The sequence below is a fragment of the Olea europaea genome, chromosome 12 (genome assembly GCF_002742605.1).
Source record: "Olea europaea var. sylvestris chromosome 12, O_europaea_v1, whole genome shotgun sequence".
NCBI lineage: Eukaryota > Viridiplantae > Streptophyta > Magnoliopsida > Lamiales > Oleaceae > Olea > Olea europaea.
Genome location: NC_036248.1, coordinates 2,498,039 through 2,570,127, shown reverse-complemented (window position 1 = coordinate 2,570,127; position 72,089 = coordinate 2,498,039). Strand labels below are relative to the sequence as shown.

The window sequence follows — 72,089 nt, the reverse complement described above, 5'->3', positions numbered from 1 at the left end:
TCTTGGAAGTAGAATTGAATTTACAAGAAGAATGATAGGAATATGGTGCAGAGAAGCACTATAAAATAAGAAAGCTTATAAAATAAGAAAAAATTCATTATGTTGCTATAAAGATAATGGCCAAGTTGAACAATTTGGATGCCATAAGAAGAAATATAAACCATATAAAAAATATAAAAGAAAATTCAAAAACTATAAAAAATTCAATAAAAGGAATTTTAAACCACATAAAAAATATTTCAAGAAAAGAAATTGGAATAAGAAATTTAAACCAAGAAACATTAAAAAATGCAGATGTTTTATATGTAATGAAGAAGGACACATTGCCCCTCAATGTCCTAAAAAGAAAGATAGACAAAATATAAAAACTCTTAGAATCTATGAAAAATTTCAAGAAGATAGTGATATTGAACCAATTGAATATTTTGGAGATTTAAGCAGTGAATGTAGTAGTATTTATGAATTAGATACATCTTCATCAGAAGAAGACTATGAGGAAATAGTATATATGAATCAAGAAATACAACAATCAGAAATAGAAATAAAAACAACTGAAAAAGTTGAAGATTCTATAGAAGGTATTAATCAAGATATAACTTTTGATATTAAAAAATATGCAGGAATCACTAAAATGATATTAGATCTACAAGAAAAAGATGTATTTCATCAAGGATTCTTAGGAATTTAACCAAGGGTAAATAAAACAATAGTAAGTATGAATTATAAAGAAATGTCTATCAACATAGAAGATACTATAGGAAAAGCAAGAATTCCTATAATCACAAAAGAATGGGTAAAACAAAAACTATCTAAAATCCCGAAAAATGTAAGAAATAAATTAAAATGTATTGAATTAGGAGGAGTCCAGATAATGGTAAAAGGATTTTTTAGAGAAGGTATGAATATACCAATAGAAATATACTGTATGGACAACAGAATTTTACAAGATCCTATTGATGCTCTATTAGGAACAGTTGTAGGAAATTTAGTTTATCAAAAGATAATATTTACAGTAAAACCAAATTATGCCATATCATTAAGTGATGAAAATATTGATCAAAGTTTCAATCTATATTATAGAATTGGAAATTTAAAAATGTTACGAAGAAGTAAGGCTATTAGCATAAGCATAAAATCAATTTTTGCTTTTAGTACTAGCCATCATCACAATTTAAGAAAAATAACTGATAACATAATAATACATAAAGATTTTGAGGAATTAGCACAATACATACCTCCTAGGAAATATCAAGAACACGAAGTAACGATACCAGAACAAATAATGCTTGATTTCCATAAACAAGCAAAAGAAATTAATTCTGAAGGAAAATTAATAAGAAGAAATAGTGTCAGCTTAAAAGGAGACAATCTTATTGCAAGATTTCCCTCTAGACATGACTCTAGGATAAGCAGACTTAAAAATTTAAGTATTGTTGAACCATCAAGTTCACAATATTACATTAAGACAAGATATGTAAACCAAGAAGGATTTAAGAAAAATCTTCTTGTCCTTATAGATACTAGAGCAGATAAAAGTCATGTAAATGCCAAATTTGTTAATCATCTAATAGACTTTGAAATACCAGAACCATATATATTTAAGGATTATTTAGGAAATAATCTTGAAATAAGAAAATATGTTAGATTTCCTCTTATACTTGTAGGAGAGGATCAGAAAGAATATACTAAAGAAATAATTCTATATAAAGATGAATTATATGGAGTGGATCGTTCACCTATCCTATTAGGAATGGACTTTCTTGAGAAATATAGTCCTTATAAAATCTGCCAAGGATATTTGAAAATAACAGTTGATGATAATCCAATTATCACTCCAAGAATAGATGAAAATATGAAATCATTGTTATCATGGAAAGAATAATAAGTACTAATCCCATGAGCCCATATATTGAAATTACACTCAATATAAAAAATTATTGTAGAATTAAATTTCACGCTTACTTAGATACAGGAAGTACAATAAGTTTATGCTTACCAAATGTATTGCCATCTGAATATTGGAAATATAATCCAAAGAAGGTAATAACTGCTACAACAGCAGGAGGAAATAAGGTAATATACAATAAGTATGTTACTCAAGTACCTTTTCTAATCTCTTTTAGAGAAGTATTTGTTGATACAATATATATGTCAACCACAACTGGATGTGATATTTTATTAGGACAAAATTTCCTACTAAAATATGCGCCATTTACACAATATATTGATAAATATATATTCACAACACCTTGTGCACATAAAATATTTACACCAAAAATAAATAAAGCTGTTACAATTACATATAGAGATATAAAACATCAGAGTTCTTCAACCCAGCGTGGTGGATGTTGGAGTACAGAAAAATTTAAACCAGTTATAGTATTAAAAATGACAACAGAAAATAGGTTAGAAAAATTGAAAAGAGAAATCTCTGAAACATATTCTGAAAATCCATTAGAAAAATGAAATACAGATAAAGTAAAGGTAAAGATAGAATTAACTAATCCAGATACTATAGTAAGGGTCAAACCTATGAAATATAGTGTTGATGATCAAAAAGAATTTAAAAACCAGATAAAAGAATTGCTAGAAGCCAGATTGATTAGGCCAAGTAAAAGCCCACATAACAGCCTAGCTTTTATGGTTAGAAAACACAGTGAGATAAAAAGAGGAAAAGCCAGAATGGTAATAAACTACAAAAAATTAAATGAAGTTACCAAGTTTGATGGATATTACTTGCCAAATAAGGATACCCTTATTAAACAAGTACAGAACAAAAAGATATTTTCAAAATTTGATTGTAAGTCAGGGTTTTGGCAAATCATGCTTACACAAGAAAGTAAACCACTAACTGCATTTAGTACCCCCAATCCTTTAGGACAATACGAATGGAATGTAATGCCATTTGGGTTGAAAAATGTACCACAGATATTTCAAAGAAGAATGGATGAGGTAATCAAACCAATTACTCATTTTTGTATTGCATACGTAGATGATTTACTTATTCATTCAAATAATATTGATGAACATATTGAGCATCTTGGGAAATTCTGTTATATTATGAAAAAACATGGTATTACACTTTCTCAAAAGAAAGCTGAGATAGCTAAAACAGATATAGAATTCTTAGGATTATTTATAAAAGAAGGAGAATTGCAATTGCAATCCCATATTAGAGAAAAGTTTCAAGAATTTCCTGAAGAAATCAAAGATAAAAAACAATTACAAAGCTTCCTTGGTATATTAAATTATGCTGAAGGATTCATTGAAAATTGTGCCAAATTGAAAAATTATTTTCTTCCAAAATTAAGAAAAAATATAATGTGGTCTTGGGAAGAACAAGATTGTGAAAATATAAGAAAGGTAAAAGAAGAATTGAAGGTATTGCCTAAACTTGTAATACCCCAAGAAGAAGATTTCTTTATCCTGGAAACTGATGCTTCAGATTATTACTGGGGAGCAGTGTTAAAGATTAAAAAGAATCATAAAGAATATAAATGTGAAAAAGATTGTTCTTGTCCTGAAATACTTGCAGGATATACATCAGAAACATTTAAAGAAGTTGAAACAAGATATGAGACGAATAGAAAAGAACTTGTTGCTGTAAAAAGAGGAGTTCAAAAATATGAAGATTATTTATTACCAAAGAAGTTCTTGATTAGAACTGATAATACTCAAGTTAAAGCATTTTTGAAAAATAATGTTGATCCATCTACGACTAATAGATATATAATTAGGATACAGATTTGGTTTTCATATTTCAAATTTGATATTGAATATATTAAAAGAAAAGCTAACTTTCTTCCTGATTATCTTAGCACGGATGGAGTTAGAACAATTAAGGACGAAAGTCCAGATACTTGAGATAAAAGTTTCCTATTTGGAAACCCAAATTCAAAATATCCAAGATAGCCTTCGAGGCAAGAATTTAGCCCATGAGGCAGAAGTTACTTGTACCAAAACTAGTATCCCTTCACAGGGACTTGTGAATACTAGTACTCTCCCCGAGGATAAAGGGAAAGAAAAGAAGGTAATAGGAACCCCTTCACAGGGAACACTTAAATCTATTACTGGTAATAGAGATATTCAAGATATCAAAAGAGAAGGTAGCTCTTCACAGAGCCAAACTCAATCTAAACTTTCTATTGAAAGGATAGATCCCAAAGATATTGTCAAGATATGACATGAAGCAAAAATGCCCAAAAAAGATAACCATGAAGAAGTAACACTCTTTATTGTTATTTTTAATATTCTATCAGATTGGTATCTGGAGATTGGAAAGTGGATGAAGACTCTCCACTATTCGAAATATAACAAGATAAACTTTTATCCAGGAGCACCAGCCAACTGGGTTCGAAATTGCTTTGAAATAGGAAATATACTTTGTATATATCCTAGTAAAGACCTCAAGAAGATAGCTCAGCTTCCAGCCAACATTAGGAAAGCTGTTAAAAGATATACTGAAGTTGTTAAAACAACAAATATATATATCAGATTCCATTCAACAACAATGGAATAGGATCCTGCCCTTGAATATATGCATCCATCGTTCCATGTAATCAAAATGGGACTAACAAATCAGCATTTTTTACCAGCCAATCAAAAGGTTGTTAAAAATGGATATCAAGATATTCTAAATATGATGCCCTACAGGCGAGCAAAAGGGTATAAAGAGATATTTGAACATGTAACTCAGATAATTACTGAGAAAGAAAAAATATGGGTTTATCCATCTGAAAATCATATTATCTACTTCAATGCAAGAATGGATACCAAAGAAGAAGATATTTGTTATCTTGATCATTTATTATCTGCAATTATATCCAACCAAGTGCACGGATCAGAAGATATGGCTAAGGAATTATGCAAATTACTTTGGAATTACAGTGATCACCATTATGAATATTGTGTTGTTGAAGATATGAGTCAAGCATCCCTTAATGATGAAGAATTCCCTGCAGAATTCTTTGATTCGAAAATGGAGAAGTGATGGTGACTAAAGTATCCCTTTATCACTACTTTAATAAAGAAATTTATTAAAGAAAAACTGTGGCTACTAGAAGACAGAAGATAATACAAGAAAAGTCTCTATAAATGTAACTACTCCACACCAATAGTTACAAGTGGCAGACAAATTTAAAAGATAAGGCATCTACTTTCAAAAGAAGTGGTCCACCCAACAAGAAGACAATCAAGAATTCGGTGGAGATAAGATGACCTAGCTACCCAACAAAGAAAAAAGGAAAACACCTGTCCAAGATAAGACTCCAAAATCTCCTATAAAAGGGGGCATGAAGGAAGGAGGAAGACATCTCGAAATACCTTGAAATAACTTCTCTTAAACACATTAGAGAGAAATCTTTTGTAATCTGATTACACTACTTGTATTCAGAAAAATATTAGATAGCTTGAAGATAGGAAAGCGTGTAATAAGGTAATCACTTATGGAGTTCTAAACTTCATAAGGCGAGTACCAAAGGTATGTAAATATAGTTTGTAAGCATGTACAATTTCAGTTCATGAATATTAAAGTAAAGTTTGTTATGTTCAACAAAGCTTACATAAAAGGATTTCGTTAAGTTTCTCATGATTCCTCGACAGTACAGATAGAGATTTTAAAAGATTTTCAAAACTTTGATTTTGAATGGATGTTACCATGCCAAAGTACCCGTATTTGATGAATGGTTTAGGGGAAAAAGGTAGTTTTCTAACAAAAATTTGTAGCACCTTGTGTGCGAGTTATCTTTTAAAATCTCGTTCCAAGTAGGAACTTGATTCTGAAAAGAGTTTGGATAGAGGTGAAAATAGAGACTCTGGATACTGTGAGATAGCGTCTATGGAAACACGGCTAGTTCTCTAGAATGAGAAATGCAATCTTAATTGAAAAGCCTTTTGCGGAAGCAGTTGTGGACCCAAATGATTTCAAAAACATTTTAAATCTTTACTTGATCCAGAAGACTGATTAAGTACATGTAAAGCATCTATAAGAGCATACTGGAGGGAAAGCCTGTTTATTTCCACTTGATTACTGTAAGTTATTTACTTATCTTTACATGCTTATGCTTTAATTATTTTCATGAACAATTCACAAGCATCCACTTCCACTACTAATGATGGTAATAATCTTATTTTATTTTTAGATGAAGAAGATGTTTCTTTTCTGCTTAAATTAGATGTAAAATCTGATGTAATATTTTCTATTGGTAAAGAAAAAATTGAAGAAATATATAGAGATATAGATTATAGTTGTAAGAATAATATAGGATTTGATTATGTGAGAACTTATAGAGAAATAAGAAAAGTAGAAGATATTATAACTAAACATACTAATATACAAGAAGAAATCTCAGAAGGATTATTTCAAGGATATATAACCAAGAAAGGACAAGCTATAATTTTTGAAGAACAATTAAAATATAAAGAATATTTAAAAGTGTTCAAAAGATTGAAAAACATAGACATAGGGCCTGATTGATAGATCCTTAAAAATATAAGATAAATCCTGTAAATAATTTCATTAAGGGCAATATAGTACTTTTAATAGTAAAGGCTATTGTGAAAAAAAAGGAAGAATTTACCGGCTATTCTCAAAGTTGTCCCCATGACACATGCAATTTAACAGCTTAACTGCAATCTAATTCACTTATTGCACATGGCATTGGATTAATGCTATGTAGAATTATTGCCGACCAAAAAGGAACAAAATCACAGCCTCAAAAAAGAAATACTTCTTTTTTAATTTAAATAAAGAAATTTATTGTATACTCAATCGATCTCCTCAGATGCACATGGGCTGCCCAGAATTGGATCTTGAATGTTCAATTTTTCACATTCTTACATTCTTCGATGACACCATCCCAGATATTCATGTGAAAAATTAATATGAATTAGCATTGTTGTGTGTGTGACACAGTCTTATATTAGGTCGGTTTGACGCGTCAACAATTTGAAGAACTTCCTGTGTGGTTGAGGGGGTCGATCCGACACTTACTGGCTGATATTCTTGTGCAACAGTAGGATATTATTGATTAGCTATCGAGAACTTGAACCGAAAGCCTTGATGAGATGCGATTAAAAACAATACATAATAATTTTGTATCATGTTACTTGGTTCAGGTGATATGTAGTGATGGATAATCTTGGGGTATAGCACCATTCAAACATTATTAAATAGAAGGCATGTGAGCATGGCTTAGTAAAGTCCTAAAGTTTACTCAATGAAGCCAAATTGGCACCTCCGTCTAAAGAATAGAAGAGATCATATAAGTTAATTTAAACAAAAATAACAATAAAAATGCTGTGTGTTGTTTGTAATGAATGACACGTACAATTTATCCATTAATTATCATTTTTGTACAAACTCGAGATAAGAACAACTCAGAGATTAAGGATGGCCCGTGCAAGTTGAGACTAAAGGTGCCCCCGCGAAAGGGTCTCAGCGGTCTAATTTATTTTTATGCCTCTAGGAGAGGTTAAGCTCCCGTTCGGTGGCCATTCTTTACAAGAAAAAGGGTTTTCAATAGTATTTTTTAGAGGAATGTGTCGTTAAAAAGTAAGAATTTTTTTTTGAATTTACATGTAAAATATTTTATTGTATAAATTTGTGATTGAAAAAATGAGTATGTAAAAAAAAAGTTTTAAAAATATGAGAATCAAATAGGGGCTAAGAGTGATTGGTGCAGGTTGAGGAGAGTTGGGATTAAGGAACGAAGATGGTATGATAGTGAAATTTAGCTTTGAATATGTCCCTTGGCAAAAGGGTCTAAGCAGTCTAGTTCACTTTTATAAAGGTTGAATCCCAACCTTAAGGGCCCACGTCGCTCCGTCCCTAGAGTTTTGTGAGTGAGATAAATCGCAGAATGTATCCCAACAGATCAGGGAACAAGAGCTGCCTGTACACTGCACCTACAAAGAGTTCAATTCCATATTTCAGAAATCGAATCTCTATACTGCGGCTGCCAGCAAGACATGAGATAACCTCACTTCTATCATTTATACCATTGGACTAATAAAATCTTGTATTCCGATATAGAGAAATCAAAACATATACTAAAAAGTCAATTTTTTTTTTTAGTACACAAATATATTAAAGAAATGTGTATGAGTACCCCGACCATTAAACAGTTTGATGGGTTCGCCATGTGTCCTACAATTATATGTCTTCGACCTACCTCACATGGAACCTAATCAGAAACTCCAAGCGTTGTAATACTCGACGGAATTTAATAATAAAATTTTATAGTTAATTTACTTTTTATTTTTTAAAAATTGTTCACCGTAGCAGTGAGTATTCAGCCCTGAATATGATGCACTTGTGCATTATTTTTCTTTGCCTAGTCTTCTGCTAGAATTGGACGTGTCTTTATTGTTGAATCATTCCTAAAATTTATTTATTTTTAATCCTTAACATGCCTCATTAATATGAACATATAATCATGCAAAGATGAATAAGATAAGAAATAAAAATAAATAATAATAAATGGAGGTGCCAATAATTCGTGATTGACCAAGGAAAGAAAGACTTAAGTGGTTGGCTCGTGTTTCGTCAAACTAAAGAGAGCCCAATATTTATAACACCGATGCGAATTTAGTAAAATAAGTTAGGAGAGAAAGGGATCGTTTAGTTAATTGAGAATGCCTTTACCTACAAACTGGCCTCGTTTTTTGTTAAGTTTAAATTTGATACATACATAATTTTATAGAGTAGAAGTGTATCATCTATAATTAAAATATCAAAAAATAATATATTTATTTTATTTATATTTAAAATAATGATATTTATCATTATGATGATAGAATATCGGTGATATGATTGTTATATGAAATAATGAGATTGGGTAGTTCAATTTTTAAGAGGAGGAGGAATACGAGACGTGGTCTCAAAAGAGTGAGAAATGTGAGGAATGATAGATTATCGCATTACTTATGTTTTATCATCATGATGATAATTAACATTACTTTTATATTTAATCTTTAACGAATTCTTAGGATCCTAAATCCTGTCAACTGCATGAAATGACCAAAATAACTGTCTTGAGTCTTGATGGCAATTATTGTTATTTCCTCTGTGCTTGGGGACTCTGTCATCTCCTCAAACATATATAAACCCCTCTGCCCCTCTTCATTTTGATCCAGACATCTCTCTCTCTCTCTCTCTCTCTCTCTCTCTCTCTCTCTCTCTCACACACACACACACACACAAAGAGACACCAGTACTATGAAGAAGAGTGTAAACATAGTACTGTTAGTGCTGCTTTGCAGCAGCTTCCATCTTGCATTCTCATTATTTGATGGTAAGCTATTCAATTCTATGCTATGCTTTGTTTAAATTTATACCCATAAATTGTTTTCTTCTCAATCTTTGTATGGATAGAACTACAACTCCATCTATGCTTTTTTCATAGTCGATATAATTCCCGAATAAAAAAAGGAAAGTCACAGGAAATTTCAAGTCACTACAATCATTGTCAAATTTTATGAATTAAACGTTGGATGATAAATGCTTAAAATATACCACGTGAGCCATAGTTGCAAGTACACGGCTCGAGTTGGGACGCACCGGTATGGAAACTTTGTGATCCTCACTTACTTTATAAATCTACTTTAGGCCCCATCTGAGAGTGATATTTATAAAATTTTAATCTAATTTTGTATCGTAGAAAATGTAGGTGGTCCCATTTGTGCCATAATTATTGACTCAACATGAAATAAATTACAAGAAATGTCCTTTTCTCAAAATCCGAGAATTAAATTTTAAAGGGACACATCGGTCATTATACTTGATTCGGTCAAGAATTGCAGCTGTCCTATCAGTATCATACACTGTATAAACGGTATAAAATTCACTATAAAGTGATAAAAATCGCTCCTAGACAAGGGCTTAATTGGATGAAATACGATGAAATTCTTCATTGCTAGTTCAAAGATATAATTCAGTTAATATAGATACTGATCCATCCAGTGATAATTCGCATATTTAAAATTAAATTTGCTCGAAATAGTAAAGTTATTTGTTGGTTGCTTCTTTTCTTAGAATCTAAGGACTATTCCATGTGTTATTTTACTTCAGAAGGTCGTCTCAATGCTTCAATGTCACATGGAACTGTGTTTCAAACTATATCCATATTTTCAATCGATAGTATTGAACTCTATTAAACAATATAGTAGATAACGTTCTTAAATTATTTTCCTTTCAACCTCACCATGTGAGACACGTAAGACAGCCGCATGAGTTATTCTAATAACCTTAAAAAAAGTGTTGTCCTGACTGAATAATAAATTTGATATTTCACATGTACATTTGCATGATCCAGCCTGGAAAATTTCAAATTCCTAATCTATTCGTTCAACTATCAAGACACGGCACCCCATGTTAGCTTGGACAGGTTAATTATTAGTTTTATCAAGTACACAAACCAAGTGCTTGGTGTACATAATTTGGGTACATAGGGATACCAACACTTCTCACATGGAGTGGAACTCATGCGAGTAAGGAATGTGGACACCCTTATGTACATATTTTACGTACACCAAGACTTATTCCTATTTTTTTACACAACTATGGACAGTGATTTCCTATATTTTTGTAGTTCGTCCTAGCGTTGCTAGTTTGACTGTTGCTGAGTAGTTTTTGAGTTCTAGACTAATATACACAGTACTGCTTTCATATTCCTTATGCATTTGAAAAAATTTCAGGATTACTCCCTAATGGAAATTTTGAGCAAGGCCCAAAACCTTCACAACTGAAAGGCACCAAAGTGATAGATCCTCATGCTATACCTAACTGGGAAATTTCAGGTTTTGTGGAGTACATAAAATCAGGTCACAAACAAGGAGATATGTTGCTGGTGGTTCCAGAAGGCGTTCACGCCGTTCGTCTAGGGGACGAGGCGTCGATCAAGACTCGGGTTAAGGTTAAAAATGGAATGTTTTACTCACTCTCATTTAGTGCTTCAAGAACTTGTGCACAAGAAGAGAGATTGAATGTTTCTGTGTCACCAAACTCTGAGCCTAAGGATTGGGGAATGTTACCTATGCAAACAATGTATAGTAGTGATGGTTGGGATTCATATTCATGGGGGTTTTTAGCAGAATCTGATGAAATTCAGATAGTGATTCATAATCCTGGAATGGAGAAGGATAAGGCCTGTGGTCCACTTATTGATTCAGTTGCTCTCAAGGCTATGAATTCTCCTAAAAGACCAAGAGGTAAATAATAACTCCCCTTCATGAATACGAATAATATATTTGACATGCTAGACTAGATATGTACACAGATTTAAGGCCCAATAATTTTTCGATTTTGGTCATTTTTCATTATAAAAGTTGGAAAAAGGCCCACGTGGGCCAGCCTGCAAAGGCCTCGGGTCTGCAGAGTTAGGTCCGAACAACCTAACTTGTTCAAACTGGCTAACCCATGGCATGGCCTGCCTGGCTTTCTACCTCTATGCTAGACTAGAGTCTAGACATGATTGAGAAAGAGAAACATGCAATATATTTGACCATATATCGTGTCCTTAGATTAAAATTTTCAACACACATCTCTAATGCTTATTAAACATGATTCTGCAGGCAACATGTTAAAGAACGGAAATTTCGAAGAGGGTCCATATATATTCCCAAACACATCATGGGGTGCCCTAATCCCACCAAACATCGAGGACGATCATTCTCCCCTGCTCGGATGGATGATTGAATCCCTTAAAGCAGTAAAGTACATAGATTCTGACCATTTTGCAGTTCCCGAGGGCAAACGAGCTGTTGAACTTGTGGCAGGGAGGGAAAGTGCTCTTGCACAGGTTGTAAAAACCTTGCCCGGAAAAACCTATGACCTATCATTCTCCATAGGGGATTCCAAGAACTCTTGTGAAGGATTAATGGTGGTTGAGGCATCGGCTGGCAAGATTATTGGTCAATTTCCTTACGAATCCAAGGGCAATGGTGGGTTCAAACATACTAAACTCAGATTCGTGGATGTGTCATCTCGTACGAGGACTAGATTTTTGAGTACATTCTATCACATGAAGATTGATGGCTCCCTATGTGGTCCAGTGATTGATGACGTGAGGTTGATTAGTGCTCGTAATCCACGTCATGGTTGATTGTGATTGGAAAAAGTCGATTTCTCATTATGTTCTTGTTATTGTTGATAGCATTGGTTATGCAATCACATGGATCTAGAGGAATATTTTCGAATCATCTATGTAGAGGAGGAAGTTTTTCGTCATCATTACATAATAAAGAAGAGGATTTAAGGCGTCTTTCCATGCATTGCTCATTATTTCAAGGTGGCTATGCCTTGAAGTTGTTCAAGAGACCTACCTCGAATGTATTCAAGATCTTTACTGTTGTTATATCAATCAATTCGTTGAACATAAACTAATGAACAAAATTCCTACTAAAATTCAAACCATCTATAGCAGCTATTTTTATAGAGAGACGTAGTTGAACACGAACAAAATCCTACGACTAGAAATTGAATGAAGAATGAGTTTAAAATAGAATTCCAAATAGGGGCTTTATATCAAGGAATGAAAGAACTAGAATACACAAACAGGCACATATACTCGTGTCTAAGGTCCAATAACAAATGAACTAAATGTATCCATCGATTATTTTGACATGCCTGAAAAAGGGCGAGAGTGGGTATTTCAAATGGAAAAATGGGCCGTGTTTAAATCCCCAAAACTATCAAGAAAGATCAACAGATTCAACTGTTGCAAAAGCAACCATAAGAACATAAAATTCATCAAAATCAAGCAAAGCACAAAGCTTTTGAATCCCCAAGTTTCTAAGTATTCCCTCATCACCTCACCAGATTTATTCTGGCAGGAAAATTGCCGTGCATAATTAATGTTGATCGTCTTCATCATCGCCATGTCCATCAGGAGGTCCACCCGGGCCAACCACTTCTAACTGCAAACAAAGAGAGAATTGTCAATAACTTGACCTAGAACCATTTGTACCTACATAAAAGCAATGAACCAGAGGTTCACTTATTTCCTGAATATAATACAAATGAGATCCAATTGGGCTACAAATTAACATAATTCCAAGCAGAGCAACTAAAGACTCTCGTACAAATAATGACTGCATTCTACTGGCAAGTAAAAACAAAGCCCTTGTTTGAAAACCATTATTTGGGAAAAACAATGTTTTGAATAATGGTTTTAGAAGAATGTGGGGTTAAAAAGTAGGGAAATGTTTTGATTTATGCGCAAAATATTTTATTGTATAAATGTATGATTGAAAATGAGTATATTTAAAAGAGTTTTCAAATTACAATAGTCAAACAGGGGCTTAATTACAGTCTGCATTTATCACATCAGCTCATCTCATGGCCAGAGGATATTTAGCCCCTGTTTGTCCCCCACTTCTTACAACTCATTTTCAGCCACACATTTCATGGGACCTATAACTTTTCAACCACAAATTTCACCAACTTTTATCAAAATCTAATTTTGATCCAAACCAAATAGGGGCTTAGTAAAGTTTGATCCAGCACTTACCACGAAGTACTGCGAGCATACTGGGCATTCATGTGGCTTGCCTTTCTCTAGCCAGAACCAAACAACATCATGCTCATCTTCTATTAAATTTCAAGGGTGGATAAGAAACGGTCAGAGGAAAATAAGATATTGGATTGTGAAGCAGAACTTGATAACTCATTTACTATGAAAAACTGCAGATGGCAGATTGGCACTAACCGCCTTCAGCACCAGGACATCCCACGATTCTTTTGTCATAGTAAGACTCGATAACAGCAGGTGCTTCCTGCAAGAAAATGAAATTTAAAGAAAGCACCGTATCAAATTTGAAATTGTGGAAAGATCGAAAAGAAGGGCAAAAAACTCAAAACACTCACTGAACTTTGGGCTTTGTTTCATTTTAGTCATTCATCTGTAATTAGTTCCAAAATGGTCACTGAACTTTACGTCTAGCTTTAGTTAGTATCTAGTTGTCTCTTTCACTAATATTAACCGAAACTGATCCAACCTGAAACGAAACATTTGGCCCAAGCATTAAGTAACATGTGGTCTAATGAAAAATAGTAATTCTCAACAGTAACGCCCTGACATAGTTATTTTCTATGTTGCTTGACTCTTCGTTTTGGAAGTAGTAACCGTGTCGGCATAACACATAACGACAAGGGTATGAGATACATGACGGATCCTTTATATCAGAAGAAGATTCTTTGTATTGTTTTTCTTCCCAAAATTATGGTGTACTGGTAAAGAGTAATAAGACGCAATAAGAATACACCACTTGTGATAATTTTTAACAAAAGAAAGTTAGCAGGTAATAGTCTAGACTTTGGAATGGAAAAGGTAAAGAAAATTTGTACGAGCCACTTTAGTACATAGAGCAAGTGTAACTCTCCATAAAACTCCCAGGTCGTGTAGTCATTATAGGAAACTGATCTCATGTCAAAAATGAAGGAAAAATGTGGAATCTTTTAATTCATAGACTGAAAATGAGACTTAAGATTGGTTTGCACCTCAAAACCCAAAAGAAAACTCTAATTACTGCAATGTTCGATGTTATTTCTTCCTTCCCAAAAATGGGTTTACAACCATATTTCTAGGACCAGCTGCAGCTATTATAGACTTCTTTAAAAATGATAAACTTAAAGTACTCAACTAACAATGTTCATTTATTTGGACCAACGCTATGACTTCCTCAAAAAGTCCAAATGAGCATGGAAATGCTCAATTTTCTGTTGTTTCCATTCTTTTACCAGTTGTTGCATTGATTTCCATCACTCACTGATAAAAAATCATAGGTTACAACCTCAAGCATAGGAAAAGTTTCACATTTATTGGAAAAAGGATTTTATGGATCTTCAAAAAAATTTCCTCTGGAAAAAAGGTGAGAGAAATTTAACAAATCATAAACATTAGAGAAATGTAACAAATCATGTACGTTTAAAAACATTTTCTATGTTGAAAAAGACAGGAAGAATACATAATTTGTTTCTTACATAACTCAAAATCTAACATTTTGAGCACATATAAAATATTAATTTACAGAACTTTTCTGTTTGACATCAAAATCAAAATTAATAAAATAGCAGTAAAAACGCAAGAGATACAAGTATCTGTAAACATCAAAGGGGTATTAATATTATTTTGTATTGTAGCTGAAAGGAGCAAATAGAGGGAAAACTAAAGAAAAAGCAAAAGAAATTCAAGGAAACGTCGCCGTAGCACGTGGGTCAATAATTATCGATGATCATAATCTCCTAACATCTTTTTTTAAAGTGCTAACAAGTTAGCAATGTTGACATGATTTCATGCAGTATGTACTAGATTAATCTGAAATCCAAAATTTCTTAAGAGTAGGGATTGAAGCCAATCTGGCCGAACTATGTATTGACATGCTTTTTTCCATGTGGCATCAAAGCTTTCAAGTAATAATTACTACATCACCATAGCTAATCATCAGCTAATGACAACTGGTGACCATCAAAAACAAGTTAGTAATAAATACACACGGAACTTTTATGAAACAAAAGATTTAGCTCTAACCTTTGTACCAAAGGGACCGGATGGATGGTTAATTTCCAGTATATCCTTTCCCTGATGAAATGTAATCCAACAAATATCAGCAGAAAACATTCAGAAAAACAATCAATATTGTATCTATAACACAAAATAAACCTTCATAATGAATGAAACAATAAAAACTCACTTGAAGCTCAGCTTCAAGCTCTTCACGCTCATGACCAGTTGCAATTGGCATTACATCCTCAACTTTCTTAACCACATTTCCTTTAAACACATTTTATCAACCAAAACAAACATAAAAACCAATAAAACTCTTTCTCATCCGAATCCGTGCACAATCACCACAAAGAGAATGTTACGGTTACTAATCACTGCACAGATATATATCCAAAATACAAGAAATTTAGGGTTTGGAGCGTACCAGATTCGGTACTAAATAGGCGATAGACGAGAGGCAACGACTTGACTGACTGATGCGAAGCTGGAGAGGATAATGTTTCCGTAATTCGAGTGCAATTCGGAGCCGACTGCGTCCAGGCAAGAGTTCGAAGCTGCACAGAGAGCCTTCTCCACATGATTTTCTCTTCAAAATTTGTTGAGAATTTGGATTTGATCTCAGGTCGCCCGCTGTTTTTGTAGAAATGATGAGATCAAATTCTCTCCCTACTTTCTCTCTCTAGAAATAGCAAACGGCGAATGGGGAAATTAACGAGAGGCTGCGGGAAAACAGTAGAATGGCAACCCGTACTGACTGCATGACTCGCTCGTGTGAGTGCTTGTACACGTGTGAGTTTGGCTTTCCCCGATTTGCCCTTTCCAACTTTTTCTGTCCGATACCTTTCGCCACTTAATTATGGCCCTGTTTAATTCCCATTGTTCTCAAGAATTAAGATGTTTAATCCTTGTACATGGGTTATCGAATCGTATCCCCCCTCACAAACATGTGGGCCTCGCCCCTTATTAAATAATTCGAGCGTGGTCCCCACTTCATGTTGTGTGTAGTAGGTAAAAGATTATGTAGATGATTATGTACGTGTAGCGTGACCCTTTTCTCAAAATATATTTTTCTCTCTTCTTTTTAACCACACATTTTTTATTAAAATAATATTACATTTAAATCAAAAACATTTCCTTATTTTTCATTCACACATTTTTCATTAATCTACTATTCTAGAATTCATTTTTCTATAAAAATGGGTGTCAAAAGGCCTCTCATTACACTCTAAAATTTGTAAATGTTATCTCACGTCTGTTAATTTATGAATCGACAAGCAAGTAAATCAGAGTGATACCATCTGGAGCATAAGAAGCATAAAATCCAAAAAAAAGGCAGTCGCCCCTTCAATAGGAGCTCCCTGTTTCCAGCTGTCTGCAACCCTGACCAAGAAGCAGGGCTGTAAAATCAAATATAGTAAAGACCTAATTGTGAAAGTGTTTATAAATGTCCGAAAAAAGAGTAATGTTATTTACAGTCGGATACTGTCATAGTCGTCCTACGTGATATACATATGTTGATTATTGATGAATGTACTAATGTGATAGTTTTTTTATTGCTTTTTGTATCAAATCACTAAATATTATATGTATGTCACGTAGGGCGACTACAATAACGAGCGACTGTAAGTAGCATTATTCTTAAAAAAACATGTTATGAGACTATCGTTCAATGACAAAAATATGATAAGTAAATGCATAATTTCAACTTTGATCAGACAATAAAAAATTAGGTAATAATGGAACATATTGAACTATCCATGTGGTTGAGAGCCTTCACAATCTAGGAAGCTGATAATATTATGGTAAGTTCAATACCAACTTAAAGACATTTAAAATTTAATATAAATTAGAAAATATTAAAGTTAAAGAGTGGACGCAGTTTGTATCGGCTCGATTCTGAAAAGAGCCAAACTGAACCGAATACTAATGAGAATCTTAAAAATTGAACCATTGGTTTCGAATCCAACTATAAAACCGAATCGAAAATCGAACCAATTGGTTCCAATTCGGTCTGATTCGATTCTTTATATTGAAAAAAAATTATAAAAAAAAGTGTGAAACTATTAGTGAAATTGAAAATTAATTAAAATAGAATATGAAACCCCTTGTTATTTCAAAACTCCAACAATACAAAAAATTCACTAAACAAGACAACAAACAAAAATCCACTCTAAAACTTAAGATCAACTTATAAATGCGAAAATATGATAAAATATTAAACAAGCGAATGAACGGTAAAATCTTGATCAAAAATTTATATAACAATAGCATGATTATCTTTAATAATATTCAAGGATCATGATTCTTGATAGCCGGTCACTTTGAAATCAACAAGAAAATTGAATTTTTACGAAAATGTTGAAATGAAAATATATTTTTCTTATTATGTTGCATTAAAACTATGAATTTATAAAATATTTATAAAATTATTTAAACTTGAATTTCAATTACCTATTAAAGGACGGAATAAGAAGCGCATGAAAAATGAACATTTAACGTAAAATAATTTTAGGGTCTAACATTTAAAGATGTTGTTCATCTTGGTGAAAGCAAAAAGATAAATTAGGGAGAATCGAATTCATTGTAGGTTACCAAGAATCGGGCAGGTACCAATCGGTTCTCGATGTATAGTTCAAAAATTGTCCCATTTAGTAAAGGAATTGGAGCCTAACCGATCGATTCTGTTTGTTTCCAGTCCAATTCCACCAGTTATAGGGAAAAATGCCCACCCCCAATTAGGGTAAATTCAATTAGAGCATCTTCATGATATGTTTTAAACATGAAACGACTTTTAAAATCATGTTCTTTAATTTGACTCTCCAAATAATTTAAAGAAAAGTTAGTTAAAATAAAAGATGGAGAGAAATAATAAATATTTTTTCAGATTAATAAAATTAAGTGTTAAATATAAAGAACTTGTTGGAGTATTTCAAAATTTTTAGTCTCTAAATTTATAGATGCTCTCCAAATTATAGAATATACTATTTAAAAATAGAGTATCTTAAAAATACTCTTGCAATCATGATATAAAGTATAAACCCACCTTCTGCCTTTATATCCCTCGTACATAAGTAGCTATGTACTCATTTACGAGTAACTGATGTATACTCTCTCCCCATCCTTGGCGCCATATCCAAAAAGTTTGACAAGATTTGGATGCTCGACAACAACAAGAAATTGTACTTCTGCAAACCATTGCTTATGACCTTGAAAAAGAAGACTAATTTTTTAAAATTCCAGCAACGAGGTAGCGACATTAAAGCAATAAACACGTAAATAAGGAAAACACGCAACTTAATACACACAAAACATCAAGAAGTGAAAAGAGAAGTAGAGATAGGCATTAAAGTAGGAGATTGAACTACACCTTCTGCGGCATATTTTGTAAGGTCGATTGAACATTATTGGAGAAGAAAACTAAGTTACAACATAGTTCAGTACTATCCAGTTCTAAATACTAAACGTGACCCTAATGTTTAACTTTTCTTCTGCCCTTGAAAACAAAGTCCTAACAATATTGCCATCTCCTTCAAGAAATTGAAACAGACAGTAGTCCGGCTTTGTTTCCACATGATGGCTTATGTGCTTCAGTACGTAGCCACGTAATGTTCGATAACATGTCTCGTACATTAGCCAATCTGCGTCTGTTTTAGTCTTTTGGATTTTGACTCCAGAGTCTTATGATCCTCGACTTTTCTCCTCAAACTTTTCAGGTCTTCTTCACTCACTATGCCATTCAATGTTTTGTTCAACTCATACGCTTCATATAATATCTGCTTGCATTCTTTGCTTGCAGAATCGTGGGAGACCACTGGAATGGAGTACAGAGAGCGCCCAGTTAGCAAGATGGCTTCTCCAAAGCCAACAGAAATTAGACGAAATGGAAAGATGAAAGAGATTTTCCGAAAGAGCATAAATAACAGATCATGATAAGACTAAAAAAGTTCATAACGTAAAATAATATGATCAAGGGGTACACACACGAGAAGCTAAAAGGGCAATTTAACAACTAATATTTTCCTTCAAAAAATAAACACCTAATACAAATTATCTCCAAAAAATGGCTGAGGCAACGTTCAAAGTGATAAGGAGTTTTAAGAAAAAACTTAGAAGATTCCATTATCTGTTATAAACTAAGAATAATTTTGACGTATTTTCTATTGCGATCCACTGGCAACCGTCTCCAAGGCCTCTCATAATGATAGGTACCATTTATAATAGGCTATCAACATTATAAATCATCTTAAGAGCCATTACAATTATCAAAATAACATCAAGTCTGTGACCTACATGGACATGATCAGATAATGATAAATCTACACTTCCAGAATAAATCATTAATGGTGTGTTTGATTATATTTATTTTCCATGGAAAATATCAGTTTTCCACCCAAATTCCTACTTTGAGTGTTTGATTGCTATTTTTTTCCATGGAAAATATTTTCCAACTTTTGAAAATATGCCTAATTTTCCTTGTTTTTAAGGAAAACATTTTCCTTGGATAGAGGTGGTTTACATTTTCCACAAAAGATGGAAAACATTTTCTTTTCTAGGTGATATTTTCCATGTCAATCAAACACACTCTAAGTATAATTGAAGCATCCAGCTAGGTGAAAGTGAAATTACAGAGGCAACTGACCCGGTTTTGGATAATCTTTTCCAATGATGCATTTGGCCTTAACTTGTATGCTCAAAGGAGCTGTCCATGGCTCATAAATATACTCCTTAGGCATGTCTGGGAATAAACATTATACATGGTGAAGTTTTATGCTACTGAAAGTAACAAACCAATAAAACCAAGATAAACATTTGGACACACCTTTTAATACCGGAAGAAAATACCTAATGTAGTTCCCATTAGGATCGTACTTCTTTCCAAATGAGATTGGAGAATAAATTCGGTTGTACTATAAAATGCAGAAAAAACAATAATCAGGCTTTCATGCAAATTATGGAGAAAACTGGTAGAATCATAAATGAAATTAAAATCCTGTGATGCATGCGTGCTGGCGATAAACAATTTTGGACCATCAAATTAGCCACAACAAACTCATGGAAGTCCATGAAAGCAAAGAAAACTCCAACGTGGGTGAAAATATATCAAAATTGACACTTTTAAAAGTCCATGTTTGGGACTGGATAGTATGATGAACAAGATTTGAACTTCTTTTTTTTCTATAATATATGCAGTACTGTCCAATTTTTCCTACCAAATATGTAATACTTGCAATATTCATAACATGACTGATGCCAAGATGGCCAGCTTTTCTAGTCTGCATTTGACAGCTCTAAGGTGCAACACCATGTAGGCTCAGAAAAGAGATGCACTTGTTCGTAACTACAGCTATGAAAGCGAAAAGGTCATTAAATATACCTGGTAAAAAAATGAGGAGCATGAGAGCCACAACCAGTTCCCATTATTTATTGCCCAATCAGAATCAATAAGAAGTCTCTCAAAGACATCACGCCCTTTTTCCCAATGCACAAACTGTCAGGAATTGGAGCAATATCAATAAAAAGAGATAAGAGGTTAGAAGACAAGGCCCACATGACTATAAGTACAATTACCAGATCTCCACGAGTTAAAAAACATGCAACACAATGCCGAGCAAGATGGTGCATCCACCCCCATTTATGCAGCTGTTTAAATATAAAATAGTCAGATACCAGTACATGACACAAAGAATTAACAAAGAACCACTGGGACTGTAACTTCTGAATTGAAAGTTCAATGGAACCTAGTCCATAGACCTAACCTGGACCATTATGGCATCAATCCAAGGAAATCCTGTCCTGCCATCTCTCCAAGCAGCTAGCAATTCATCATCATATTTCCATGGTATCTATATGAAAATAAAATAAAAATTGGGCAACGTCATGCAATTTTTAGCCCAAGACATGCAAGTACTGATAAAAAAAATTTATATGTCGGGTCATGCCCAACCTAATGTCTCCCTTGCAGCAAGAATTTATTGTAGTTTTAACGTGGTACTTGTATCATAATATGCAAACTCTTTGTGCCTCATGTAGTACAATAGTTTCTCAGTACCATTTCCTTCATCTAACTTTGAGAACGTGTGAGTAGGAAAAAGAATATAATAGAGAAACACTCGTTGCCTCCTAACACTAATCTGTTACTAATTAATTGATTGATTCTATGTTTCTGATGATCATGCTAGAAATCCCATCAAATAGTCTACCCATGTCATTACATGTATATGAGTGATGATTATTGAGTGGCTATTTGATGATGATGATGATAAATAAATAAACTAGAAGAACCCATTTGTATATTGCATGCACGTCCGTCAAACCACGTCAAATCAGCTATGGTTCCATATTTAACTGATGTATTAGCGACAACACCAAAGAAGTGAAAATTCAGACATGTAATATGGATTTTATATCATCGATATTAGACACCATTTTGTCAAGTATGAGAAAAGACAATCATAGAGAGTAGCTACCAAATGAAACCAAAATAATAATAATAATAATAATAATAATAATAATAATAAAGCCAAAATAGTTATAGATGCACTAGAGAAGAGAGAATTAGGAGAGAAAAGAACAGAACAAAAGGAAAATGACATAAAACTAAAGAAGAGAGAGAAAGTAAAATACTTTCATTTGTTTAATTTTAGAGGAAAATGTGAAAAAATGGAGAGAAAATATTTGTCAGCCCAAAAGGAATTTCATGGGGACTTGCTTAATATTTTTAACTTTTCAAATTAGTTGAATGTGGCACAAAAGAAACATAATTTTTGCTTCTTTTTTTTTTTCAAGGGAAAGGAAAGTTCGTTAAGCTTCTCTTCTTCTTCTCCTTTCCTTTAATCTGGATGAGGCAAACTAGTGATCACTTCACAAGAAAAATGCTGCAATTACCTGCTTGCATATTCTATTGTCCTTCATTTGCTCAAAATTAGGAGTTCCAAAAGCAACGGTGTAGAAAAAATCTCGCCATAATAACTGCAGAAGTTGAAATTATCAGGAAGATAAATATATAAGGATTACAACTGTTATACAAGTTTGTAAACTGACCTGTCCAAGAAGAGAAACGGGGGGAGATGTGTGCTTCTTAACAGTTCTCTGGATGTCCTGAATGCACTGGTAGAAGTACCTAGAAGACAGACAACCAAACTTCCAACAATTGAAAAAAGAAGAAAGATCAGAATACTTCAGGAAAATAGACTGAAAACAGCACAGCCCACATGTGACCTACTTTCAAGTAAGGCGATAATACAGTTGTTGCTGGTGATAGAAATGCAGATGGATCACCCTTGGGTTTCTCAAAGTTAGCCACCCATTCCTGCAACATAGGATCAGGAGTTTAGTCTGGAAAAGCAAAATTCAGATAAATTAACAACACAATTAACAATTGAATAAATCAGGTGCCAAATTTGCTGATAACTGCATTCGCCCAAACTTCAAGGATTTAGCCATTCTTTTTCAAAGTAAACGAATACTTAATTTGAAGGTTAATAATACCGCAGTTAACTCAGATCTGCATTCTCAAATACAAAACCAGCAAACTAAAGATAATACAAAAGCCATCCTTGCAGAATTTTCAGGAGTAATAAAACGTTCCATGCCTTTGAAATGTCATTATTTTAACCAATAATACCTTGTTTGACAGAGACTCTCTCAATCGTCTCAATGCTTCTGATTCACCACCTTTAAAAGGAGATCTCTCTACCTGTTCACAATGTCTGTTACAAATATTGCGAAAAGGACCACTTGTGGTATGTTCAGTAAGGTGGATTAGATAGTACTATACACAACAGATTATAATTTTAAAGAAGCATTTGACTTCATACCTTCGCACTGTCATCATAGCCAAGTTCTTCCATTGATGGGACTTCTGTAGTTGAACAGTTTCCAACAGGAGGAAGCCAAGAAAGTGCATTTGAAACAGGCGACGCTGCCCAAGAGGGTTCACCAGCAAGTTTGACAAAAGACTGATAGCTCAAAGGTGGTCTTCCACCGTTCTTTCAGATATTAACAGGTAGACAAATGAACCAAATAAATAGTCAAAGAAAGATAATTGATCAAGTGATCGGAGTTTGATTATCACCCAGTTCCAAAAATTAAAGGAAAAACACTTCTCATTGAAAAGAATTTGGCAATCTAGCATTAGTGGAAACTAGATCAACATCTACCTTCTGTATGATATCCGCAGGATTGAAGAGGGTGTGGCTGACAGGTGAAAATATCTCTATGCCAGCTGCAGTTGCATAACTCTGCAGAAAGAACATATTTGGTAGCCAAATAAGCAGATTATAAAAGGATAACAACATGCTAAAAAATCTAGCAACCGAAGAGAATTAAGACATCAATGTTCCTCTATCTAGAAAAAAGTTCCGACCTTGACTTGATTATCTAGAGCTTGATAATATGGGTCCGTGTCATATTCAAAACATAGCTTGCTTATGCTCCACTGGTCGCTCCAACAAAAGAAATGATATTAGATGTTGAGGACGCATAAGAGTTACACAGGAATGCACTCAGAAAAAAGGATAAAACAGATTAAATACTGTAAATCACAAGCAAAGAAGCACATGCCAAAATTCAATTAAATTTAGATTACCTCCTTCAAGCAGCGAATCAAGACCTGGCTAGGTTCACCCTTGAGCACCACCAAACGCGACCCGAGCCTTTTTAGGCTCAAATCGAGATCCACGAGGCTCTCGAGCAAGAACCTAATTCGGTTCAACCCGGCTCGCTCCGACCCTTGGGAAAAAGCCGTGACATCAGGCTCCATGTAATGAGGATCGATCACGAAAACAGGATACAAAAAGTAGGACCCCTTAGCCGCGTGCTCGAGAGCCGGATTGTCGTGGATTCGAAGCCCCTTTCGGAACCAAATCAGAGAGTTCGATCCGGAAGCCATTGACGGGTTGAAGAGACGCATTAGATTGAAGAAAACGGTTCACATGTTTCCCGCCTCAAATTGGTAAGAGGGTATCGGGCTAACATGCGCCGAGGAGACGTGGTTAGTTTGTGTCCGTTATTGTGCACAGATTAGAGTATAGGCGCACGAAATGGAAAGACTGATTAAGAAAACGCCACGCAGCGCGTCATCAGTTGGTGGTTAGTTCCGTTTGATGAATTAATTTTGAGCATGTTTGATAAAAATTTTAATTCAATTAATATCAATTTTTTTACTATTATTTCACTATTTCAATCGTTATTTTGAATTCTTCTTTCGCAGATAAGATTCACTTTATCTCTAACAGTCAAAAAATCAATTAATTAACTCCCTACCAAACGAGCACTTAATTCATTTCACTTTGTAATAAATTTAAATTATGGTCACTCAAATTTATAACAATTATAAATGTCAACATTAAGTCATAAATGTCACCGTTAAATTCCAAAGTAAATACAAATTATTTTATTCTGAATGCCACACGAAACAATATTTTTCAGATCACATTTCGTAAAGAGTCTTTATCATTATTCATTATTACAAACTTCAAACTTTGAAACTTAAAACTAAAAAATAAAAATGTCCACGACCACACATTTTTCAACAATAGTTCATCATAAAAATTGAGTTATATTGATGTTGTTCGATACAGCCAATAGGCTTAATCGAGTTGAGAACCCTATTTTGAACCTTTAGTTAAAACATACTTTTCATTCAAAGTTTGTGTTTATAAATCACGTGTCTCAAAATTTAGATTGTTGGAAAATGATTGAATTAAGGGTGCGTTTGATTGCACACATTTTTCATGAAAAATGGGTTTTTTCCACCTAATTTCCTACTTTTGTCTTATTTGATTAACAATTTTTTCCAAGGAAAATATTTTCCTTGTTTTGGTCACGTGACCACATTTTCTTTAAAAACAAGGAAAATATTTTCCTTGGGATAGGGTGGATTTTATTTTTTTATGGAATTTAACCCTTCCAAAAATTCTAGTAACCAACCCACATAAATATCTCTCTCTCTCATCTCTACCCACGTACCCTCTCTCTCATCCATTCAACCTGCTCTCATCGATTGAAAGGAACCAGGAAGGCGTCTCACTCTCTCATCGATTCAATCGAACTAGGAAGAAGAAATCGACGATCTGCCTCCGAGGAAATCAGTGCGAAAGGTTGGCAACGAGGCGGTGACTGTATAGATTGAGGTTAGTTTAACAATCAAACCACCATATTCTTGATGCTTCAATTTTGTCGATTCTCTGTGTTTAAAAATTATTAGGTTCGTTTTTTCATGGGTCCTCATTATTTCAAGTTGCAGATTCCAATTTTGTTTCTGTTTTTTTTATTTTTTTTTATTTTGAGATTCCACGTGATTGGATGCGTATTGGAACATGAATTCCAGAATTTTTCTCATCTGTAATCACCCCCAATTCTATTTCTGTGATGTATGAGTCATTATTTATCAAACGCACATTATTCCAGTGATACTCTAAAGATGTTTAGGCAGTGCAATTCTGATGAATGTGTGGAAATTGGTTGTCTTTTTTGAGCATTATAGGGAGAGAGAACTTGGGTTCTGCAAGGTGGAGCTGCTGATAGAATTAGTGTTAGAATTTAAGTTGTATTTCTACCATGTGAGAACATACATGGATTTTTCTCTTGGGAATTTAGCAAAGTTGTGAGTTGGACAGAGCTCCTGCATGTTTGTTTTATGATGTATAAAGCCCAGAGAAACCGGGATTAGGATTTGACATCAACAGATGAAGAGTGCATAATAGAGCAGCAACATCTTCGTCTACTTCCTTTCCCTTGGCATAGTAAAGCATTGGTCCTGTCCACTACAATATGTAGGAAAAAATAAATTAGTTCAAAGAAACAAAGACTTATTCAAACAGAAGCTGTATCAAAATGGCATGTTCATCATCTATCAAACAATGAATAGCAACGGTTGAGTTAGCAATACCTCAACTCTGTCTAGAACTCTTCTTGAGTTCCACTACTTAAGTTTTGACGAAGTTTGGTCAGCTAGAACTCCCTGATGTGATTGCTTATGGGAAACTAAATAGATACAATGGTTAGCAAACAACATTTGTTGACCTACTTGTATCTTTTGGTCTACATATTGTTGTCCTTAGGAGTTATTTTGTACAACAAGGTATGTATTGTATAATACATGATGAATGTCTCATGCTCTCTCTCTCTCCCCCCTCTCTTGCTTGATATAGATATTGGCAGCATATTTGTAACACTTATTAATATCACTACCTCACCCTCACCAATTTTGGATCACATTAGATTTGAGGGTGGAGAGTTGCTTTTGGGATAGGAAAGCATGGGTCTTGATGGAAAGTTCTATCAGCTATTTCACCAGAAGCTGTATCAAAATCACCCTCAACTAATCTTTTGGCTCCCTATGTTCCAGAACTCTGCATTTGTGAATGACAGCAGCTTAAAGATTGAAGATATAGTACCGCAATAATTTGACATGTTTAGGACCTAACATGTTTCTCATGTTAGCTAAAAAATTCTGCTAGTTGAATTTTACAGTAGCAGAAATAGCAATTTAACAAGTATTGATTTTGTGCCAACAATAAATTAAAATTATTGCAAGAGAATAGAGCACAAAAGCTGTCAAGTTTATCTAAATTTTTTCCTTGGATAGGACATATCAGTTGTAGTTTTCAATTTATCATACTATGCTGAAAGTTATAGTAAGCAAGCTTGTAGAGGGACTAAGAAGTTTCAAAAGCCCGGCGCCTGAAGAGAGAAATCCAACTTTACTAGTTTGATAGGGAACACATATTAATGTTATAGTGCTAAAACCTAACATATTCTTATGGCATGGTTGGATAGAATGAATGGTACTGAACAATATTGTAAAAATTAGAAAGAAAATTAAGATTTTATCTATTGTATGCTCAACCCAACACATGTTTAGAATTATATTTAAAGCGCAACTTGGAATGTGTGAGTGGAATTAACCAAATGGTCAGTAATGCAATCTTTAAATATTTTGACTATTTTATCTGGGAAAAATGAGAAAAATATTCCAAACCTGTCATTATAACTAAAACATCCCAAAATAATTCGATTAATTAATCAGGATGTCATTATAAAACATTAATTCCACACTTTTAGTGATCTAATTATCAGAATCCTATGCAATGTGCTTACATTTTCCTTTCTTTTTTCTTCTCGAGTTGTGTCATTTAGCAGCTTGACAATAACTAATACTCTCTTTAAATAAATTCTTTTTTTTCTCCTGCTAGATTCAATTGATACATTCAAGGTGTTTATAAAAATGAGAATGTGAAAAGTGATATTTTCTTACTTTTATCTAAAAAAGTCGTAGTATCTCATTGGAGCAATTAACTAGATATATATGTGTGTGATTTTGGACATTTAAATATACAAATTCAAACATTGTTTTAATCTTACATTGAATTTTTATTTACCATGGTAGTTTATAGCATGGCTACAACAACGAATCAACGTCGATGCCGACGACAACAGTTAGGTTTATTTTGGACGATGATCATGCAAGCAATTGTGATATATAATGAACTTAGGTGTCGTGCACGACATCTTCCAAGAGCTCCTCATACAAATTGGGATTCTGAAAGAGAAATAACACTTACACGAATGTTTGGCACGAGTGATACAATATGTCGTGATCTCCTTAGGATGAAAATAGGTCCATTTCAAAGATTATGTGCTCGTTTGCGAACTTATGGATTGGTTGACAGGAAATACGTTCGAATTGAGGAACAAGTCGCAATTTTTTTGAATATAGTCGGGCATGACCAACGTAATCGCACTGGACGTTTTACTTTCTTTCGCTCTGATCAAATAGTGAGCTTTTACTTTCACAGAGTCTTACACGCTTGTCTTGGACTGTATAGAGATGTTGTGACTAATGCCACTCCTCATAACTCACCATACGAAAAAGAAAATGTGTAGCCATGGTACTCCTTTTTCCAAGTTAGTGGTTTGTAGTTATTTCGTCATATTTCTTAAAACTTCAATATACACATTTATTTTGAAACGTATTCTTTTTTAAAGGATGCCGTAGGAGCAATCGATGGTACACATATTGCTGCGTATGTGCCTTTAGAGGAGCAAGGTAAATATCGCAATAGAAAGCAAGTGATCTCCCAAAATGTTTTAGTAGCTTGTACATTTGATATGAAATTTACTTACGTGCTTGCCGGTTGGGAGGGATCCGCACATGATGGTCGATTGTTATGGAGTGCAATATTACGCCAAGGACATAAGCTAACAATTCCTGTTGGTAAGTTGTGTCACTATTTTGAAAACATTTCTTCCACACATAAGTTATAATAATTACCTAATTACCATCTTATGAACAACTCTTTCCTAGGTAAATATTATCTTGTTGACGCTGGCTTCCCATCGGTTTCGGGTTTTCTTGCACCATATCATAGGACTCGTTATCATCGTAGAGACATTGAAGGTCAACGTCTTGAAAATAGTAAGGAGCTGTTCAATTTTCGACATTCATCTCTACGTAATGTTATTGAGCGTACAATTGGTTTGCTGAAAAAAAGATTTGCATATTTGAGACATCAACCCTATCACGACATTGACACACAAGCAAAGATAGTCCTTGCCTGTTCTGCCATCCACAACTTCTTAAGGATTGATGACGTTGAAGATGTTTGTGAGGAGGACGACTTAGATAGTAGTGATGATGAGGTTAACCCTACGCATGTTGATGTTTCTGAAGATGAAACTCCAAATGCTGACATATCTTTCACAAATCAGGAAGTGTGGTCTAATAAGAGGAATGCAATTGCGGATTTAATGTGGGTTGATTATCTTCCCAATCAGAATGCGGGAATTGATGTTGCTTGAAATCTGATTTTTTTTTCCTTTTTTTTTCTTGTGGCGTTTTTTTTATTTCTTTTTCTTTTTATGTAATGGATTTATACTTACTAGACTTTCATCTGTAGTAATTACTTGAATTGAAGACGTTTTGACATGAAGCATATTTTTTGTTTTTTTTTTCATGTCCTATAATAGTTGACATAAACTTGCTAGAATTTTAAATATTGTAATTTGAATTACTGTTATTCGATACAAATTGTTGACATGTAATTTTCTTAAATGTTCTTATTTATTAATCTTGCACTATAGATATCATGGCAAATATTCGACAAAGCTCTATGGCTCCTTATCGAGTTCCTAGACCAACCCTCCATTCAGATGTGGAGGAAATAAGCTCAACCCAGGCAGATCCTAATTCTAGGAATCGTCAAATATGTTGGAGTGATGCAATGGATGGTTGTATGATAACTGCACTACTACATCAAGTGTTGGCTAGTCACAAAAGAAGTGACAATGGCTTTTCATCATATCACGTGTCCAAAGCAATCGAGAGCGTGCACAATGGATGCGGAGTCGTGGTGTCTGATAAGAATGTGAGGGTGCGATTGAAAACTCTGAAAAAAGAATATGTTGAAGTTCGTCAGTTGTTAAGTATGAGTGGTTTTGGGTTAGATCCTCATAATGGACGTGTCACAGCCGATGTGCTAGCTTGGGAGGAGTTGTTGAAGGTACAAAATTTCATTAACCAACGAAAGTATTATTCCTTAAATATTAGTAATATAATTTATTTTGACCACTGACTAGCGTAAAACATATTTCACTCTTTTTCTTGTAGGGCAAACCAGAATTTGAACAGTGGAGGACCAAACTTTGTGCTCGTTATGATGATTTGGAGGCTATCTTTGGAAATGATTATGCTACAGGAGATCGTGCTGTAACCGGCAATGACATTTTATCCCCCGAACATGGTACGTACTAGATTGTACATAAAAATTTATATAATTCGTATTATATTAGAGATTCTAACAAATTCTTATTTTATTAATTTTTTTAGATGAAAATGTGCATGAAGTTGATGGTCAAAATGAAGATACCGAACCAAGTCCCATTCGCGCTCCTAAGCGTAACGCTGAAGGAGGAACTAACAAAGTTCGCCGTCGACGTACCCAACCTAATGATGAGAGTCTTGTTACCCTATCAAGCATTGCCGAATCATCTAAAAAAATTGCTAATGCTATGGAGACTCAAGCAACATTAGATACACTAAACCACATCAATTGGCAGTTGGTTCTAGAAAAATTACAAGGCATGAGTATAGAAAAGAGTGACATAATGCAAGTAATGAAAATTTTTCGATCGGATGAGAGTCTGGCTAGAGTATTTATGAGTTTGACTGATGAAGAATTCATGCGTGATTTAGTATTTGAGATTCTGGGCCGTGATCCGCCTCCACTATTTTAAGATGACGTGCTTGGATAATTCAACAAACATATGTGAAAGTATGACATCTATGTTGATTTTATTTCCTATTTTCTTATGATAGAGATTTTACGGGTTTTTTCATTTTCGTTTTATGTAATACATTGGATGAAATTTCATCATTATTTATTGAATTGATTATCTGATTATTATTTTTGATTGCAAAGAAGAATATTTAACTGGTAGTAATCTGAATTGGTAGGGATAATTATTTCATCTCGACAGTGTTTATGCATCTTTCGTACCGAATCTTGGCATGTTTTTATCCATAAATTAACTGCTATATTAATTAGGATTGATTAGGATTTGGCCGAATTTATGTCTATAATTTGTTTAAGAGTTGGAACATTCATTGACAAATTTTCATGGAAAAAAATCCAATATTTTTCATGGAAAAAGTGACAATTTCCATGGAAAATAGTGCTCGTCAAACAGATAAAATTGGAAAAAATAACAATTTCCATGGAAAATAATGGCTATCAAACACCTAAAGTTGGAAAATTATAACATTTTCGAGGTTGAAATTTAAGTCAATCAAACATGTGTAATTAACATTTTCCATGTAAATAATTTCCAGGCAATTGAATTACCTGGAAAATATTTTCTTTCCATGGAATTTTCCTACTTGCAATCAAACGTACCCTAAGGGTGCGTTTGATTGCAAACATGGAATTTGCATGGAAATAAAATAAATTCTAAGTAATTTAATTGCCTAGAATTTATTTGTATGGAAATTGTTAATTAAATGTGTTTGATTGATTTAATTTTCAACTTAGAAAATATTATACTTGTCCATTTTTTATTGGTGGGTTAATGAGAGAGAGTGGATAAATAAGAGAGAGAAAGAGAGAGTGAATTTCATGGAAAATAAAATCCAACTCTTCCTAAAGAAAATATTTTCCTTGATTTTGAGGAAAATATGATCACGTGACCAAAAGTGGGAAAATATTTTTCTTGGAAAAAATAGCAATCAAACAATACAAAAGTAAGAATTTAAACAATACAAAAGTAAGAATTTGGGTGGAAAAACACATTTTTCATGGAAAATATAGGCAATCAAACGCACTCTAATTGAAAAAAACATAATATGCCAATTTTGAAATTTTGGATTATAATACAATTCACGTTGATTATTAGACATGACACACATGACCATGAGCCTAATAATGCTAATTTGACACTATACCTAAATGTGCCTACCCATAGCACATTAAAGATTGATTCGTGTCAAGTCGAACATGTATAGAATCTATACTAGACCATGCTAGATCGATCGATCTTGCACTTTACACCACTCCAATAGACCAAGTTCTTTCCTGGGTTTACCCAGACAACCCGAGATGGATCCTTTGAATGTGATCGATCAATCTAGCATGCCCTCTCCATTGACTTTGCAACCTATTTGAAACATTCCCTTCCCAATTACCCTGAAGGGTACTGAATCTCATTATGCCATGTGTTGATAAATGCACATATTTAGGTACAACATTAACAAGAATCCTCCAAGTTCACAAAACTATAAATTCACATGTAAAATCATGACTTTCACTTGATTTTCGATTTGCATTCAAGAAAGCAATTAAGAAAGAGAAAATGGCAAGCCAAAGTCCTAACTAAACACACAATGCTGCACAAGTTCCAGGTCAAGCTCGGGTAATTTTCGTTACAATACTTCTATACTCTCGAGTCTCGTCTGAGAAAAACATTATGTTAAGAAACACAAACACAGGGTATTATAATTTATTGGGAAACAGGGCTTCGCATACAAAACTTATTCTTCGAGTTAACTGAGCTGTTATTTTCTTTCTCTCTTCACATTGTTCAACTTAATATAGTATCCATTTTGCAATTGCAGATGAGAAGGGATGGTCTGAACCAACCATTTGACATTCATAAACAAGGCCAGGGCACCAACTTCCTTCAAGATGTAATCTTGGATCTTTCAATATCTTCTCTATTTTATTCTTTGTGATATTATCTAGATTTTTGTAAGGGTCTTTCTGTTTGGGATTCATAGACAGAAAAACTATACAAGTTATGTTGTCCATTTACTATTTCGACATTAATTACAACTTTTTTTATGATTGAATATTGGGACGCAAGTCAAGAACATGGCACAAGGAGCAGCAGACATAGGTAAAGGAGCAGTACAAGGGGCCATGAACCTTGTACGAGGAGCAGCAAATTTGACATCTGGAGTAGCTGATGCAGTGAAAAACACTCTCGGAATAAACTCTGCAGGTAACACTGCCAACCGCTCTAGAAACATGGGCGACATAGCTGGTTCAAACTGTTGGACTAAATGTACCGAATGGAATGGTTGGGAATGAATACCAAATTTACACATAGCGTATATGCAATTTAGATACCAGATTTACGCATACCGTATATACAACATACCGTATTTACGTATATCGTATATGCAACTTATCGTATATTCAGCTTACCATATTTGTATCTTACTGTATATGCAGCTTACAGTATTTACAACGGCTTACTATATTTACAACAACTTACCGTATTTGCAATAACATACCGTATATGCAATAACTTATCGTATTTGCATATACCGATCTTGTATATACCGTATATGCTGTGAACTTGGCAAAGTATAGCATATTAAATTGCAATAAAATGAACAAATTAATCTAGTTGGCCAAATGAAATAGATTAATTTTTAATAAACAAAACAAGTAAACTAATTAACCAGAAAAAAATTAACCGAAGTCTATGTAAACACAATTTCCTTAAAACAGATTTGTTCCCTCACCATAAGTGCTTAGGTTAAATTGGACCTCTATCTCCCAAGATTCAACGGATTAACAGCAGGATTTGAGCACCTCAAATACTACTCCGTCGAATTGGATTTTATCTGAACAATATCACCGACTATGTGACTATGCACTGTGCAAACCAAAAACATGCAGAAACTGTGTTCTGTGAATATTTGCAGAGATTGTATGTTTTTCTCTTGTTTTTTATTCTTGTATAGAACTATTAGAAATCAGATTATATTATAGGCTCAACACCACGAATGTTATTAACCTGTACATAATGGCAATGAATATAGGAATTTCAACAGTTTTGAAATTCAAACGGTTAGTAGGAGAAAAAATTAGTAAAATGTAGGCTCTTCTAAGGGGTCAATTTCCACATCCAAAGCTTATTTAAGTTCGATTTGCTCCCCTGCACGTGCACCTAAAGAGAGCCTCTATATTACACATGATCATACCATTCCAAAGTGCAATCTTATTTAAGATGGTATTTGTTTTCATAATTTTCCTATATAGGAAAAACCTTAAATAATTTCCCTCTAACAACATAAATTCATTTCCATTGGCACACTTTGAGCTCACATTTCTCATTCACTCGAACATCATTTTTGGCAAATAAATATATGATTTCGATATTCTCACGGAGGAGAACACAAATCAATCTTAAACTTCCAAAATAGCCAATCGGGTCCCATTCAAATTTTGTGCCAAAGTTAGCCACTCAACCCATTTTTTCCCAACAAGCCCCCACATGAATGAAAATCAGGAGGGACACAAGACCGTGAAATAAAAACTTGGTGATAAAGTTCAATGGTTGAAACCTGCATAGGATAGGTAGGTATTACCCTTTGAACCTTCCCTTGTGAAAGTATATTTACTTTACTAGTTGACCAGTAGACGCGTTGTCTTTGAACTATTCTGCTGTTTGTATAAACGATGATATACTCCACATATGGCTCTTCCTAACAAAATTCTGTTCTCATTATTATGTTCGTTTTGGCCATGAACATACGCCTGGCTCTGTGAGAGTTTCTAAAAATTGAGTTCCACACAATTCTCTTAGAAGCAGCCCCACTTCTCTCTCACATAGGTGATATTTATTACAAGTAACCCGCATTACTTGGCTCGAACTTCGACATATAAGAATCATTAAAAGCCTATTGCTTATCATTCATCATTCCGAGCATCACTGTTACATCATAGGAATGGACGGAATGTAGCATCTCCCACAATGATTTAATTAAATCTTTATAATTAGGTCGTCCCTTTGAACCTAGATTTTGGGATCTCCAGTGAACTATATTGGGTTTCATCCGTAATAACTTATCCGTTCAAGGGTTTAAGTCTCATTCCTTTTGATGACTTCCCAACTAAGCCCTTGTTTGAGCCCATTCTTTTGAAAAAAATAAATTTTTTAATAGTGTTTTAACATCATTTCAACCACACATTCTTCAATAAAATAATATTACACACAAATCCAAAACTTTTCCTTATTTTTTAACAATACATTTTCTATCAATACACTATTCAAAAATTCATTCTTTTCCTAAAAATGGGGCTCAAACAAGGGCTAACTCTCTATTTAACCCTTTGGTAAGCGAATCCGCAGTGTTATCTTTTGACCTCACATAGTCAATAGTGATAACTCTGGTTAAGAGTAGCTGCTTTATGGTATTGTGTCTACGACGTATATGTCTAGACTTACCGTTGTACATGTTACTTTGTGTGCTTCCAATTGCTTATTGACAGTCACAATATGTGCAAATTGCTGGCACAAGTTTTGACCATCTTATAATATCCTCTAAAAAGTTGCGCAAGCACTCAACCTCTTCATCACATTTATTTAGAGCTATAAACTCAAATTCCATAGTAGATCTGGCTATAATTTTTTGCTTAGAAAATTTTCAGGATATGGCAGTACCTCCCAATGTGAATACAAATCCATTGGTAGACTTTGTGTCTTTTATATCAGATATCCAATTAGCATCATTATATCCTTAAATGATCGCTGAATATCTTGTATAGTGCAGTCCAAAGTTACGAGTATATCTTAAGTACCTTAGTACTCTTACTATCTCTTTCCAGTGATCAGCTCCTGGATTACTCGTATATCTACTCAGTTTACTGATTGTGTAGACTATATCTGGTCTGTACAGCTCATCAAGTATATTAGACTTTCAATAACTCTCGAGTATTCTACTTGAGAGACACTTTCACCTTTATTTTTAGATAGATGTTGACTTGTATCTATCGGTGTTCTAGCCAAACCAGTATCATCCTTATTAAACTTTTCTAAGATTTTGTACACATAATACGACAGACTTAGAACAAGCACATCTGAAGTTCTTGAAATTTTGATTCCAAGTATAACATCAGCTAAACTTATATCTTTCATGTCAAATCTCGAATTTAACATATCTTTAGTGGCTTTAATCATCTTATTGTCACTACTAACAATAAGCATGCCGTCAACGTAAAGATATAAAATGACGTAACCATCTTCAGTGTCTTTGACATGCATTTGTCACACTCATAGATTTTAAATCCACACTCTATCATGACATTATCAAATTTTTCAGGCCATTGTTTGGGTACTTATTTTTAGCCATATAATGACTTCACCAATTTACAGACTTTCTTTTCTTGTCCTGGTAATGAAAACCCCTTGGATTATTCCATATATATTTCTTTATCTAAATCTCCATTAAAAAAGGTGTTTTAATATCCATTTGATGTACTTCAAGATTTCGCAGAGCGATAATCGCAAGTATCATCCTATTCTCGTCACTGGAGAATACGTATTAAAGTAATCAAAGCATTCCCTTTGTTTGTAACATTTTATTACTAATCTGACCTTGTACTTTTTGGTAGTTTCATATGCTTTCATTTTCCTTTTGAAAATCCATTTGTAACCTAGTGGTTTGCTTCCTGGAGGAAGATCTATTAGCTTCCATGCATGATTTTGCGGTATAAAATCTATTTCACTTTTAATGGCATATTTCCATTGTGGTCCTTCCAAAAAATTCACAACTTTTTGATAACGTTGATGTTCACTTTCTAGTATATAGGTCAGAAAATCAGGACCATAAGATTTTTCGTCCTTTCCCGTTTGCTACGTCTAACCTCAATCTTCTCTTTTAGTTCTTGGTCATGACTATTTTCAGTCACAGTCTCATATGTTCGTTTAGATGAGCTTACTTCTTCTTTGGACTTTTATGGAAATACATTTTCTAAGAATGAAGCGTTTCTTCATTCCAATATCGTGTTTTTGTATATGTCTGAGATTTTAGAATCATACACAAGAAATCGATAAGCACTACTATTATATGTATAGCTAATGAAGATGCAATCTACTATTTTTAAGTCTATCCTTACATGCTCGGCTCTAAAGGTTCTTTTTCAGCCGTTGACAAGTGGTCTCAACTTGCTCATGTGATGTATTTTCTCTCCCTTTTCGACATCCCTACCCACACTCGTAAATATTTATAGGAAGACTTTCTTCCTTTCCATAACTCATAAGGGATCTTTTCTATTTTCTTTCGAGGCACCTTATTTAAATGTAATTTGCTGATAACACAGTTCCTCCCCATATATTCTGAGGTAATCCAGAATTTATTAGCATTGCATTCATCATTTTTTTAGGGTGCAATTTTTTTGTTCAGCAACACCATTTTGTTGCGAGAATAAGGTGCAATGGTTTCATGTATGATTCCATATTGTGCACAGAATTTTGTAAATGGTGTTTCATACTCACCATCTCTATCACTTCATAACACTTTAATTTTCTTATTAAGTTGATTTTTAACTTCATTCTTATAGAGAACAAATTTCTCTATGGCTTCATCCTTACTTTTAAGCAGATACACATAACCGTATTTTGTGCTATCATAGACAAAAGTAATGAAATACTTATTGCCACATCTTGTTTGTATAAGTTTTAAATTACATGTGTCGCTGTGAATTAAATAAAGTGGTTTTGTATTTCGTTTAATTGATTTAAAGGATTACCTTGTTAATTTTGTCTCAACACAAATTTTGCACTTATGGTTGGAATCAATGTGGAACACGCGTATACAATTCATGTTAACTAGCCTACGTAAAGTATCATAGTTAACATGTCCTAGTCTACCATGCCAAAAGTTTGAAGACTCAAGCAAATAAGTAGAAGAATTTGCTTTATTCATTTTTAACTTAACAACCATTAAATTTTGTTTAAACATACCATCGGAAACATAACTTTTTCCGACAAACATTCCATCTTTTGATAAAATAACTTCGTTTGACTCAAATACAATGGGAAACCATGCTTATTCAAAAGTGATTCGGACAAAAGGTTCTTTCGAATTTTCAACTCACACATCACATTATTAAGAGTCGGCTCTTTTCCCGAGGTCATCTTCAGAACCACATTTTCTTGACCTTTGATTTCAGAAGTTGCTGAATTTCTCATGAACAATTTCTCTCCATTCTCAATTGCTTCAAATGCAGCAAACAACTCTTTATCAAAGCAACATAGGTGTCAATCCACCACTCTTTTGGGTTAGAACCCACCATGTTTACTTTAGAAATGACTGCTGCGAGATTTACTTTCGACGCATCATGTGCCATGTAGTCAACCAAATTTGCTTCTTTAATATTCTTCTTTAGCAATCTGCACTCCAAAGACTTGTGGTCTACTTTGTCACAATTGAAACATTTTTCTTGAAATTTCTTCTTATAAATACCTTCTTTTGGTCCCAACTTAGTACCTTTGGCATCAGATGTCCTAGACTTGTTCTTTGAAGTCTTAGAACTTTGACCGTGCTCAACAACATTGGCTTTAGCAATAATAGAATTGAACCCCTTCTTTTCTGAACTTCTATTGTCTTCTTCAATTTGAAGTCTAACAATCAGTTCTTCGACGTTCATTTCCTTTTGTTTGTGCTTAAAGTGATATTTGAAATCTTTCCACGCAATGGGCAATTTTTCAATAATTGCAGCCACTTGGAAGTTTCACTCAAAATCATCCATTCGGCATGAATTTCATGAAGAATCACTTGAAGTTCTTGCACTTGACTTATTACTATCTTGGAGTCCACCATCTTATAATTCAAGAATCGGCCAACAATAAATTTCTTGGCCCTGACATCCACAGTCTTATATTTTGAATTCAATAACTCACATAGCTTCTTAGCAGTTTTCAATATACTATACACATTATATAATGAGTCTGCTATGTTTTTCATGATATAGTTTCGGCATAAAAAATTCGGATGTTTCTACGCATCTAGTGCACTGATTGCTTAAACATCGCCTTCACCCTCATTGAGTTTCAAAATAGTTTCAATCAAGAATCTCGCAAAATTCAAGGTGGTCAGGTAAAATAGTATTTTATGCTGCCACCTCTTGAAATTCAAACCATTGAATTTATCCGATTTTTCTCCATGATTAGCCGAACAGTAACGGTATGGCCAGTTGTTGGAGCCACAGATTGATTCATAGCATGACTTTGCAATTTAGCCACAGTTTGAGCTACAACGGAGCCGGGCATTTGAGCCACAGCAGAGCCCACAGGCTGATTTCCAGCAACAACGGTTTGGGACACATTCATGTTGGTTGATTCGGTTACCATTTCTAAAAGACAAATGAGAAAATTAGTTTCAAAAATTAAGAATATAAGAAACCAAAATTTTTTAAATCTGTTTTAAGTTTGTTGGACTAAATATACCGAATGAAATGATTGGCAATGAATACCGAATTTACACATACCGTATATGCAATTTAGATACCGAATTTACACATACCGTATATGCAACATACCATATTTAGCATACCATATATACAAGTTACCGTATTTGCATATAGCGTATGTGCAGTGAACTTGATAAAATATAGCAAATTAACTTGCAATAAAATGAACAAATTAATCTAGTTGGCCAAATGAAGTAGATTAATTTTTAATAAACATAACAAGTAAACTAATTAAATATAATAAAAAAATTAATCGAGGCATGTGCGAATATAGTTTTCTTAAAACAGATTTGCATCCTCACCGTAGGTGCCTGAGGATTAAATTGGATATCTGTCTCCCAAAATACGACGGATGAAAAGTAGGATTTGAGCACTCAAATACTATTTCATCGAACTGGATTTGTGTCTGAACAATATCACCAACTATGTAACTATACACTATGCAGACCAAAAATATGGAGAAACTATGTTCTATGAATATTTGCAGAGATTGTATGTTTTTCTATTGTTTTTTCTTCTTGTACAGAATTGTTAGAAATCGGGTTATATTTATAAACTTAACACCATGAATGCCATTATCCCGTATATAATGGCAATGAATATAGGAGTTTCAATAGTTTTGGAATTTAAACGCTCAGTTGGAGGAAAAAAAATTAGCAAAACGTAGGCTCTTCTAAGGGGTCAATTTCCACATCCCAAGCTAATTTCAGTTCGATTTGCCCCTCTTGTGCATGCACGTAGAGAGAGCCTCTATACTATACATGATCATACCATTTCGAAGTGTAATCCTATTTAATGTGATATTTGTTTTCATAATTTTCCTATGTGGAAAAAACCTTAAATGATTTCCTTCCAACAACATAAACTCCTTTCAATTGACACACTTTGAGCTTCAATTTCTCATTCACCTGAACATTATTTTTGACAAGTAAATACATGATTTTGATGTTCTGATGGAGGAGAACACAAATCAATCTTGAACTTCCAAAATAGCCAATCGGGTCCCACTCAAATTTTGTGTCAAAGTTAGCCACTCAACCCATTTTTTCCCAACACAAACAACCCAACAAGCACAAACAATCCAAGCAACCCTAGTACCAGGATTTGAAATGCTACTTGTATTTTGTTGTTTTCTTTGCATTGTCATAGGTAGCAGGCGAACACTTTAGGTTACTTTCCTTCATCCCAGAAGTGACAAAACTATCTTCGCTTTCGAAAAGAGCTAAATCGATTGGACCAGACCATTCCATGATAATGGAAGTTTTGAGTGTGTTTTTCAAAGTTTAAACTGTTTCATTTTGACATTCATTTTTATTATAATATAATTCAAGTCTTTACAAATTTTTCTCTTGCTGATTGGTCCATTCATAACTGTTTCAAGGACTTTCCGGACTATCTTTCAAGTTCATAAATGAAACACTTCTTTCTTTACTAATTTATCATGTCCTATTCAATATTCTTTCAAAGCTTCAAATACAAGAACGCATAATGCAGATCCACATACATACCCCATGTTGGCGTGAGCTGTGTATTGGAAAGATTGTAGGAGTAAATAGTGACTATGTTAGAGGATCAATGATCAGTTTAGGCTTACTTTACGTGTAGTCCCAATATAGTCTCAATTTCTAGGCTATATATAGCCTTCCATCTTTGTACACAAGATATTGAACAATGAAAAATAATTGAAATTCCCTACAATCTGTCATGGTATCAGAGCGTCGATCCCCTGCTCATTGATATCTGTAGCCTCCTAATTGAAATCTCTTCACCTTACCACTATCCTGGCCGATGCTGATTCCAATTCAGGTGGACCTCCAATTGCTGCCTTGCAATTGAATTACAGTTGCAGCATATAGATATAAATTCTCTTTTGAATTACTGGCTTTCTAGTTTATTGGCTCAACCCGAAGATGGGATATGTATGAATCAACTGCTTGAAATTGATCTAAATTTTGGTTGTCGAAGACACTCGGCCTCATCTGCTGGATCGTGGGACTAATCAGCATATTGCGGCATATTCTTTTAGTGGCACAATTGCCATTTAGGTCGACTAGTCTCTGGAAGATTTCGAATTCCTTCTTCTGGTTAGTCGATTGTGTTGCTGGGGCAATTTTTGGTTACGGGTGGACATCAGTTTCTTCCTGTGGTAAGAAATCACCATTCACGCACAGTGAGTTCTTCCTTAGAAGTAGGTCGTTCACTCTTCTGTGTTCTTATTTGGGCCTTTCACAAAGGAGGTAACTTTGATTGGTTTGGGCATGTTATTTTAAGCCACATTTGTGTTTTGGGCAAATTAATTTGTTTCCTCCTTTCTTGTTGGGCTCTTTGATATTTTTTGGTATTATTGTTGGGCTTGAAGTATTCATTCGGGCTGGGTCTAATTAGGTAGGCACCTCTAATTCAGGTATGGCTCTACTCAGGTGTCATAGCAGTAATGATTGCAACACATGGACTCTTGATTCCGGAGCAACTGAACATATGACATTTGATATACGAGATTTTTGTCAACATACTCCTCCTCGGTGGACTAGTATTGCCAATGCCAACGGGGTTATCTCTTTGGTAAAAGGGGCTAGCACTGTAATGTTATCACCAGCTTTATTATTATCTAATACCTTACTTGTGCCTTCCCTTTCTCACAAGCTAATATCTGTGAGCCAAATTACCAAAGAGCTCAACTGCGCAGTATTTATTTACCCAGAATTTTGTCTTACTCAAGATATTCTCTCGAAGGAGATAATTGGACGCAGTACTAAGAGAGGGGGGCTCTACTATATGGATGACTTCAGCATGGGTCGAGTACATCATGTTGGTCAACCTAGTGGTACCAAGGCGGAACAAATTTGGTTGTGGCACCGTCGGTTAGGTCATCCTTCGTTTTGTTTCCTACTTTATTTTTAGGACTGTCTATTTCAGATTTTAAATGTGAGACTTGCATTTTAGCCAAGAGTCATCGAGTACCTTATCCAATACGTATGAATAAAAGTGAAGTTCCATTTGCTTTAGTTCACTCTAATGTGTGTGGGCCTTCCCCGAAGGCTACTTTGTCTGGTTTTTGCTGGTTTGTGATTTTTGTTGATGACTGCACCCGAATGACTTGGCTATATTTATTGAAAAATAAGGATGAAGTCTTTACTGTGTTTTGATCTTTTCATGATATGATTCAAACTCAATTCTCAGCTAAGCTTCAGATTCTTAGGTCCGATAATGGTGGTGAGTATGTAAATCAGCAATTCCGTGAGTATTTTCACCATCACGGACTGATTCATGAAACATCGTGTCCTTAGACACCTCGGCAGAATGGTATTGCTGAGCGGAAGAATCGCCACATTCTTGAGACGACTCGAGCACTCCTACTTGGAGCGCGTGTTCCGAGCTCCTATTGGCCCGATGCCGTTGCTACTGCTGTGCACCTAATCAATCGCATGCCCTCAAAAGTACTTGAGTTTCAGACTCCGGTACAAGCTCTGTCGACCTATGTCACCTTATCATCGGCATTGATGCTTCCACCTCGAGTCTTTGGGTGTGTTGCCTTTGTTCACCTCTACAAAAACCAACGTACGAAACTTGATCCATGTGCTCTATGATGTCTCTTCTTATGATATGCTGTCCATCAGAAAGGTTATCGCTGTTATGATCCCACCACTTGATGCACATATATGACCATGGATGTCACTTTTCTCGAGATTGATACCTTTTTCTCTCCTATACCCAATTCTTCTCTTCAGGGAGAGACACGAGAAGAAGAGCTGAATTAGCTCAGGTTTGACTAGTTTAGTGGCACCGAGAATACAGAAACAACGGCACCAACTAATGCTCAATCGATTGTTGAGGAACTTATTACAGAGCCGACTCTTGATGTATCTCCTGAAACTAAGATAGTTCTCCCCCACTCCTCAGTACCTAACAACTCGTCTCCTATTAATATCACTGAAATGAGTTCTCCTACTACACATCTTATCTCACATAATGAGGTTAATCGTGGTTATGAGCTACCTTTCAGGCATTATCGTGGCAAACCACCGAATAGATACTCACCTGAGATCGAGGCACGGAGATCAAAATGCCCTATTGCTAATTATGTCTCTACAGAGAGACTCTTCGAACCACTAAAGAACTTTATAAATGATCTATCTTCGCACCATATTCCGATAAGTGTTGACGAGGCATTGAAAGATCCAAGATGGGTTCAAGCAATGAAGGAAGAAATGAAGGCACTAATGAAGAACGAGACATGGATCCTTGTTCCTTTGCCTAAAGGACAAAGGACTGTAGGGTGCAAATGGGTATTCTCTATCAAGTACAAAGCTGATGGAACAGTCGAGCGCTACAAAGCAAGATTAGTAGCAAAAGGCTACAATCAAACATATGGGGTAGATTATCAGGAGACGTTCTCGCCAGTGGCCAAGTTGAATACTATCAGAGTTCTACTATCTCTTGCCGTGAACTTGGACTGGCTATTACATCAATTTGACGTGAAGAATGCATTCCTCCATGGAGATCTTGAGGAGGAGATCTACATGGATGTTCCCCCAAGATATGTGGCAACCTCTGGTAAAGTTGTGTGTAAATTACAGCGAATGTTGTATGGCTTGAAACAATCTCCTCGAGCTTGGTTTGGGCGGCTTAGCCTGGCTATGAAGAAGTATGGTTTTCGACAAAGTAATTCAGATCATATTCTTTTCTTGAAACATCGAGGAAGCAAGATAACGGCCTTGATAGTGTATGTAGATGACATGATTATTACAGGAGATGGTCAGGAGGAGATTTCGAGACTTCAAGAACAATTGGCAGCCGAGTTTGAAATGAAAAATTTGGGAGGACTCAAGTATTTTCTGGGGATTGAGGTTGCTAGATCCAAACAAGGTATATTTCTTTCTCAGCAAAAATATATCCTAGACTTGTTATCGGACGTTGCATTATTAGAATGTAAACCTGCAGACACACCTATAATCCAGAATCACAAACTTGGTGTATTTTTTGAGGATTGAGGTTGCTAGATCCAAACAAGGTATATTTCTTTCTCAGCGAAAATATATCCTAGACTTGTTATCGAAAGTTGCATTATTAGAATGTAAACCTGCAGACACACCAATAATCCAGAATCACAAACTTGGTGTATTTTCTGAGGATTGAGGTTGCTAGATCCAAACAAGGTATATTTCTTTCTCAGCGAAAATATATCCTAGACTTGTTATCGGAAGTTGCATTATTAGAATGTAAACCTGCAGACACACCAGTAATCCAGAATCACAAACTTGGTGAATATTCTAACCAAGTTCCAACAGATAAAGGAAGGTACCAAAGACTGGTCGGGAAGCTCATTTATCTCTGACATACACGACCTGATATTGCTTATGCAGTAAGTGTGGTGAGTCAGTTCATGCATTTCCCGAGTGAAGATCATATGAATACGGTGATCCAAATTCTTAGATACTTAAAGTCCTCCCCTAGAAAATGACTTATGCTATTAAAGAACAATCATCTAAGGATTGAGGGCTACACAGATGCTGATTGTGCAGAAAATATTTCTGATAGAAAGTCTACCTCGGGGTATTTTACATTTGTTGGAGGGAACTTGGTGACATGGAGAAGTAAGAAACAGAAAGTAGTAGCATTATCAAGTGCCGAAGCAGAATTCCATGGGATGGCCAAGAGTCTCTATGAACTCCTCTGGTTGAAAAGACTATTGACAGAATTGGCTTCACTCCAAACAATGAGATGGACCTCTTCTATAACAACAAAGCTGCTATCAATATTTCTCATAATCCTATCCAACATGATCGAACCAAACTTGTGGAGGTAGATCGACATTTTATCCAAGAGAACCTTGAATCCAAGATAATTCGATTCCCATTTATCAGATCTGAAGATCAGTTGGCAAATATTCTTACCAAAGCTGTGTGTAGCAAGAACTTCCACAACTCACTTAACAAGTTGGGCATTAGAGACCTATACGTCAACTTGAGGGGGAGTGTTGGCGTGAGCTGTATATTGGAAAGATTGTAGGAGTAAATAGTGACTATGTTAGAGGGTCAATGATCAGTTTAGGCTTAATTTACGTGTAGTCCCAATATAGTCTCAATTTCTAGGCTATATATAGCCTTCCATCTTTGTACACAAGATATTGGACAATGAAAAATAATTGAAATTCCCTACAATCTGTCACTCCATCCCGTATGAAGAATAGTTGGTGCAAAGAACTACAATGACAATTAGATTTTCAGATGCACATTAAATTGGAAGCTATACGCCCTTACCACGTTGCATAGGTATGATTAAATAGTACTAGACGCTACTAAAAAGAAAAAGAAACTAAAATCTTCATCATTATACTACTCAAGTTTTCTCCAATACTGCATACCAATTATGCACCCCAAAGTTTATTTACCTCTATTAGTCGATTTAGAATACTTGATTATTGACCTGGCTAACGCATCCATCGGGTTGATGTATTTCTTCCACAGAGGATCATTCGGTGGAAAAAGTTTCCAAATATCATCAGAGGCAAGGATAACAGTGTTGACAGTCCTAACTAGTAGAACTTACAAAGCAATTCCGAACAAATATTGTGTTCCTTTCATGTCTTTTCTGCTTAATGCTTCAACAGCAGGGACTAGAATGTGTTCCATTTTTGCTTTGTCTGGCAGTATAATCTCAAAACCCTGCACAGTTGCAAAAACTTGAAGTTTAAACAATAATATATTGAAAACTATTATTCTAGTAATCAGAATAATATAAAACTAAAGGAGATTCCAACTAGCACTGAACTGAAATAAAAGAATGGTAGCGTACATAGATATCCTAGTGATGAAGATTTATTTTTAAGATTAAACAACTAGAAAACTGAGCATCGAAGCATGATAAAGTACAAGTTTGGTCTGCACTACTGGACATTATAATGAACAATATTTTAACTTCTTTTTCTTCATTAATACTCTATACTTTCTTACCAAAGAAACCACAAGTGTAAGAAAATGCACATACTTCAGTAAATGGACGGATCGATAAAGCTGGAATGGTACTTGATGTCATGAAGTTGTTATTGCGCAGCTCTATTTGCTTTTTACATCCCTCAGTAGTTTAGTTGGTAGCCAACACATTGGTTCTAACATTGTACTAGATATCTATCTAAGAATCTAAGATAAGAGTCTTTCTTGAGTTCTAATTCCCAATACAACCGAGTCTCTCTTGAGTTCTAATTCCCAATATTGTTCATGGAGCTTGAACCGCTTGACGAACCATTTTCTCTAATTTATCAAAGTTAGAAAGTTGGTTTCCTTATTCATCATAACTTACTTATTTTCCCAACCAACATAGGATTAAAGAAATTTAATTCTCTATTGAGAAAGAAATCAAGTCGATGATAAACTTGAAATTTCACTGGACAACAATGTTTTTACCCCCAAATGGTTAACTAGTTATACTGTGATATTTGTTTGAAGTTGCTCACAGCTTCAATTAGCCGTCTCTCAATGATTTTTGTTGGATGTTTGAAAATATTGAAAACCAATTTTGACGTCTATTCTATTTAATGGAAAGGTTTTGTTACATTAACATCGGGGTTGACATAGGGGATGACCAAACACACACATGGGGGTCGGCATTTTTAATTCACACGGGACCCAAGTACAAATTGTGAGTGTCGATCAACCATTATGTCAACAAATTCGGTCACTTTAGCTTAATCCTTAATGGAAAGCCGAGTTCAACTAATATCGTGACATCCACTTGCTATGCTCTGTTTCAAGGTGAATGAAATTGTAATTTTAGCTAGTTAGATATGTGAATAAATTGGTAACTTAATCAACTTGGTAATGAAAGAACGGAAATCATTATAGTTTGGTATTTTTCATTCTATATTTACAACTTGCTTCAAGAAATTAATCATGGACTAAAGGTATAAGATTATCTGATTCAACTGAATTCATGTTTTCGGCATTCCACTCATGAATTCCAATTTTTCACTATTTGTCATTTTTTCTAAAAATTATAAGCGATATATGCACAACCAACTCAAGCAAGCTTGAAGAATCAGGTCAATTCGAATCGAGTCGTGCATGGCCAAATACAGCTCTGGGCACACTTCTATGATGGGCAGGCAGGACCTACAACTTTCACTACCATAACTGAAAGGCATAAAAGGGTTGAGCAAGTTGACATAGTATAGATGCAATGGAGACTATTTAGTCATTATCTTACCCTTTGAGCTCTACCAAGAACCATTCTTTTTGTGCATAAAAATATCCTAACGGCAGTAAATGTACAATGCTACAGGTATAATATTCGCAGTGGCATGTGGGCCAGATTTCAGTTCATGTGAGCATACATCCCTAGGCAAAACCTTCAATTATTATTACAAATAATATAGTTCTTGTCCCCAATCTACTAGTGATACATTAAAGTGGTCCGTAGTTAATCCTATATGAACGGAAATCATCCACCTCGTTGCAACATAGACATAGACATAGTTCATAAAAAAAGAAAAAATGGAGACTAGATAATCAAGGTAAAACAAAGGGGCTGGTTAGGTGTAGGGTCAATCCCAAGAGCAAGGACGGGGCTAGGGCGGACTGACGGGGAGGGATTGGGTGCAATGGGGGAAGGGAGTGGAGAGTTGTGGATTATTATTATTTTTTCTCTTTCTATTTCTTTTTATTTATTTTTAATAAAGTTAACTGTGTTATTGGCTCAGTTTTTGCCAACCCATGTCCAATTATGCTTGTTGTAAGAGTCGAGCTCAATCAATTTGTTAGAGAACCGGGCTAGGGTTGGCTCATTGACCAAGAGTCAAATCGGACATGTATAAGTCCAATTAGTGATGACAAATCGAATTGTTGACATGGATAACCTGCGACCCCTTCAAAAAAAAAAAAGCCCGAACAAGCTCAGTTGATGGCTCAACGGACCCGAGCCTAGGCCAACCCTTGTGGTCATTAAGCCACATGGGCCAAAAATGGCTTTAGCCCTTATTATTATTATCTGCTTTTTGCACACGAAATATTTTAAATTCATTTATTTAAAAAAAAATTGTAAATGAAATATTTTATCAGTGTACAATTTTAACTTCATTTATGTTGATTGTAGGTGGTCCCAATTTTGAAAAAAGAAGAAGGGTTGTAATATTTATTTAATCTATTATTAGTATAAATTGCACAAATTTTACATTGTTAAAAAGAATTTAGAATTTCACAAATTTAAAAAAAGATGATGATGATGATGACAACAACAATAATAATAATTAAAAAACAGTGAATTGACTGAGGCAAAAAAAAGCGCTTCACTTCATCTCTAGAATTGGCTCATCGACACCCTTACGCCCAGTCGAGTTCAGTAAAGGCTATCATGAAGCCCACAAGACCATGACAATGTCGTTAGCGTGGACACAAACCGCCCGTGAAATGAGCTCTCACGAGATGACGAGCAACATGGACCATTGCTAGTCCTCTAATAGGACCCATGTAGCTATATAATTGAAAGGTTAAAGACGATGCTATCAAAAAGTAAGTTGAATACCAACTTCTACTATGCAAATAGAATGATGATCAATAATGTAATTTTTCCATGGAAAATGCCAAAGTGCCCGAATTTTGGTGATCGATCCTCACATGGAGCGTGAACTCCGCGTGAATAAAATAATGCCCAACCCCCGAGGCATGAGTGTTCGTCATTCCGCATGTCAACAATTATGTTTGTGTTGTATGATCCTTTTTCCATTGATATTTAGCCAGCACAGCTACAATCTTCTCCCTTTATGAATGAATAAACACACACACCCTCTCTCTCTCTCTCTCTCTCTCTCTCTCTCTCTCTCTCTCTGGCACAAACCATAGAAATCATTAATATGTGGAGTAACCTTCCCTTTGATCTCCTATCCAACATCTTCTCCTACCTTTCGCCGGACTCCTTCGCAAGAGCCAAGGCCGTCTGCTGGAATTGGCACACATGCACCATCACCACGGTGGCTCCGCCCCGGCTACGCCACCCAGCATGGTTCATAGCTTGGCCAATTCGTCATCACGGCCTCTCCTGCTATGCCCAAAACCCAATTGACGACAACTGGCACACGCTATCTCTTGACTTCATGCCCAGCGCCATTCGCCCCATTGCTGCAATTGGTGGACTTGTTCTACTGAAATTTACCAACACAACCGCCCTCAATTTGGCGGTGTGCAACCCATTCACCAGGCAATTCCAGCGGCTCCCACCGCTGAATTTGGCAAGAAACAATCCGGCAGTTGGCGTAGTTGAAATTAATTCAAGCTATCATCAAGTTTATGTGGCTGGGGGTAAGTCTATTGGATTTAAACGATTAAAACCTATAATATTTTCAAATTATTATTAATTTCAGCTACCAAAAACGGTGTGTGTGAATGAATTGTAAATGATGACAATTCCTAGGGAAATTAAGGATGAGATCCCTAATTTTTCATATGCTAGGTGTGGTATAAGTTCAATTTTTTATATTGGTGCTCCAGATCCCAACTATTTTTAAATTTCTGAATCTAGGTCCTTATTTGACTGACATGGTCTGCAAATTACTTAACATTTTATACAATTCAACTGAACGTCGTGTGCGATTTTAACATATGCAAAGATAATTTCTGTACAAAATTAAATAGATTAAGGATTCAGAATTTCACTTTTAAAGGTTGAAGACCCATTATCACTCCTCATTAAATATTGAAGAGGTTATTTCCATTTTTCCCTAATTCTTATAACTATCAAATTAGAACTCTTCAAATTTGTCATTTTCACTCGAAATGATTATGAATCCTCAACTTTTGACATGAAATTTGACGTATTTATAATATTTGTGTAGGTCCTCAAGTGTACATTTGAATTTAGTTATCGAACTCATTTGTTCGAAATTAGTCATCCGAATCTAATATACATTTCAAAGTCGTCACTCTGTCCACTGGGTAACGAAACTAGATAGAAGGACGGTTGTGAAACATATCGTAGATTTAGACGACTAATTTAGAACAAATTTGTTCAAAATCTTTTAACCTCGAATCCCGATTCTTTTCTCGACAGGTATGTCGGAGGCACCTGGGGGCGGTGCCATTTACCAGCCCACAGTAGAAATGTACGATTCCCGTCAAGAAACCTGGGAAATTATCAGTTCAATGCCAGTTGAATTTGCTGTGAGATTAACCGTGTGGATACCCAATGAAAGTGTATATTCAAAGGGAATGCTATATTGATCACCTCTGCAAGGGCATATAGTATAATGGGATTCCAAATTGGGACCAAAAAATGGACAGAATTGAGTGTGCCAATGGCAGATAGGCTTGAATTTGCGGCATTGGTTCCAAGAAATGGGAATTTGGCTCTTGTTGGAGGCACAAATGGTGGAAATGTTTGCACGTGGGAGCTCGGGGATGACAATATTTGGGGGATTGTTGAGAAAGCGCCGTCTGAATTGGGATCGAGATTTCCGGATTGGTGTACTGCAAAATGTGTTGGGATAAATTGCGCGGTGTGTTTGTATAGAGATGTTGGTTCGGGGATGATTGTTTGGAGGGAGATTTTGAATAAGGGTCGATGGGAATGGCGGTGGGTCGAAGGGTGTTGTTCCACAGGAAAGCAGATTCAGAATTTTCTGATTAAAGGACTGTTCCTGCATCCGAATCTCTTCAATTGATAAATTTGTGAGCTGATACAGGAATCCCTTAAGAATGATTATCAAATTTGTAATCTTTATTTGAGATCAATGAGATGCCATGAATGATTATTAAAGAAATAGAAATTTTCATATATGACTCCAAAATACTGGATGAAGTTGATTTTTGTCTCGACCGACCTTTAATCTAGTACAAAAGGATTTATTAGAAGAGGAAGGAAAGAGTCGAGGTTAGTGTTGAAACTTTTATAAAACTTTAAATTTTATAAAATTAGAAATTTAGAACTTGAAAATTTATGTTCTTTTATTGTCAAGATTTTCCATGTCAAATCACCAAGAAAATTAATAATGCAGTGCGTACCTTAATTCTTTGGATTTTTCCTTATTAATGGATCTTGATTCCAGATCTTGAATCTTAAACTATAATCTTAAATTTTGCAGCATTTATTCTTTAATTCTTGTTCTTGATTTTGCATCTTGATTTATAGTTTTGATTTTTGGATTCCTTCATCTTAATTCTTAATTGTGGGTGTTTCGCACGGGTTAGTCGCTAACAATTAAAAAAGGGATCAAACGATTGTGTAAGGGATAAACCTCTTGAAACAAAGTCCCAAAAATGGGTGTTTTTATTGGCGATGACTTTACAATTGAAAAATAAAACAGAATGCCTCCAAGGAGCGCAAGCACACGAGTTACTGAAAAGAAGTGTTTAAATCTAAACTAAGAAATAGAAAGTTACATATTCTCTGTTTGAGAGTGTTTGATTCGGGATCCTTTGCTCTATGTCTTTTCTTCCTTTTATACTCTCTGGATGATCTCTTCGTGATCAATTGCTTAAAAACTGCTTGATCGCTCTATAACTGCCCACTTTCTTCATAGTGGCCAACTTGTCATGGAATTGTCTTTTCTAACTGCTGCCATTACTTTTTGTCCTTCAACCGTCTTCAATTGAATTCCTTGAATCGTGGAATGCGATAGGGCTACTCAATAACTGCTTCTTTAATCGCACTTTTGGGTAACCATAACATCCCATGTTTGCTAAGATCCTGGGCGACTCGGAGGTTTGGGCGAGAACAGGGTCACAGCTCTGGGCGACTTGCAAGCTTGGACGATGGTATTACCGCGTTCATGGGTTTCCCTATTTGGGCCTTTATCCTGAATTGTCTGATTGGGCTGTTCTTTGGACTAACTGATTTGGAGATCCTCCAATTGGGTTTCATTCCTTGGGCTATTCGATTTGGGCTGAACTTTTTGTATGTCAACAATTATCCCCCAATATGGCAAAATTAATACCAATTATTAATTTTTTGCCATATTCACTTTGTGTTTCCCAACAACATTCAAAATTTTCAAGAATTTCAATCATTGTTTTCTTCTATAGCCTGAAAAGGTGCGACGTTTGCAAACCCTTATAACCCCCAAATACACTCCATTTTATTGCACCACTAAATCAAACATCATTGTTTCGCGCTTCTTTCTCACAATATTACTGTTCATCTTCTTGCTTCTCTACTACGTTTCTTAAACAAACTTCGACAAACTCTATTTCGTTCCTAATGGCTGGTTCACAATCCCAGTCTGGTGACTCCTTCAGTTTCGGAGACTTCCAGAAACTCCTCACTCATCCATATATAACTCCGAACTTCCTTGCACCAGCCAATGTCGAACTCAATGAGTTCTATCTAGGTCCTTCATTCAACAACGCCGAGGCCATCGAAAAAGCGGCAGTCGATCAGCTGTTCTCTTGTACTTAAGGCCCTCCGTTTCTAAACTCTTTGCCGCTGAGGCCGCTTCGCAAAAGAGGTATTCGCACTTGACCTAAATCCGATGTCGTTTTCCGTAGATGGCATGCTTGCCTTGAGGACCATGGTCCTACTAAGGCAATTTTTGATAGTGCTAGGATTTCTGATTTGTTAGAAATTTCTCTTCAACCCCCTATTTTTGACCCATCACTTTTTCGAATCGCTTTAAATTTTTGGTCTTCTGAGTATAACACTTTTGTTTTCCCTCTTGGTCCCATGTCCATTACCTTAAGGGATGTTGGGACCTTAGTAAATCTGTCACCTTTGGGCGATACCATATTCCCTGGTATTTTGATTTCTGGTGTCGCCCCAAAATTTGATAAAAAAACTCACCGAGTCTTATTTAAGCCTGCAAACCTGTCATAACCACTCGAGCGTTGAGCCTTCCCATACTGAGCGTGTGGCCTTTCTTCAGATTTGGCTTTGTAAATACATTTTGTGTGTGCCAAGCATGAAGCCCTCCATGAGCTATTTACCCATAGCGCACGAATTGGCACGTGATAGGCCTCTAAATTTGTGTTCTTTCTTTTTATCTGCCCTCTATAGAGGCATGGCTTCTCTTCATTCCCAATTGAAGAATGGTGTATCTCCCACTGGCACTGGGCCTCTTTGGTTCACTCAAATGTGGTTGAGAGCCTATTTTCCATTGCTTGGTGCTCTATCCTTTTCCAGTCCTTCTACTAGCTGTTATGGGCTAGCCATTGATCCCCTGACTCCTGTAAATATGTCTAGAAGGGATATTTTTTCATTCTTTTATACTTTGGATTCAATTCCTTCCTTCTTTCCTTTTCCTCCATTTTTGACTCCGAACTATGTACAACCTCCATCCACTCTGGATAGTGCGAGCACCTCTCTATTCATTTGGATTCAGTTTTTGACTGGGAGGAGTTGTTCCATGATATTTTGACTGGGACCAATGCCAAAGCTGGGGTTGAAATATACGCTCCCCAATTTTTTGCTCGCCAACTTGGTTTTGGCCAAACTTGGCCCGTTCCTCCTTGCTATTCAAGAAATTTGATAGACCGTTTCCACACCATTAATAAGGCAGAGGCAGAAGTTATAGATGCTCGCAATATTCTTTTTATGAGCAGCTTTTCATTAACCCCTTTCAATCCTAGCCGTGTCATCCATCCCCTTTTTGAACAACTCTGGCCGTCAGTGAAGCACAGATTGTTTGCGACTGATGCCAATCGTGCTTTCCATTCATTGGACCAGCCAAACATTTCTTCCACCTCTCCTATTTTGGTCACTCATGTGTCCATTAGGAGTCCCTCTTCCCCTGCTCATGCTAAACAGTCTGCTCGTCCATCGACTTCTCTTCCTGCCAAGCCCACTGCAGCTAAAAGTGCCCCAAGCCGCAAACGGCCAGCCTCAGCATCTCCCATTTTGGAGGATGATGCTGCTGATGATGATGACACCCCTCTCATCGTCAGGAGGAAGGTAATTAAATTGGGACCATACTTGAAACTTTTCTATGTGCTGATGGTTTATTAGGATTTCTTAGAAAATTTTAGCCTCCTCTTTGAAGGCTTTGATGTTAGCAGCTCCTGTTCCATCATCTTCTGCTGAGGCTGCTTCGTCCAAACCAACTGATGAAGGGACTACGCTTAAAGAGAAATCTTCAGTCCCAGAATCTTCATCACAACCAATGGATGAGCCACCTTCTTCCTAGGGCATTGACCCCCCAAACGTCGAAGCAGAAGGTAATTCATTTTTCGATGCTTTACCTTTGCTTGTGCTATTAGTTTTTTGATTTGTTGCTTTTTGAATTCTGCAGATACTCCCATGAGTCTGCCCGTTGCGGCAAGGTCTTCTCGTTTAGACAAGGGGAAGTCCTCACGAATGGTGGAGCCACAGGTGGTAGATTTGGCTGGGGATATGCCACCTTCCACGATTGCTGATGAGGTAATCTTTGCTTCATCTTTACTTCCACTTTGTTTAGTGTAGTGAAAACCTTCAATGTTGGCAACTTTCTCTGCAGGATGCTGATAAAATTGTGCGTTCCATCCAAGAATTGTTCACTTCCTGGGGACAAATCAAGATATCTTACCATGCTTCAGCCAGTCATCCTTCTGCTTCTTCAGAGGAAGATATGAAGTTCCTCAAGCAGTCGATATTTGAGTATGTGTCCTTCATGGATATGGACATCGATAAGGCTAGTGCTGTCAAGCATAAGGATAAGCTTGAGCATTTGAGTGCGAAGTTGGAGCAAGCACTAACACTTCCGTCGCTCAACCTTTCTGCTGATTTTAAAGCAACGTTGAAAGTTGTCCATTCCGAAATTCTCACATTGTTGGCCAGAAATGTTGAACTGGAGGCTAAGAGTACTTAATATCTTCACGCTGTATCTGAAAGAGAGTCCTTGCTTTTGGAGATCAACAAAGCTGAGAACGAATTGAAAGAAATCTCTTCCGAAATCATGATTGAAGACTCTTTGATGACAAGTTTGGCTGCACAGATAAAGGAGCTTCAAGCCAAGATGGACGACTGCAAGGCGAGAATGGCTGCTAAAAAGCGTAATGCCTCCCAAGGAATTGAGCGAACCAAGTCTTTGGTTGAGCAGTACAAGAAGCTGAAAGTTGATGATGATGTTGTGGCTGAATTGAATATCACTTCTTTTCGGCAGAGCGAGGACTGGGGGAGACTTAGGGAAAGAATTCGTTTGGTATGGGGCGAATTGTAATTAAGACATATAATGCCTTAGCTTTTTATTTTTGTAATTTCGTATTGACTTTCCTTTTGTAACCTTGTATTGATATCCATTGCTAATTTTGATCATAACAGCAGCCATCATCGTTAATGAATAACTATTTTAACTCCTTGTGTATTTATTGACATTTGTCTTTTAATCGTCAATCGCTCAAGCATTTAACCGCTTTATACTAAAATTTTGTACATTTTCTCTTGGTATTTCCTGTCTCTTTCCCCAAGATTTCGGGCCATTTGATTCTAGTTAATAGGCACGAATGTGGCTGTTCATATTCTGACTCTTCACCTTCACGCCTCTATAAATGCCCTTATATTCCACACTTGTAATTTTCACTTCCATTTTCTTCTTCAAAACCAATTTGCTGTCATTGTTTGGTATTTTGACAATCGATCCAAAACCTTCGTCTTCCATGAAAATGGATCATTTGATCAGTCCATTTTGCCATCTTTCTTGATGTTGATGTCACCTTTGGTATGGGAGATATAGGAAATATTCTTTGGCCATTGAAGTTCTTCCCATCATCTCCATGTTCCTTACAAGGAGTTCGATGATGGAAGACAATTTTTGAGGACACCTGCAAGCCACCTTACTTGCTGAGAGTGCTTCTCAGCCTCCTTGCTCGTCATTGCAGCGATGCATTTAGGAAGGCGATGCGAAGGCGCTTCATCTTCCTTTCTGCTTGCTGAGAGTGCTTCTCGGCCTCTCTGGTTGCCTTTGCAGCAGTACGATCGGGATGACGATCAAGACCAATACACCCTCTTACTCGGCGATCGATCGGGAGATTAGTTCGCTCTTAATTGTAGTTTATAAAACATTTAGCATCTTGTATTTTTGTAGCTTTGTAATGAACGTTTGATAATAAAGAAATTTATTTGAACGTATTTCGCTCTGACCCTTTTTACTCTACGATCGTTCAATGCGATTTGATTACACTTTTATTTGTTCACTTTCCCATAAGGAAGGAACATATTTTTTTAAATATTTTCCATTAATGAACCTCATGTGCTTGGTGCCGTCTAAATCTTCCAAATGATAGGCTCCATTAGGCAACACATTATTTACTTTATATGGTCCTTCCCAATTGAACGACCATTTGCCATACTTTGGATCTTTGCTATCCAAAGGGAGTACTATTTTCCAAACTAATTCGCCCAGACTGAACGACTTGGCTATAACTTTTTTATTATAAAATTTAGCCATTATTCGTTTTTGAACTTGCAATCTATCTAGGACATCTAACTTTAATTCATTCAACTCCAATAAGTTTTGAACTAGTGATTCGGTATACTCATCATCACTTAACTTATGTTGCAAACACACTCTGATCGATTGCACGTTGATTTCCATAGGCAAAACGGCCTCCTGTCCATAAGTAAGTTGGAAAGGAGTAATTTTGGTACTTGACCGAGGCGACGTCCTATAAGCCCATAAGGCCTTGTTTAGACATTCGTGCCAATTTCTGGCATTTTCATCTATCATTTTCCTTATGATATTTTTTAGAATCTTATTAGAAGATTCTGCTTGTCCGTTGGATTGAGCGTAATATGGTGTATAGTTCACTAATTTAACCCCAAACTCGCTCAAGAATTTATTCACTTGATCCCCATTCAAAGATGTTCCGTGATCTACCATCAAAGTTTGTGGAATTCCAAATCTATAAATGATGTGATCACGGATAAATTTTATGACATTCTTCTGGGTGATCTCTTTTAAAGGTACCGCCTCTACCCATTTAGTGAAATAATCAGTTGCAACTATAACAAAGGTATGTTACTTGGACGATGGGGGATAAATCTTCCCTATCAGGTTTATCGCCCAACCCTTGAACGGCCAAAGTTTAATAATAGGTGTCATCTCTCGTATTGGCGCCCTTTGTATTGGACCATGCTTTTGGCATGCTAAACAACTCTTTGCATACTGAACGCATAATTCTCCCATCTTTGGCCAAAAATATACACTCCTAATAATTAACCATCTCATCCTTTGGCCAGCTTGATGAGCTCCACATATCACTTCGTGCACTTCAGCCATGATCGTCCTGGCTTCTTGCAAATTTACACATTTTAGCAATATACCATCAGAGCGTTTCTTAAACTCTTCATCTATTAGTGTATAGTTTAGCAAATGCAGCTTCATTTTTCTACTATTTCCTTTATTAGGTTTTTTAAAGAACCTTTTAATCTCTGTCCTCCAATCCATTGCATCTCCATCTTGTATGCAATGAAGTTCAATCCTTCTCGCTCTTCTTTGGATCACAGGCAATATGGTTCCATACTCACAAGTAGACTTCCAATTTAAAACCTTTGAGTACCCTGAGGCCATCTGGGCCAACTCATTTGCCACGTCATATATATCCTATTAACGTATTGAAGTTCTACTTGGTCGATTTCTTCTAACAACTCTTGGGCGATTTCATATTGACTCATGATGGAATCACTTTGGCATTTAAAATCACCAATCAATTGGTGAATTACCAATTAAGAATCGCCTCTAATGATTACATTCTTTACCCCCATATCTATCATTAGTTTTAGGCCCACGATTAAGGCTTCATATTCGGCCTGATTGTTGGTGCACATCCTATCCAAAGTGAATGCAAACTTGTAGCAAATCTCTAAAGAATTTATCAATGCTACTCATACTTCTGCACCTTTAGAGGTTTTTGACCTATCGAAATACAACACCCAAGGTTTTAGTTCGAACGAATTGATCTCTAATTCAATTTTTTCAGGCATGTCAAGGCATAGATGATCGGCTAGAAAATTAGCCAAAGCCTGATTTTTGACTGTCTTTTGGGGTATGTATTGTATTTCGAATTCTGATAAAGCTAAAGTCCAAAGGCCTACCCTTTGGTGTAAAATAGGACGAGAGAACGTATACTTAATCAAATTTACTCTAAAAATCAAATAAACAGTTACTGACCGTAAATAAGCCCTTAATTTTGTACATATGAAATACAATGCAAGACATAATTTTTCAATAGCAGAGTAATTACATTCACATTTTGTTAACCGTCTACTCAAGTAGTAAATCGCCCTCTCTTCACCAAATTGGTCTTCTTGCGCGACCATTCCAACTATTGATTCTTTTTCAGCCGATATATACATTTTCATTGGCCGTCCTTGGATTGGTGATACCAACGCTGATGAACTTGATAAATATGTCTTCAAGCTTCCAAAAGCCTTTTGATGTTCTTCTTTCCAGACGAATTCGTCCTGATTTTTCAACTTTAAAAGTGGCGAAAAGACTTTAGTTCGCCCTGCACAGTTAGAAATAAAGCGTCTTAAAAAGTTTACTTGGCCTAGAAACCTTTGCAATTCTTTTTTGTTGCTAGGTGGTTTGACCTCTAAAATGGCCTTCGCTTTATTTTTATCAAGTTCAATCCCTCTTTTGCATACCAAAAAACCAAGAAAGTTCCCTGCATTAACACCAAATGCACATTTCAAGGGATTCAACTTTAACTTATATTGCTTCATTTGCTCAAATGAACATCTTAACTGTTCGAAATGGTCCTCTTCTTTAATGGATTTGACCACTATTTTATCTACATACACTTCAATAAACTTGCCTATCATATCATGAAAAATTAAATTCATTGCCCTTTGATGAGTTGCTCCTGCATTTTTCAGGTCAAAAGGCATGACTACCCATTCAAAACATCCTAGAGACTCAGGGCATCTAAAAACAGTTTTGTGTATGTCTTCCTCAACTATATAAATTTGATTGTATCCTGAATACCCATCCATGAAGGAGTACATGACATGTCAGGCAGTTGAATCTACTAAAGAATCTACCGTGGGCTTTGGATATTCAACTTTGGGTATGGCTATGTTTAAATTTTTAAAGTTTATGCACACCCTTAGTTTACCATTCTTTTTTAGTACTGGCACGATATTGGACAACCATTCAACATACCTGACTGTTCTAATAAAGCCTGCTTTTAATAATCGCTCTATCTCTTTCTTAATCTCAGAGAGTATATTAGGAGCAAAACGTCTGGGAGGTTGCCTATGAGGTTTAAAATTAGGCTTAGTTGGTAATCTATGTTCCACCAAGTTTCTATCTAAACCAGGTATTTGTTCATATTCCCAAGCAAAACAATCTTTATACTCCTTTAACAAAGCGATTAATTTATTATTAACCTCTTGATCGAGCATCTGGCTGATGAATGTTGGACGATCTTCTCCTTCATTGCCAATATTCACTTTAATCAGAGGGTCTTGTGATTGAGCATATCCAGGCTTGACGATCCGCATTACTTCATTTTCCAGTTCCCTTGTAGGCACTCCTTCTTCTAAACAATCCACCTTGTTGACTTCTCGGCTAATACCTTGTTCCAATTCGAATATTGCTAATTTATCTTTCAACGCTTTCAGGGCTGCCTCTTCTTTCATTTTGTCCTTGCATTCTTTATTGAAAGCCATTAATTTGGCTTTGAAGGCCTGAATATCAGTCATTTGCTTTTGTTGCTTAGAACTTATTCAAGACTCCTTGATTATTCTTTTGCCAATTACTGGCTCTTCTAGGGCCACTATATTTGGCCTCATCCGACTGAACATTTCAGTGAGTGCGTCCACTGAAAATGGCTCTTCACTCTGCGTGACAATTTGAGTTTCTTCCCCATCTTGGACGACCCTGACAGGTCCATAGTTTCCTTCGTACATGAATCTTTCCACTGAGTTTGCTTCTATAACAAAAGGTCTATGATTGGCCTGCACCACCTCTGCTTCACCCTTGCTATTCCAAAAAACTAGGCATTGATGGAGCGATGAGGGTATACAGCGACTTCCGTGTATCCAATCTCTTCCTAATAACACATTGTAACTAGTAGGACCATCTATTACAAAGAAGACTGTGGTCCTAGTAGTTGTCCCTATAGTTATGTCCAATGGCATAACTCCCTTAGCTGCAGTTACTCCTCCATTGAAACTTGTAAGGATGACTTCTGTTGGAATCATATCCCCTTCTGTCTTTGCAAATTTCCTCATCATCCTAGATGAAATGATGTTTATAGCTGCTCCATTATCGACAAACACTTTTGCCTTCTTATTGGTTTTTTTTGGGGTCCGATTTTTGGCTTTTTTTATATCTATTTTCTTTCAGTCTGTTAACAGCACTTGCTTTTCGGCCTTTTTCCCCTATGGAACACTCAAGTGAATCTCGTACTTTCGGCACGAGGACTTGAAGATGCAACCTTTATCGTCCTGAAGGTGGCATACTTCTTTAAAGATTTTATAGCAACTGTACTAATAGGAAAGAGAATCCGTGAGTTAATCGAGCTCCGTTTGATCTCCCAGAAGCGGAAGCTGAATCAGTTGCAGGCTATAATGTAGAATATGCGCGGGATGCGATCCTTAATAGTTCACTGTTGGCGGTATGCCGTTAACTAGAGCTTTAACGTACAATGGCCTCAAGTGTTTAGTCAATTTCATGGCTGGCCGCTTAAAAATAACCTTTTCAGCAGCCTCTATTTCTACTTCCTGCTTATCCTCTATCGAGTTATCCTTTTGTGATAAGTCAACATGCAGCATATCGCACTGAGCCTCTGTCTCTTGAATTTCCTTTTTACTATTTTCTAATACTTCATCTTCAGTTACCCAACCTGTGGGAGGAGGCATTATTCTTGGAGGTGATCCATACTTTTCAGAGCGGGGCACTCTCTTCTTCCTTTTGGGCATCCCATACAGCACGTAAAAATCGAAAGAACACCCAGATGGTTCTCCCAATAAGTTTACTTCACGAACTCCCTCTCGATGTAGTTGTTTCAATAGAGTATTGTACGATACTCCTCTTCTTCTTCTTTCTGCTTTCAGATCGATTTCCTCTTCAATGTCTGTCATACCATCATCTTTCTCATCATTGTAGGCTTCTCTAGAAGTCTGGCCTTCTTCATATTCCAGCACGCATGCTTCTCCTTCGTTATCCTCTCTTTCTTCTTCCTCTTTCTCTTTATTCTTGAACTCATTCGCTAGTAAATAATTATTAGCCACGACAGGAGGTAACCTACCAAATTGAATAGTAAGGGGCTGATCTGGATTTTCTCCATCCCTTCTGTCTTGCTCAAACTTTGATCTCTCAGAAAAAATTTCTAGCAACTCTTTCATTGATTCATCCGTACCAGTCTCTTCACTATCTTTGAGAACATTTTGATTGACTACCTCGAGTAGTTTAGGCGCCTTAGGACGTGGCATTCCCTGTTGTTGCCTCATCATTCGTCCATAATTTCATTAGAAACGCCTTTGTTGGGTTCTAGTTATCTTGTTGAAGGGTATCGCATTTCCTGCATTATACTAGAACGAATGCCATACATTTGGTTGGCGAGGTTGCGGCCTGAATGTTCTCCCATTATTTACTGGCCTGAACTGCCTCTCAAAAGGCGGTCCCTTATAGAACGATGTATCTCGCCCTCTACCAGGCTGAGCGTTTGGGAAGAAAGTAGGGCGATAGAGATACTGCCATATCCCTGGTTTCTCCGTATTCCCACTCACTTCTCTTTTACATCTTGCACACAAGACGTCTTCATCCTTTTTTGGCTCCTTCTTTTTAATACGCTCAAAGATATTGGGATGTGGTCCAGGGTCTTCTTCTCCGTCATCTATAACCAACTTGAATTTTGGCAACTTGTTTATGAAACCAGACGTCACCATATTCACTCCAAGTGGCTGTGGAAAAGGATTTTCATCCACTGCCATCTTCTTCTTATCATCGAACGTAATTCGTCTTGATTCAATGGCATCCTATAACACATGGCGAAAAACCAAGCAATTGTTAGTCAAATGTGACCATGCATTATGCCACTTACAATATTTTTTACCCTTAATTTGTTCAGAGTTTGGCAATTTATGCTTATCGCTCAACTTTATCTACTTATCCTTATATAATTTATCAAATATAAGGTCAGCTTTGGTAACATCGAACGAGAACGTTCTAGCTTTTATGTTTTCATCTTTCATAGGCTCAACCTTGCTCAATGGTCTAGGCTTAACCATTATAGGACAAGTATACGTTTCTCCTTTGACTAATTCGGCCAAACACATTTCGATCTGATCGTATGACTCGTTATTGATGGTATGAACATCAAAATTTGGGTCTCTATAATAAGTCTCCTTGCTAGAATTTTTTATCTGCTCTTCTTCTCTTATCAATCGTTCATACCTAATCACATTCGCGCTCAATTGGAAAAGGTCAGGAAATTCATTGTCTTGGAATTTCTTTTTCAAATCAAAGCTCAAACAACCTTGAGCGATTTTGACAAACTCTTTTTCAGGCAAAGGTACAAAATATTTACTTCTTGCTGTCTTGAACCTTTGGAGGAAACCTTCTGCCCATTCGTTTGGCATTTGACGTAGATTCGCCAAATCGACCAAAGTGACTTCAGACTCAGTCTTATAAAACTTAGCGTGGAATAATTGTTCCAATTATTGCCATGTTTGAACAGAGTTCGCTGGCAAATTGATGAATCAGGAGAAAGCTACTCTTATTAATAAACTAGGGAAAAACCTCATTTTATGATAATCAGTTACATCACCACTTTGCAGTGTGAATCGCCCTATGTGTTCTAGAGTAGACACCTCCCCTAAACCGGTAAACAGTGAGAATTTTGGCACTTTATACCTTCTAGGCCATGGATATGCTTGGTCTACCCAATCAGGATATGGCTTTGTGTAAGTCGGTCTAATGACAAGACATACCCCAAAAGCCATCTGATCCTGTATGATTTCCATAATTTGATTCCTCAACATGACGTTGGGGTCATATGGAATTCCTACAGGTTGGTTAACCGATTGATTTGTTTGAGGCTTGATGTTTGGTCCTTGATTGGCAACAAAGTTACCATGATTTGAGCCATTGTTACCATTAGCCTGATCATTTATTCCCTCATTAACACGTGGGGTATTCTGCCCATTATTTAGGACATTATCTCTTACATTTGGATTACCCCCCAAGTTAGGCGTACCACTACCATTATTCTGATTTGGCATTACATCATCCCCTGGTTTGAAGTAGAGGGACCGAAAGGTGGTTCTACCCCCTGATTTGGATTTAGGACTGCAGGATTATGTCCCACAATTGTCCTAATTTGAAAGTGGTTTACAAGAGGCATAACTAGTTGACAAATTTGGCCTACTAAATTATTCACTATTTCGTTCAAAGTATTCAGTTGTTTGGCCATGTTGTCATAATGTGTATTCCCATTCTGGGTAAATCTTTCCATATTATGAATATCTCAAAGATTTACCTGTTCAACGACATTTTATGTGAGTTCTCCAAGTAGTGCACGCATAGTTCAAGGACTCAACTCTGTCATTGATTCGTAACGACTGTTACTGCTCTAATTCTGTCCATCTGTTTGTGGAGAGCTATGCTGCTCCTCATATCGCTCGATCACAAACTGGACTCCTCTCTGACTTGCTGCTTCCTTATCGGATCTCTGAGGCATATTGTTTCACCTTTGTATCTTCAACACCAAACACCAATATCCCACTGGGCGTGCTAAATTGTTTCGCGCGGGTTAGTCGCTAACAATTAAAAAAGGGATCAGATGATTGTGTAAGGGACAAACCTCTTGAGACAAAGTCCCAAAAAGTGGTGCTTTTATTGGCGATGACTTTATAATTGGAAAATAAAACAGAATGCCTCCAATGGACGCAAGCACACGAGTTACTGAAAAGAAGTGTTTAAATATAAACTAAGAAATTGAAAGTTACATATTCTCTGTTTGAGAGTGTTTGATTCGGGATCCTTTGCTCTATGTCTTTTCTTCCTTTTATACTCTCTGGATGATCTCTTCGTGATCAATTGCTTAAAAATTGCTTGATCGCTCTATAACTGCCCACTTTCTTCATAGTGGCCAACTTGTCATGGAATTGTCTTTTCTAACTGCTGCCATTACTTTTTGTCCTTCAACCGTCTTCAATTGAATTTCTTGAATCGTGGAATGCGATAGGGCTACTCAATAACTGCTTCTTTAATCGCACTTTTGGGTAACCATAACATCTCATGTTTGCTAAGATCCTGGGCGACTCGGAGGTTTGGGCGAGAACAGGGTCACAGCTCTGGGCGACTTGCAAGCTTGGACGATGGTATTACCGCGTTCATGGGTTTCCCTATTTGGGCCTTTATCCTGAATTGCCTGATTGGACTGTTCTTTGGACTATCTGATTTGGGGATCCTCCAATTGGGTTTCATTCCTTGGGCTATTCGATTTGGGCTGAACTTTTTGTGTGTCAACAGTGGGTATTGGATTTTCTTCTTCAACATGATTTCTTTTGCATTCTTGTGTTGATGGGATGACACAAAAAATGAAAAGTTGCATATGTGTGTTGATGGGACGACACAAAAAAAGAAAAGTTGTATATGAATTGAGAACCATAACCAATATATATATATATGTCCATCATAAATTATAATTATAAAGGAATCTGGTCTCTACACATATAGTCTAGCTCATACTTTATTTAGATGTCAAAAACCCAAAAATTTGATTTTATATTAAATCACTTTAATTTTGGATTTGACTTTATGATAGTCTTATACACAATTAATTACATATATAAGCCAACATGACAAATTAAAAATTTTCCAATAGTTAGTATTGGGATTGTGGTAAATGTGAAAATACAAATATGGGTTACAGCTCACGAACATGTGTTTGATCAAATTACTTGTTTATGCGATACCCGCAAGTGTACGGGATCGTTGCCAAGCAATAAATTTAGTGAACTGAGATGAATAAAATTTAATTGAGTGTATTAGTCTTTAATTAGATTCAAAGTGAACAAATAAAATTGATTTGTAGCTTTTAATTAATCTAACTTAATTTACGAAAGCGAGTAAAATGTAAATTTAATATGTATATGGGAAGAGTGTATTAGATTACGAATCCACCTATTGTTACTTATTCCAATTCTAGACTATGTAGTTAGTTTCGTTTATGCATTCTTAAAAATCGATTATTTTATTGTACTTAATTTTCTTTTCCAAAACAAATTAAATCTATCTTAATCACGACCCGAATCTATTCCCAATCCAAATTCGAATAAATAGAACGCATTTAATTTCACAATTATCTCAAAGATGTGATATTACTTCTAAATTTTATTACACGTATGTTAATCAAGCAGTGTTCTAAACCTATTGTTAGTCTCCCAACACTACAACAATCAACCATATATTTAATTGTTGATCAAGTAATTAAATAATAAAATTAAACATGCGAGATTAACCAAGAATTGCAAAAATTTAACTAAGCCACGTGTCTCAAATTTAAAATTAATAATATAGGGTTTTATCTTCGTCCAATGCATGAGAAAAATTAGGCTAGCATAATATTGAAATTAAACACATAAAAGTGGGACGACATCACCGAGGAATTGAGGAAACGTGATTAACTCTACAATTGTCTCGGCTTTTGCGCGTGTATGGATATATAATTATCCACTCTAGACGGCTTTTCTACGTTTTCCGCTTCAACTTCAACTCCAACTTGTGTTGTATATATGAGATCAGTGGCCTTATGTAATGTATAGTTGATGTGATAATGTTGTTCAAAACTAACAACAACAACAATTAAAAAAAAAGATCCATGGGACCGCATGGCATAATGCCGAGACCAAATGGTCTCGGCATGGGCAAACCATGAGACCGTGCAATTATTTGATCGTTGGAGGTCGTTATTTCCCGTTGTAAATTCAAAATTGGTGACTTTTGGCTTAAAGTTTGGTACCGTTTCGTGAATGTGGTTTATGCATATATATATATATATTGGATCCATGTTGAAGGCAAAAACATTACAAAAAAGTTAAGTCTCCATATTACTTCCAAAATCAAAGTTCAAAGTCTTAAAAGCCATATTCATATTCATTCTTTGTGTTCTTCAAGTTTTCTAGGATTTGCACTTGTGCTTTGGTGCTTAAATCCTTGTAAGGCTTGTTATAATCCTGCAAACCATTTGCCAACAACCTTCGAAGCACCTCAAATTCATAGGAGAAGGGGCAAATATCGTTTGAGAACAACGATATCGTGTTCAAGCCATTCATTGATACAAGTTCGTAATTATCTTGTTATTAGCATTTCCAATTCATATTTTGTAATCTCTACTCCAATCCGAGAAATTTTCTCCAACAATCTCAAAAGATATTTCTGCAATTGAAAGCGAGACAACATTGGTGACAATCAAACTCATGAATCAAGACTTGGTGCGGTTAGATCGGTTCGATGGAACGAACTATACTCGATGGAAAGACAAATTGAAGTTTCTTCTCACTGCACTAATGATCTTCTACATCCTAGATCCAGAATTGGCACCACTACCAGAACCAACAAATGGAGAAACCGAAGCGGTAAGGAATGAAAGACAAAAGCGCCAAAAAGATGAGTTAATATGCCGCGGTCACATTCTCAACGCTTTAGTGGATCGTTTGTATGGCTTATATACAAACACAACTTCAGCAAAGGAAATTTGGGATGCACTCGAAAACAAGTACAAAGCGAAAGAGGAAAGTACAAAAGAAACTTTTAATTTCTAAGTACTTCGATTTTAAATTTTTTGATAATATTCCCCTTCTTCTCCAAATACATGAAATACAAGTAATTATCAATAAATTGAAGATGGTGAAAATTGAAATACCGGAGACCTTTCAGGTGAGGGCTATAATTGTTAAACTTCCCGAAACTTGTAAATGATACCGGAAGAAGATAGTGCATAGTTCCGAAAATTATTCTTTGGAACAACTGCAAAAAAATTTTGGATTGAGAAAGAGACGAGAATACGTGATAAAAGTGATTCTCATGAGGGTACTTCCAAAGTAAATGTTGTAGAAAATTTTGAACCGCCAACAAAATCCAACAAAAGGAAGCCTTCAAAGAACCTTAATAAGTTCAAGAAGAAGACCAAAGGAGAATACTTTGTTTGTGAGAAATTTGGACACTACGCAAAAGATTGTATACACCGAAAACACAACTACTCCGAAGGTAAAGTGAATTCCATTCAACAAGACAAGATTGTGGCCACCTTGAGCGAAATAAATGCAATTAAGAGAAAGGTTCCCGACTGGTGGTATGATACTTGTGCCACGGTGCATGTATTATATGACAAATCTTGGTTCAAAACATACAATGAAGTGGATAGAGACTAAGAGATCCAAATGGGTAACGAGGTGCGGTCCAAAGTAATTGGAAAAGGAAGTATATAAATTATCTTCACTTCTTGAAAAAATGTTACTCTCACAAATGTACTACACGTTTCGGATATGAATAGGAACTTAGTGATTGGAAATCTTTTGGAAAAATAGGGCATTAAAAGTGTCTTTGAGTCCGGTAAACTTGTATTGTCACTTAACGAGAAATTTGATGGATAGGGCTATTCATGTGAAAGAATAGTCAAACTTTGTGCTATTGACAATGAAATAAATAAAATTGATTTTGCTTACATGATTGATTTATTTTATTTATGGTATGCTAGATTAGGTCACATAGGTAAAAGCACCATGAAACGCATGAGAAATTGTGAGTTAATTTCATATGATGAAAATGATGCCATTAAATGCAAAACATGTGTAGAAGCAAAAATGGTTAAAAAGCTTTATCAACGCGTCAAGAGGACTTCTAGCATATTAGAATTAATTCATTCCGATATACGTGAATTGAATGGCATGCTAACAAGAGGTAGAAATAGATATTTCATAATATTTATTGATGATTGCTCAAAATACACCTACGTTTATTTGATGAAACATAAATACGAGGCATTTGATTTATTTAAGACTTATAAAAATGAAGTTGAAAATCACTTAAATAAGAAAATAAAGACCTTAAAAAGTGATAGAGGTGGTGAATACTTCTCTAGTGAATTTAATTTATATTATGAACGACATGGCATAATTTACTAATGTTCTGCACATAGGACACCCGAATAAAACGGTTTGGTTGAAATGAAGAATAGAACTTTAGTAGAAATAATTAATGTTATGCTTATATATGCTAAGTTTCCATTTAATTTATGGGGTGAGACTTTATTAAGTACATGTAAAATACTTAATAGAATTTCTTCTAAACATACAAAGGTTTCTCTCTATGAATTGTGGAAAAGAAGAAAATCGAACATTGAATACTTCAAATTGTGAGGGTGTCTTACTTATTGCAAGAACACAAATCCTAATATGACCAAATTAGGACCAAGAGGCATTAAATGTGCTTTTGTTGGATATACTAGTAATAGCAAATCTTATAGATTGTTAAACTTGGAGACCAATATGATTATAGAATCAAGTTATGTAGAGTTCTTTGAAAATTTGTTATTATCGGATAATGAATTAAAGGAAAATATTGAAAACATCCCTAGCTCAAGTGAGACACGTGATGAAATGTCTTCTAAAGATGTTGATGAGTCTAGTGAACGACGAAGAAGCAAGAGAACTTGAGTTGAGAAGTCTTTGGGACCGGATGAAATTGATTCTCAACTTATCTCCTTTTACTTAGTAGAAGGAAATGAGTTGAATGTTGTAAGAACAATTCTTTTAATTCTACAAGTGGAAACCGACCCTAAGACCTATAAAGAAGCTATAGCTTCTCGTGATAACATTTTTTGAAAAGATGCAATTAAAGATAAAATGAATTCGATAATGACTAATAAAAGTTGGGAACTTGTCGATCTATCACCGGGATCCAAACATATTGGATGTAAATGGAAATTTAGAAGGAAATATAATGTTGATGACTCTCTAAATACTTTCAAAGCTAGATTAGTAGCTAAAGGATATCAACAGAATGAAGGAATTGACTATTTTAACACTTATGCACCGGTAGCCAGAATAACATTGATTAGGATATTATTCGTATTGGCTATATATGACTTGCATGTTCATCAAATGGATGTCAAGACGACATTCTTAAATTGGGATCTCGATAAAGAGGTCTATATGGAGCAACTCGAAGGGTTCGTTCTACCTAGAAATGAACATAAAGTATGCAAGTTAGTAAAATCCTTATATGGTTTGAAGCAGGCACCTAAGAAATGACATGAGAAATTTGACTTAGCTATAACATCATTCGGATTTAAACATAATAGCGTAGATAGATCTCTATATTCTAAAGTGTATCATGATTATGTGACATTTATATATTTATATGTTGACGACTTGTTAATTATGAGTAATCACATTGACGGTATAGAAGAAACAAAAAAGTTTCTATCTTCCACATTCAAGATGAAGAATCTTGGTCAAGTGGATACCATTTTAGGTATCAAAGTCACAAGACTAGTGGGGGTTATCACCTAAGTCAATCACATTATATTGGATAAACAAGTTCAAACACTTGAACATAAAAGAATATAGTACTCCAATTGATCTAAGTTTAAAACTTGTAAAGAATTATGGAAGGGCGATTGCCCAATTGGTGTATGCTAGTGCTATTGGAAGTTTTATGTATGCAGTTTAGTGCACAAGATCGAATATAGCATATGCTATTAGTCAACTTAGTAGATTTATTAGCAATCCAAGCAAAAATCATTGGAGAGTCATTTGGAGAGTTCTTGGATACTTAAAGAAAATCAAGAACTTAGGCCTGCAATATACTAAATTCCCGGCAATATTGGAAGGATTTATCGATACTAGTTGGATATCTAGCATGGGTGAAAGTAAATTCACCTCAGGTTGGGTGTTCACTCTAGGAAGAGGTGTTGTTTCTTGAAAATCAAAGAAAAAAATATGCATAACACACTTGACTATGTAATCAAAATTTGTAGCCCTATCGAACACCGAGAAAGAAGCTAAGCGGCTTAGGGATCTCTTTTATGAGATACCTTTGGGATCGAAGAATATTTCTTGAATGCCTATCATGTGTGATAGTCAAGCCACATTAGCAAAAGCATATAATGAGGTATACAACGAAAAGTCTAGACACATAAGTCTTGGACATGACTATATAAGGAAGTTAATCAAGGATGGAATAATTTTTCTAAATTATGTTAGGTCAATTGAGAATTTGGCGGATCCTTTGACTAAACCTCTAAATAGAGATTTAGTAACATTTACTTCGACTATGATAGGGTTGAAACTCCTTAACTAAAAATGTTCACCAATGACAGCAATCCTACCTGTCATTACTCAAAAGGTAATTTACGGGTTCAAAGGGTAACAACAAGTCATTCGATATGTGAATAGTTGCAGCATTTTTAAAAAATTTGCAATAATCCCATCCTAATTAAATTAATGTTGGTTGTTACTGAAATGAAGGATAAGCTATAAGCTCTTAATGAAGTTCAGTGATAAAACACAAGTACCTCTAAAGGTAACAAAGGTACTGAAAGAACTTCACCTAAACAATCTTCAAGGTGGTGCCGCCTTAGTAGAGAGTTGGAGTTTCTCTCTTAAAAGATTGTTGAAAGGATAAGCGCAAAGCTATAAAAGTGCTAAGTGAGTTATGAAGAACTTGAGAAGGTACTCGTGTGTGTGTTTTTACCGGTATTGTCATATGGAATAACTAGTTCAAAGCCACACGCTACCTTTGATTTAGACTATACTTTATTTGAATTACACTATGGTTAGATTCAAATCGAAAGATATCTAATTCTTATGCATGAATATGAGACTTGTTAATTTTGAATAAGTGAGGGATTGATGTGATAATGTTGTTCAAAACCAACAACAACAATAAAAGAAAAGGTATAGTCATGCGGTCGCATGGTGCAATTTGGAGGCTGTTATCTCTCGTTGTAAATTCAAAATTGGTGACTTTTGGCTTAAGTTTGATACCTTTTCCTGAATGTGGTGTATGACTATATATATTGGATCCATGTTGAAGGCAAAAACATTACAAAAAATTTAAGGCTCCATATTACTTTCAAAATCAAAGATCAAAATCTTAAAAGCCATATTCATTCTTTGTGTTCTTCAAGTTTTCTAAAATTTGCACTTGTGCTTTGGTGTTTAAATCCTTGCAAGGCTTGTTATAATCCTGCAAGCCATTTGCCAACAACCTTCGAAGCATCTCAAATTCATAGGAGAAGGGACAAATATCGTTTGAGGACAACGATGTCGTGTTCAAGTCATTCATTGATACAAGTTCGTAATTATCTTGTTATTGGCATTTTCGGTTCATATTTTGTGATCTCTACTCCAATCCGGTAAATTTTCTCCAACAATAGTCAATCCCCACGGCAGCCTTTTCAATCTTGTTATATTCCTCCAAACACAATCTCTAGTTCTCTACAAACGCAGCCGCCAACCACTTATTTTCCTCCAAATTCCAACCGCCAAACTATGTATATTTATAATCTCCCAGCTGCCAACAATTGTATGTGCTTCCCCAAGCTACCAATGTGTGTATATCTCTTATAATTAAGCAGTGACAACCTTTTTCTTCCCAAATTTAGCAGTTGTATTCCCTCCTTGCTGCCCCGTTTATGTGTTTTTATATTCAATTCCTCCAGGTGGCTGCCAATGCGTGCGTCTCTACCACGTCTAGCCGCTTATTGATGTGTATATATATTCCAGCAGCTCAATGTTTTTTTTTCCGTCTTCTCCATTTTGTTGGCGTGTAAAATATATGTATATATATATAGCAGCCAGCAACCCTTCATACTTTCTCACGCAGCTCTTGTTTTTTTGTGTCAGTAGAATTTCAAAGTGGTTGCGATTTTTGACTTCCAAAACAATTCCAATTCCTTTACTTCTTTTCAGCACGGAT

The 72,089-nt window shown here is 35.5% G+C and overlaps 3 protein-coding genes and 1 pseudogene across 3 annotated transcripts; 2 read left to right on the top strand and 2 right to left on the bottom strand.

Moving 5' to 3' along the window:
• The first annotated feature begins 9,154 nt into the window (after window positions 1-9,154).
• On the top strand, window positions 9,155-12,264 carry LOC111405172. Its single transcript, XM_023033941.1, has 3 exons — window positions 9,155-9,293; window positions 10,696-11,208; window positions 11,572-12,264. Exons 1-3 carry the CDS (start codon window positions 9,218-9,220, stop codon window positions 12,099-12,101), a joined length of 1,119 nt encoding a protein of 372 aa, XP_022889709.1. The 5' UTR covers window positions 9,155-9,217; the 3' UTR covers window positions 12,102-12,264.
• Window positions 12,265-12,498: 234 nt separating this feature from the next.
• LOC111405173 (putative cytochrome c oxidase subunit 5b-like) lies at window positions 12,499-16,274 on the bottom strand. The gene is made up of 6 exons (XM_023033942.1): window positions 15,928-16,274; window positions 15,691-15,770; window positions 15,528-15,578; window positions 13,707-13,773; window positions 13,509-13,588; window positions 12,499-12,915 (listed from the first exon to the last, which is right to left on the bottom strand). Exons 1-6 carry the CDS (start codon window positions 16,079-16,081, stop codon window positions 12,850-12,852), a joined length of 498 nt encoding a protein of 165 aa, XP_022889710.1. The 5' UTR covers window positions 16,082-16,274; the 3' UTR covers window positions 12,499-12,849.
• A 2,548-nt stretch (window positions 16,275-18,822) lies between these two features.
• On the bottom strand, window positions 18,823-24,507 carry LOC111405171 ((6-4)DNA photolyase). Its single transcript, XM_023033940.1, has 14 exons — window positions 24,091-24,507; window positions 23,869-23,940; window positions 23,663-23,743; window positions 23,321-23,491; window positions 23,128-23,199; window positions 22,726-22,812; window positions 22,545-22,643; window positions 22,389-22,472; window positions 21,260-21,346; window positions 21,072-21,143; window positions 20,878-20,991; window positions 20,323-20,410; window positions 20,143-20,238; window positions 18,823-19,314 (listed from the first exon to the last, which is right to left on the bottom strand). The coding sequence occupies exons 1-14, from the start codon at window positions 24,412-24,414 to the stop codon at window positions 19,133-19,135; spliced, it is 1,629 nt and encodes a 542-aa protein (XP_022889708.1). The 5' UTR covers window positions 24,415-24,507; the 3' UTR covers window positions 18,823-19,132.
• A 24,513-nt stretch (window positions 24,508-49,020) lies between these two features.
• LOC111405170 lies at window positions 49,021-51,046 on the top strand (annotated as a pseudogene).
• The last annotated feature ends 21,043 nt before the right edge of the window (window positions 51,047-72,089 follow it).

Bases quoted from the DNA above. Each gene is read 5' to 3' on its own strand.
- LOC111405171 (XM_023033940.1), bottom strand. From the start codon at position 24,414: ATGCGTCTCTTCAACCCGTCAATGGCTTCCGGATCGAACTCTCTGATT. The intron at 23,200-23,320 runs GTATGAAGTCAA...CATTGTGAACAG, and splicing joins GCTATGATGACAGTGCGAAG to GTAGAGAGATCTCCTTTTAA. The intron at 22,644-22,725 runs GTAGGTCACATG...AATTGTTGGAAG, and splicing joins TATTATCGCCTTACTTGAAA to TTTGGTTGTCTGTCTTCTAG.
- LOC111405173 (XM_023033942.1), bottom strand. From the start codon at position 16,081: ATGTGGAGAAGGCTCTCTGTGCAGCTTCGAACTCTTGCCTGGACGCAG. The intron at 15,579-15,690 runs GTGAGTTTTTAT...ACATTTCATCAG, and splicing joins AGCTTGAAGCTGAGCTTCAA to GGAAAGGATATACTGGAAAT. The intron at 13,774-15,527 runs GTTAGAGCTAAA...ATTTTCTTGCAG, and splicing joins CCGGTCCCTTTGGTACAAAG to GAAGCACCTGCTGTTATCGA.
- LOC111405172 (XM_023033941.1), top strand. From the start codon at position 9,218: ATGAAGAAGAGTGTAAACATAGTACTGTTAGTGCTGCTTTGCAGCAGC. The intron at 9,294-10,695 runs GTAAGCTATTCA...AAAAAATTTCAG, and splicing joins TGCATTCTCATTATTTGATG to GATTACTCCCTAATGGAAAT. The intron at 11,209-11,571 runs GTAAATAATAAC...ATGATTCTGCAG, and splicing joins TTCTCCTAAAAGACCAAGAG to GCAACATGTTAAAGAACGGA.